Raw genomic sequence first — 70,600 nt, forward strand, 5'->3', positions numbered from 1 at the left:
GATGGAGAGCCAGGACCAGGAGGTTTGTCAGCTGCAAGCCCACAGTCACAGGCTGGGGGAATGGGGCCAAGACCTCCGTCTGGAGGGATGGGGGAGGGAGGGAGAGAAGAGAGCCCAAAGAGCAAGGCAGAACCCCCGTCTAGAGGCAGCAAAGCACTAATGGATGAAGGTAAAGCCTGGGTCACCAGAGCTGAGCCCCAAGATCACAGCAGGGCCCTGACCTCCGCTCCCTGGAGCACCCACCCGGCGGTCACTGGTCTCCCACCTGGAGCAGGGCTCAGCCTGCCACTGGAAGTCAGGAGGCCTCAGCTGTAGCAGCAGGAGCAGGGGTATGGGGAGGGGACAGCACTCCACACACCAGCCAGGAGGGGACTTGCCACAGCTCTGGGTCCATTAGGGCAACAGCACACTGCCGGGGCTGAGACGGCTCTCCCCGGTGCCCTCTGGCCTGGACTTTTCTTCTCAACTACTCTTTTTTCCCTCCTTCCCTCCTTATTTCCATCTACCCCTCCTTCCATCCTTCCTTCTTTCCTTCTATCCCTTCTTTCATGCCTTCCTTCCATGCTTCCCTCTCTTCCTCTCTTCTTCCCTCCCTCCTTCTCTCCTTCCTGTCATTCCTTCCCCATTATGAAATCTCACAGGGAGAAGCTACATTCCCCAAAGTCAGGGGTCAACCTGGTCTGAACCTGGTCATGACCATGGACTTCTTCATGAAGTGAAACATGACTCCTGAGCCATCACGAAGCCAGTCCTAAGGATGTCGTAAGTCTGTGATGAGTTCCTTCGACTCTCCGAAAACAAATCAGATACAACAGGGGTGTCCACTCCTCTCTGCCCCAAAGTCGGAGGGTGTCTCCCGGAGCACGTGAGTATCGCGAGCGTTACTAGGAGGCAGCTTCATGGGGCACCGGATTACAGGCTGGATCACCTTGGACTAACTGTTCAGCACCTCTGAGCCCTGGTTTTCCTGGCTGAAACCACTTCACAGGCTGAGAAGAGGGTGGGACAGGACGACACAGTTGCGCCCAGTCCCAGGAGTGCCTCTGCTTCACCCAGCCCCTTGCTGGTACAGGCCTCTGACCTTTCCCCCAGGCCCATGGGGCGGAGCCAACTCCCAGCTGACATTGGCAAGCGGCTGGGAGGCTGGACCGGCAGGCTGTCGGGGCCGGCCTTGTGCCCAGAGAACCTTCTGTGCCACTGTTCCTCGGCCAGGCAGGCCCAGACCACCAGCCACTTCCCGTGCCCCTGGCAGGACAGGGCTGGAGGCCCCTCCTCTCCACCTCTTGTTCAGCTGACCACGGTGGCCACCCTCCTCCCTCCAGGCCCTGGAAACAGAAGTCTCCAACATAAATGCAAATTCACTGGGGTCCCTAGTCTCAGGCTGGCAGCTCCAGCCTGTACTGCAGGCTGGGGACATGAGCTGACACTGGCCCAGAGGAGATAAGGCCCTTCTGGGCTACCCCCGCCCCAGGCCCTACCCACTCCTCAGCCTGTCATCTCCACGAAGACCCCAGAGAGTCTTAGCCCTTCCTCTTCACTGCTCCACAAGGCCTGTGACGGGCCTGCGAAGGCCCCCCTCACTGTAATCAAGGACTGCAATCCTCAAATAGTGATGACGTTCTACCCACTGCCCTCCTGGGTTGGCAGGGACAAAGCCTCAAAGCAGAGAGGAGAAGGGCAGACGACATGGAGGCCAATGTCTACCATCATAACACAGGGCTCAGGGCTGCCACTAACCCACAGCATTCCTTTGTGTGAATTAGAAACAGGTGCCCCCTCTTTCTGGTGTAAGGCAGCCTCTTAGCTCCCAACTGGGCGCCGTTGAGCCCAGCAGTTGCACAGCTGTAAGCAGGGCCCATCTCCTCCTTGGGACTTGGTCACCCCTCTGGCCAGAAGGATCACCTAGAGAGACCTTCAGGTGTTGTACAACTCCTCTGAGGCTGAGAACATAAAGCCCTTGGAACTGGACAGGGCAGCCCCAGGGGTACGAGCTCTCTCAGCTCAGGTGTCTTACCATTCTTCCATTCCTAGGTCCCAGACACTCCCACCCATAAGCCATGACTCCAGGACATTTAACAAGGGAGCAAGGCATCTATGGCAGAAGCACCTGTGATCCACACGAGACAGAGGTGGCATAGGTTTGAGGTCATGAGTAGGACTCTCGAATGGCCCAGGTTTAAATCCAGTACATTCCTGGCTCCAGCTTTAATGTCACCTCCTCAGAGAAGCCTCCCCTCATGGCCTCATATGGAACAGTGCCTTCCCTACCTCCAGAGACCATATCATATTGCCCTGTTGATTTTCTTCATAGCAGTTATCGTTACGTGAAGTTATCTCGTTCATTTATGTCTTTCCGTGGTTATTTTCTGTCTCCCTTTCTCTTATTCGAATTCAAGTTTCTACAAGAGCAGGCACCATGAATTGATAATTTCTCCCTCAACACTTTCTGGGAGATGACAGATCCCACGCCATAGGGTGAATGTAAAGAATTCATGGAGCTGGCCAAGGTTGCTTAGCAGAGAGCCAGCACACAGCAGGCACTCAATAAATGTTGATGGTTGCTGTTGTTACTGTTATCATAAAAGGGCTGTGGGTGTCCTGGTCCCAGAGGTCCAAGTCCTGACACACTTCTTCACAAATTCCAAACCCGCCACTGGGGTCTAGTCCTTCTCTCCCGTTTACTCACCCCATGAGCACAAGCTCCAGGCCTCAGTTTCTCTCTGTAAAGTGATGGGGTAACCTCCTCCATAGCCTGAAACTGCACAAAGTTGCTACAAGTGTCATAAAGAGGGAAAGACACTTTTTAGTCCCTAAATGCACTTTCAATACCTTGAAGAACGGCTCGCCCCTCCCCCAAATGGGATGTCTGCATCTCCTGAAGCTGCCCAGAGCCATCCCTAGGGTCCTGAGGCCCTGCTATTCGCTGACGCAACCCAGCCATGTCTTAGACTTCTTTGAAGGAAGGGGCTTCCATTAAGGCAGAGTTTCTCAAAGTTTTGACATAATCATACCACCTCCCCCCCTTGCACCTCCCCATTTGCACTCTGTCTGTATTTCATACAATTTAAAACAAAAATTTTGTAAAGCCTTTATTGAATTTGTTACAATATTGCTTCTCTTTTATGGTTTTTGGGTTTTTGGCTGCCAGGCATGTGGAATCTTAGCTCCCCGACCAGGGAGCGAACCTGCACCCCCTGCATTGGAAGGTGAAGTCTCAACCACTGGACCACCAGGGAAGTCCCTGTGTTTCATACAATTTACTTAATATTTTTCTCTAAGTTGTCTCACTTTTTAAAAAAATAAAGCCAATTCATGCTAATAGGAAACTTTACACCACCACCATAAACAATTAGTATCGATTACTGTTTTTAAAAAAATATATGTTGATATTTGCTAAAATAAATAGTTAACTATTAAAAGGTTGATACTCCCAGCAAGACTGGAGTTCTGATCTAAGGTTTTCAAGCTCTCAAGCTGAGAGTTCTCTGGGGGACATTTTTTTATTCCTTCGTCCACTGGACAAACATTTCAGGAGAACCTTGCTTGCCCTGCCACGGTGGCAGCAGCTGTAAGAGACACTGTTTCCAGTCCTCTACACACAGAGGGGCTAGTTGAGGCAGCCACTCACACCGTTCAAAATACAATTAGTTACGGAATTCCCTGGCAGTCCAGTGGTTAGGACTCCGGGCTTCCACTGCAGGGGGCGCGGGTTCGATCCCTGGTGGGGGGATTAAGATCCCGCACGCAGCGCAGCTCGGCCAAAAAAAAAAAAAAAAAAATACAATTAGTTAGCAGAGAATCACCCAAGCCGGTCTCACTAGGCATTTCTTGGCTCTCTTTGCTCAACACCACCTAATAAAGGCGTCTTCCTGTGGGGGAGTGGGAAGAAAGAGAGGGAGTAAAATTCCCCCAGAGGGACCCTCTCCGTGCCTGCAACTGAACACGCCTACGAACTGTTCCTGCTCAAAACACAGTCTCCAGGACCCCCTGCCCGCTGCCATTCATCCACTTGGCTGCTTCTAGACTCTTGGGAAGGGCAATTTAATATAATGTCATATTGTTTCTGGGAAGGGAATCAAAAGTAAGACCTCTGTCAAATTTGGTACAGTGGATCAGAAACCTTTAATTGAATGGGCAATTTCTCTACTAGGACTGTATCTACAAGGAATCATCATGAATGTGGACCACAATAGCTGCAGGATGTTCTTGGCAACTTTGTTGATAATAGTGAAAAGTTGAAAATGTAAATGTTCATGCACAGGGGATTCAGTAAATAACATAGTATATCCCCTACAATAGAAAACTATGCAACCATTTACCAAGAACCGTTGTAGAATTTTAGACATGCAAAAATGTTCACACTATATTGTTAAGTAGAAAAGTAGCTACAAAATAGGACATACAATATGTCTCATTTTTAATATATGTACATATGCATTGTAGAAAGATTGGGATGATTTAGGTTAGAGAAGATTTCTTAAACAGGGACTTCCCTGGTGGTCCAGTGGCTAAGACTCCACGTACCCAATGCAGGGGGCCTGGTTCCATCCCTGGTCAGGGAACTATGATCCCACATGCTGCAACTAAGAATTCATATGCTGCAACAAAGAGTCTGCATGCTGCAACTAAAAGATCCCGCGGGCCGCAACTAAGATCCAACGCAACGAAATAAATAAAAATAAATACTGGGGGGAAAAAAGATGTCTTAAACAAGAAACAAAAGTCCAAACAATAAAAGGCAAATATTAATAAACCAATCTACATTAGAATTAAGCCTCTGTTCAAAGTTCACCATAAAAATCTGTAAAGATAAGACACAAACTGGGAAATGTCTGTAACAACCTGACAAAGATTAGTATCTGAGGGACTTCCCTGGTGGTGCAGTGGATAAGAATCCACCTGCCAATGCACGGGACACGGGTTTGAGCCCTGGTCTGGGAAGATCCCACATGTCATGGAGCAACTAAGCCATGCGCCACAACTACTGAGCCCGTGTGCCACAACTACTGAAGCCTGTGCACCTAGAGCCCATGCTCCACAACAAAGAGAAGCCACTGCAATGAGAAGCCCGCACAACTCAACGAAGAGTAACCCCCGCTCGCCACAACTAGAGAGAGCCCACGTGCAGCAACAAAGACCCAACCCAGCCAAAAATAAATAAATAAATTTATTTTAAAAAAGATTAGTATCCAAAATATATAAAGAGTTCCTACAAATCAACAAGACAAAGACAGTCAAAAAGAAAAGTAGGCTGAAGATTTGAACAGACATAGAAAATAGAAAACATGAACAGCCAGTAAGCGTATGAAAAGATACTCAACCTCTTAGTAATTAGGGAAATCCAAAGTAAAAGCTCAATTCATGTCCACTAGATCAGCAAAACTTAAAAAGCTGGACAAATCCAAATATGATCACTTATGTGGAATAAGGAAAACTCCTTCACACTGGTTTTAGGGGGGTCAATTTGTACAATAAATTTGGAGAACAACTTGGCATTATTTTGCATATTCTACAACCCAGCAATCCCATTCCTGGAGACATTCTAGAGAAACTTATACCTGTGCACAGGAGAGGTGGGCAATGATGTTCAGATTGGCAGGACTGAGCCCTCAGCCTCCTGCCCTTGGGCACTTGATAAATTCTTCTCCCTTCCACCCTGCCTTCTGACTTTCTTTGGACAGCATTTGCCCTGGGGCTGGGGCCTTAACTCTTACACACTTCTCGGTGGTGTGACCCAGCCTTGTTGGGCAGCAACTGGGCAAGCAGATCCCACACCCATCATCTGAGTGGAAGTAGTGGGATGAGCTGGAGTTTCAGTGACCCTCCCAGGGGCCAGGGAGAGGCCAAGAGTGCTTAGGGTGCTGGGAGAAGAAGTGGTAGGGTTGTAGGCAGAGCTGGTTCACAGCCAATGTTCATCCAAATAACAGACTGCTCAGTTGCTGTACAAAAGAATGGGCAGCTCCATAGGAGGTCATTGGGAGCATCTCTAAGACACATTGCCAAGGGGAAGAAAGCAGGCAGAGCAGCTACCCTTGTAAAGCGTAGGTATGCGTATTCACTTGTGCTCAGAAAATACCTCTGAGCCCAGGAAACTGGCCTCAGGGGGAAGAGGAGGGGTGGCCGGGGGTCAAGGGTAGGAGAGAGACTTCCCTTTCACTCCATCCCCTTCTGTACCTTTTTATTTTGTACACTGCATGTGATCCTTATGGGAGAATAAATACAGTAATTAAAAAATGGAAACTAAATGTAGTCATGTTAAATATAACACATATAGAGCTGTTCGGTGATTTGAATCTGTTGTTGATCACCAGTTGACATTATGTTACTTTGTAGATACTTCGTTAAACCTTATTGCTTTGAATTTTGGAAAGTTTTAAAAAATATTTTTCCAGTCTTTTCCAAACTTTTTTCGGTTTCGGGACCCCGTGGCTCCTTGCATTGCGCCTGCCAGGTCAAAGGCATAGAGCAGAGCTCTTTATCACCCGTACCCAGAAGCGCACTGATTCCCCAAGGGCTACACTAGGCATATTCTTTTGATTGAAATCATCTGTTGGGTTCCACCCCAGAGTTGCTCTTTATTTCCATGGGGAATTGGCACGACCCTCCCCTTACTCAGGAGCAAAAATACACAAGGGCAGTTTCTGGACCTCAGTCTCCCATTGGGCTGTATAGTATACTTATGTCTCTCTGCCTGAGATACTCTGCTCTCTCCTACCCCTCACCCCCTTGCTCACTCTGGTACAGCCCCACTGGCTTCCTTGTTCCCCAACCCCCACTGTGGTAGGAAGGATTCTAAGATGGCACTCAATCTTCCCAGGCCCCCAAGGTGTGCATATCCAGGATGACGCCCTGGACTGTGACTATGATGGAGTTCACTCCCGAGATTGAGTTAGGTTACGTGGCATAGTTGACTGTGCCAGGCTTGTGACTCACAGAACTGTTTTAAGCCTCTAAGTTTGTGGTTATTTGTTACATGGTAACAGAAACCAATACACATGCCAAACTGGCTCCACTCTGTGCCTTTTCTCTGATGGGTTCCTCAGCTTGGAAGGCTGTCCCCCATATCCACAGGGCTCTCTCCCTCCCTTCACTCAAGTCTCTGCTCAGAAGTCCCTTCCTAGAGAGGCCTGACTGACCACGGATCTAGAATAGCACCACCTCTCCATTTGCTATTCCCCTGCCCACTTAATTTTTCTATAGATCACTTATGACTACCTGATATATGGTTTCCACTTCATCTGAATGACTTTTTTTTTTTTTTTTTTTTGCGGTACGCGGGCTTCTCACCGTTGTGGCCTCTCCCGTTGCGGAGCACAGGCTCCAGACACGCAGGCTCAGTGGCCATGGCTCACGGGCCCAGCTGCTCCGCGGCATGTGGGATCCTCCCGGACCAGGGCACGAACCCGTGTCCCCTGCATCGGCAGGCGGACTCTCAACCACTGTGCCACCAGGGAAACCCCTGAATGACTTTTAAAAAAAAAAAAAAACCTTTTTATTTTGAAATAATTTTAAACTTACGGAAGAGTTGGAAACATTGTACAAAGAATGTCCATACATCCTTCACCCAGAATCCCCAAATGTTGGCATTTAAACACGTTTGCTTTTGTCATTCTCTCTTTATATAGAGAGATTTTTTTTCTGAACCATTTGACAGTCGGTTGCTGACCCGATTCCCCTTTACCCCCAAATATTTTAGTCTGTATTTCCTACAAACAAGGAAATTCTCCTACATCATCACAATAAAATCATCAAAACCAGGATACTGATACTGATACACTACTACCATCCATCTTCAGACCCAGGTCAAATATTGTCAATTGTCCCAATAATAATCTTTTACAATAAATAAAAAGATCCATCCAGAAATACTTACTGTACTTAGTTGTCTTATCTCTTTCATCTCTTTTCATCTGGAACAGTCCCTCAGTTTTTTCTTGTCTTTCATTATCTTGACATTTACCAAGATTACAGGTCAGTTATTTTGTAGAATGTTCCTCAGTTGGAGTTTATTCAGTGGCTCCTCATGATTAGATTTAGGTTTTGCATCTTTGGCAAGAACATCCCAGAAGTGAGTCTGTGCTCTGTGCATCCTACCAGTGTGTCCCATGACAGGTGATGTTGTAACAGGGCAGGACACTATGGGGCCTTCCCAGGACAGCACCTCCCACCAGTATCCTCTTGTCTGTAGAAAAACTTTAGCCAAAGAATAAATTTAGTCAGAGAAATGAGAAAATGCAGAAGCAAAGGAAATAGTCAAACAAGATAAAATAATGATAGTTTAGCCATTAAACGAAGTCAAGGGCCTTTAGTTCCTCCTCAAGGGCTATAGATAATATTCTGGGCCATATCTATTGAGCTATTTTGCAGATACTGAAACCCCCACCAGGCAGTAGAAGTTAACTACATGATGACCAGACTGCAGCCATAACGTAAGCTGCTCCACCTTGCACAACTCCAAGAACTGGCTTCAAGGAAATGGGAACAACCAACCCTGGAGCTGAAGATTAACTGTACTTAAAACAATCAAGATGACCCTAATCAGACCACTGCGTGACCAATTTCAAGATGACTGTGGCAGCTGACTGTGCTGTTCTGCATGTAGCCACCCCCCCACTTCCTGTGCACCCCTGAAACTCCCCTTTAAAAGCTCTTGATCAGCAACCTGAAGTTGGTTCTTTGGGACATGAGTCCACATTCTCCCCAGAGTTTGCCAGCTTCCTCAGTAAAGCTGTCTTTCCACTTACCCAACACTTGTCTCAGTATTGGATTCTTGAGTGAGGAACAGCAGAACCTGAGTTTGATAAAAAGGTTACCTCTCAATTATTACCGTAATATTTCCATCCTTCCTTCTATATTTACTATTGGATGTTCTACTGTAAGAAAGAGCTTTCTCTTCCTCCATGCATGTGATGTATGTGTGTGTATATATATATATATATATATATATATGTATGTATATCAGTGTAGGCTCATAGAGTCGTATTTTTATTCACTGTGTTGTATTCTGTTACTGTCATCATTTATTCCGATGCTCAAATTGTCCCAGATTTGGCCAGTAGCTCCCAAACTCTTTTGACATGTCCCCAGCATTACTTAAACACTTCTACTTATTTTATAGCACAAGTAGATGTTCCAGGCTCACTGTGTACCTTCCCTGGCCCAGCCCTCTAGTCAGTCATTTTCCCAAGGACTCCTGGTTCCTTTCGGTGGAGGATGCTACATTTAGAAATCAAGATTTTGTGTTAGGAGTACTCGTTGCTACATGAGTATTAGGGCTCCTAGCCTCTGTCTGTGGACAGAGCTGAGAAACACCTGTATGACATGCATGTGTGCGCACGCACACACACACACACACACACACACACACACACTTACATCTATGCTTATCTGTCTATCCATGTCAAAAGCCATGAGTTCACACTGATCCCTCCAACTCCATCACAGTACCACAGGGTTCACACTAGTCTTTCCCATTTTCATATTTGTAATTCCCTACTCTAACCCATCCTCACTCAGCTGCCCTCCCTGCTTGGTCCCACGCCCTGCCCACCACCTCCAACAAATACTGGAAAAGGAAAGGAGGAAGGAGGAAAGAGAAAGCTGACTGTTTAAAAAATTCTTGAACCAGTACAGAAATTAAAACTATAGAAAAGTACGTAATGAAACATCTCCCTCCCACCCCTCTCATTCCAAACCTGCTCCTGTCCACAGGTAACAAGTATTATTAGTTTGTTATCACAAGCCAGTATTAAAATATTTTTATTTCCCCCTCTTTTACTCAAAGTATTCCTCACATTCCTTTTCTTATTTGTCAATACGTCTTGGAGATCTTTCTGTACATCGGTACATAAACAGCGACCTCACCTTTTTCGTGGCTGTAGAGTCTTCCTCTGGCTATACTATACTTTATTTAATCAGTTCACGTATAATAGACATTTAGATTGCATCTGAGGTTTGGTTAGGCTGAACAAGACTGCAGTAAATAACCTTGAATGTGTTCATTTCACGTGTGTCCAAACACATCCATAGAATAAGTTTTCAGAAGTGGGATCATTGGTATGACCTTATATGTTTATGTGTTTAATGATTAGTGGCATATCTCCCCTCTTAGAATGGCAGCTCCAAGAGGAAACGGACTCTGTTCTATTCACTGCTATTTTCCCAACACTAGGAACCATCAGACTATGTTAGGCACTCAATACATATGTGTTCAATAAATGAATGAATGACCAGTGCCCTCTGGTTGTGGACTTGACTGTCTCAAGCATGTACGGACCACTCACTGCGTGCTAGGTGCTGTGCGTCATCTTGCCAATCCTCCAAACTCCCCTGTGAGGTAGGGACTGTTTGGACGCCCCCACTTTACAGATGAGAGTCTTGAGGCCCAGAGAGGGAACACAACTAGGCTGGTCACACAGCTAGCCAATGACAAAGCCACAGTTCCTACCCAGTGAGTTAGTCAGACTCTGGAGCTACCAACAACCTCACCTGCTGCTCTCAATACATCTCTTCTCTCCCCACACACAACTCAGTCTTCCAGCGCCACATGGCCCCTTCATCTCGACTCATCTACCTTCCTGGTCCTAGCCTCTTCTTCTCAGCCTCGCCCCCAGCCAAAGGCGCTGGCTCTCCACCCTCAGCCAACACAGGACAGGACCAAGGAGAGGCACTGTCATTTCCATACAGCTGTCCCCGGGAGCCAGGCCCTGCCCAAGCCCCCCCATTTTTCCTGAAAAAGCTGAATTATCTTGGCCATTTGGGGGGCACCTCTCGGCACAGGCCGGGCTGCCTGGGCAGGGCCTGGCTGAGCTATTATCCTACATTATCTCACTCCCCTGCTCCTGAAAAGAACCAGTGACTGCTCGGCCCCCTCAGCCCTCCCCTGCCCGCTTCTGTCTTTTACACTTAATTACCTCACTCATTACCCCGCAGCCTGCAGAGGCCGGACCACAACTGGGGCATGAGTAATCCCCACATCACACACCCAGCCAGCCGGCCAGCAAGGAGCAAATTGCTCACACAGCCCATAAATAAAGGAACAGGGCCCGCTCAGGCCTTTGCAGCAAAAGGACCTTCGTGGAGGCTGCCATGAGGGGAAGGCATCGGCCCCAGCTTCCCAGTTGGCCTTTGCCAGCCCTGGTGAGATGGTCCCTACCTCCTCCACCTCCCCCACCCCAGACGGTGACCTTGAACTTCTCCAGGCCACTGAAGTCACAGCTCAGTGCCACTGACAGATGGGGCAGCAGGGGTCCTCACCCCTTCCTCACCACAGCCGGGGAACTGTCCAAGCACGGCTTCCAGGCTTCCTGCATGAACCTTCCAACCATCTCTCACCACTTCCACCTCCACACTGAATGCCTGGCAAGTCCCCTGTGTCCTCTTTCTTCCCCAGCTCCTTTGCATATGCTGCCACCCCCCTTTCTGAGCACCCACAGACCTTGTTAATTCCTACGCATCTGAGAGATCACTTCCTCCGGAGAGACTTCCCTGATCCCTCCGGGCTGGGTGAGGGACATCATGGACTTTCTCCCATCAAAGCATCAAGTCTTTACGTTGTCATTGTCTTTGCTTGTGTCTTGTGAAGGGAGGACTGAGCCTCACACACATCCCTTTGCCTACTGCCCAGCCCAGGTCCTGGCACATTACCAGGCCACTTATTAGGCACTAAGTAAATGTGAGTGAGTGAATGAATGAATAAGTGAATGAATGAGGTGACGACTGGTAAGCTGCCTGTGCTGGATGAAGGGGTTTGGGCCCCCTTTCCCCTGTGCCACAGGCCTCCTACCTCCCAGGCTGTTGGCTCCTGCAGTCCAGGGCCTCTGAGCTCACAAGGGAGGATGATCTGGGACCTCTCTGTGGCTAAAACTTCCCTCCAACCTCTAGGAGGTCAGGCTCAGACCCCTTCCCTCGCATCACCGTGGGAAACACCAACTTCTCCGCTCTGTCACGAGGTAGCCCAGCCGTGGCCCGGAAGTCAGCAGCATCACCTTTTCTCCTTCACTTCCTACATCACCTCCCACCACCTCTACTGGTCCTTCACCTCCTGCAGCACCTGACGGTGGACGACCCAGGAGCTGGCTGTGTGGTCAGCTTCTCCTGGCCTGAAGGACTTCATCTCACCCTCTGCTCCCCTCACAGACCCAGGATAAGGGAGGGAACTTGGAAAGGTGGCAGACAGGCAGCTCATAAAACCTGATGGGCCGGAGTTCCCAGAACTCTTTGATATCTGATGAAGCCTATGGACCCTTTCTCAGAATAATGTTTTTAAATTCATAAAATAAAATATATAGTATTACAAAGGAAACCAATTATATTGAAACAATTATCAAAATATTAAAAACAAATCTGCATTACAGTAATACATGTGCTTCTTTATTATATATTATAACACAAGATTTAGCAAATAACTTGTAATTTTCGAGTCATTATGAGCATATACGGTATTTCAAGATATCTGGAACATCTGTAATGTGACAAGAAAATATCTGTGATTTCTATTAGTGACAATTTACAGGTCCTGCTAATGCCACTATGGTCTGTGGCCTGCATTCATCATTGAAGGAGTGATAAATTTCAGAAAGAGGCTAGTGAAATTAAAGGTGCAATCCTTTTCCTATCCAAGTTAATGGTGGGCCTCCTGAATTCTTTCTATGGTTAGAAGCACCTGTGATGGGGAATGACAAGTACATCTCAAATAAATTAGCACTTCCCTTCCCATATCCTGGCAGACAGCATTAATCAATTACAGCAGTCTGTCACACTGAGCCCAAGCTCAGTTCTAGAATCTATCTCAACACTATGCTTTGGGCTATGGCTACCAACCAAAGTGGGCTCTTGAGCTGTAATCAACTTGCCATTCCTGGGGGCGGGGAAGGGGACAATGCCATCGTCAGCATAAGATTAAAGGAGAAGGGGTAGTAAAATGAGGTTTAGCAACAGTACAGGGAAGGGGCATAAAAACAGAACACTCGATCATAGCTTAATGTATGTCACCAGGGCAAACAGTCACCAAAAAGCTTATGAAATATCTGGACAAGTTATTAGAAGTCCAATATCTAGAGTGAAGAGATGACAGTCCCTTTCTGCTCAGCTCTGCTCATATATTTCTGGAGCTCTGTGTTCCGTTCTGGGCGCTACACTTTCAGAAAAACATCAGAAAACTGGAACAGGGTTCGGGGAAGTAACCACGGATGCGCAGATGTGTGGAAACCATATCCAGTACCACTTATCTGTTCAGACCATGAACATGTAACTGAGACTTTCCTCTGAGTCACGTTGTGCTAGGAGCTGGGAACACCAGTGTGAGCAGCCCCAGGCCCCTGTCCTTGGAGTGAGGACAGTGGAAAGAACTGGGTGTCTGCATACCCGCGAGGGGCCATCCTGCACCAGAAGGTTGGAATCTGTGGTATTCCACTCAGTCTGAGAAAAATATTACTGCTGGAGTTTCCAGACAATGGCATGGGCTGCTGAGTCATCAAGGATCCACGGCAGCAAACGTGCTTGAAGAATCTCCGAGAGGCACAGACATCGGGATGGAGGCTTCATACGCAAAAACAAAACAAAACAAAATTAGGTCAAAGGCCTGGCCAGAGCGAGACATCCCTGCTAATGGGGCCTCAAGGCCAGAGCTCATGCTGCCGACACCAGCCCCGGATGCTGACACCTGGACCTTTGTCCCTGCTGCTTCTGGACACTCAGTGTAGAGGCTGCCACACTCGAGCCAGCACGGCATGGGGTTAGGCTGGGCCACATGACTGCCCCAGCTGCAGAGGAAGCGGGAGATCAGTATGGACTCTCTAGTGGGAGGAGGGGACTCATCAGGCAAGGGTGTTGGAAGGTTCTGGGCAGTTGAAAGGAAGGTCACCTGTCCACTCCAGCCACCAAGGACCGGGTGCTTCTTCTGCGTCTGGCTCTATGCTTGGCACTTTCCTTGGATTGTCTCTGTTAAGCATCTCCTCTCTCCTGAGTGTGTGCTGTGCTTGTCAGTGCCCATTTTACAGATAAGAAAAGCGAGCCTCAGAGAATCCAAGTCATTTGCCCTGTTCTTTTAACTGCTTCACAGAGGTGGGCCAACTGGGGCAGGGGTAATCATTATCACTTCGAAGCCGACCTGGGCAAGTGGGCTCTAAGTTCCACCAGTCCTGGGATCTCTAGGATTCCAGACTGCACCTGCCACAGCAACGCTAGCGTGGATTACCTGTGTCCCAACCAAGCATCTGCTGCATCCTGGACTCTATACAAACGTCATCTCCTCAGAGAGGTCTTCCTTAACCACCCCAACTAAAACAGCCCCACCCCATTCTATCTCTGCCCCATGTCACTTGTCTCCCTGGCATTTTGTAGACAGGAAGCTGGCCTACCTATGTATTTATTATCTGTCGGCACAGTAGGATGGACGTGAGCTGCATGACGGCAGGTCTTTGTCCTGTTCACTGCTGCGTCCCCAGCTCTGAGCACAGTACCTGGCACAGAGTAGGTGCTCAGTAAGTATCTGCAGACTCACTGGTTGTGAGCCTTGGGGCAATTTCTTAACTTCTCTGTACCCATGTGGTCCTTTATAAAATGGGTATCGTCATACTGTCTACCTCCACAAGTGGTCATGAAGATTCCATGAGTTCATGCCGTATCACAGCCAAGCAGACCTTTTAATGAGCCCCTACTGTATGCCAGGCCAGTGGGATTTCACTGCAGAGCCTTGACTGTTAGAGCAATAGGAATCAGAGAGGAGACGCTCCTTTGGGCTGAAAGGTCCAAGAGGTCAATGGGAAGAGAGTGGACTCCAAGCTCAAAATGGCTGACGTTACTGAGCACCAACTGTGTGTGAACTGGCGTCCTAAACACCTCTCTCAATTCCCACCTGCTCTGTGAGGGACGTACCATTAGTATCGGCATCCCCGTTTGACAACTGAAGAAACTGAGGTACAAAGAAGATAGGTAAGTTGCCCAGGGTAGGTAACTCATCAGTAAGTAGCAGAGGAGGGATCTGAAGCCAGGCCATCCATGCTTTTAAGCCCTCTGCTCCCCTACCTCTCTACAGCTGGGGTGAGAAAGAGGGGAGGCTGGGAAGGTGTGCACTGGGGGCATGTGGGTGTTCTGACTCCTCAGGAGTTTGTCCACTCATCTGGGGTCAGGCACAGGTGAATACTGACAACCTCCTGCTTCCATGCACCTGGGCCACCTCTTGGCTTTTTCCTGAATCTGATGGGTCCCAGCTGGTATATGAGCAGAGGCAGGAGCAGGGGGCAGAGCTGGGGGTGCAGAGGGGGGTTGATTCCTCTGCGCCAGGAGCCCTGGGAGCCAGGAAATGCCAACTCTGCAGCTTCCTCAGCCACCTCAGCATCTGTCAGGGATGGTTCTCAGCTTGGCTGGTGGGTAGGAGAGGGAGGCAGGAGAGGCCACGGTGGGGTGAGGGAGCCAGCCTCGATCTGGCAGGCAGGAGCCTGAAAGTTCCAAAGAAGGCACTTGCCTGTTCTGTGCCTCAGTTCCCCCAACTGACAAACAGGGATGGGCAGGGAATGATGCTGATATCCTGAAGGCTGTTCAAGTACAGCGTCTATGTATCGAGGGCTAATTATGCTCCAGGCCTCATAGAGCCCTATTTAGTAGGTGCTATCATTGCCTCAGTTTATAGAGGTGACACAGGCACAGAGAGGTGAAGTGACTTGCCTGAGTTTATACAGCTTGAAGAGGCACAGCTGGGATTAAAACTTGGCTCAGCGTGACCCAGGCCCAAACTCTGAACTACCTCACTTGCTTGAACGTGAAAGGCTGTTTAGCCACTCCATCCCTGAGCCATGCTGGGGGCTTGGCCCAAGTCCCCCTGACTCAGCAGGGAGCCCAGCGATCAGATTCCTGCAACCAGTCCTTTCTAGAGGTTTCAGGGAGCTGCTTAAGGGGTGACCTTGTCAGGGTTCAGGAACTTGGAAGGAAAGACACTTTTATGAGGGAAGGTCAAGGACTGTGGTAGTCAGGGAAGGGACTCAGTTATCCCCCGAAGCAGAGGAAAACCTTGAGGGTTGACAAATTAACTTAAGCTCAAGCCAAAGAGAACCAAGGTGAGTGGGGGGGGGGTCACAAGGAGGTTTTACACTCATTAGTTTATTCATTTATTCAAGATATACATTTATTGAGCACTTATTATTTGCCCAGCACTGTGTAGGTGCTAACGTGTGGCAGTGAATGGAGCAGATATGGGCCCCCACCCCCCACATAAGGGGCATTCAGCCCTGGGGGAGCGGGGGAGGGAGACCCCCTTTGGCACCTTTTCCCCTCTTAGAAAGAGGGATTATATGGTTTAAGGTCGTGGTTTGAATCCTGACACCTAGCTGGGTCTCCTTGAGCAAGTCACCTTAGCTCTCTGAGCTTTGGTTTCCTCATCTGTAAAATGCGGATAGCAGCAGGCCCCACCTCGAAGGTTGTTGTGATGGTTAAATGAGGTAATCCACATAAAGGGTTGGATTCGGCTCCTGGCACATAGTAAGTGCTCAATAAATGTCAGCTAGTATTATTATCATCTGGGACTTTAGTTAATTAATTAATTTATTTTTTTTATTTTTGGCTGTGTCGGGTCTTAGTCGCAGCACATGGGATCTTTTCTTTGCGGCGCCTGGGCCTCTCTCTAGTTGTGGCACGGGCTACAGAGCACGTGGGCTCTGTAGTTTGCGGCACACAGGCTCTCTCGTTGAGGCGCGCGAACTCAATAGTTGTGGCGCACAGGCTTAGTTGTCCCGCGGCCTGTGGGATCTTAGTTCCCTGACCAGATATGGAACCCGCATCCCCTGCATTGGAAGGTGGATTCTTTACCATGGGACCACCAGGGAAGTCCCTCATCTGAGACTTCAGAACATGCTCTTTCCCACCACATATCATCTCTGTCCTGGGCTAGATCTTGGAGTCAAGCAGGGGACCGATGGGAGGAGGGGTTAACTAGGCAAAGAGGGAAGGAAAGCGTGCTCTTGGCAGCAGAAACAGTATATGCAAAGGCCTTGAGGTGGGAGGCTTTGAGGGAACAGAGCAGAAGCTCCGGCAGGGTCTGGAACTCTGACACACCCCCAACCGGCCCCTTCCTGAAGTCTGTCGAGGCTCTAAGTTCCTGAGCCAATGAGGAGGGATCATGGAACGGTTGCCAGAAATCGTGGCCAGGACCCTTGCAGCTGGAGAGGAGGCAGGGTGGCAGAGTGGTGAGAGCACAGCCTCTGGCGCAGACTGTCTGGGTTGGACCCATGGCTCAACACCTACTGGCTGTAGAACCTTGAACAGGTTTCTTAACCTCTCTGGGATCGGTTTCCTCTCCTGAAAATGGGGCTGACAGTACTGTCGAGTCAGAAGGCGAGTGTGAGGACTAACTAAGGCGATATTTGTAAGGTGTGCAGATGAGTACCTGGCGTGCAGCCCAGAGCTGTAAGTGTTTATTAAATGAAGAAAGAAAAACATGTGGTGGCTGTGGGGAGGTGCCTGCCACTCGGACTGCAGTCCCCGACAGCCTCCCACTGCAGCACCCTCTCAATGGGCCACAGTGTCTGAGCTGAGGCCACCCCCTTCCAGGACGCCCCGCTGATGACTGGGCACGGTGGGGAACCAGGGCCTGGACGTTCTGCCCAGCATGAGACTCCTTTGCAGGAAATCTTGGGGCTGGAGCTCCCTGTGGGCTTGGCCAATCCTCCTTCAAGCTGCACCACGGCCTGGGGCTCCTCTTCCCCAATCTCCCTGTCTCCCACCTCTCCTTTCACAGGTGTCAGACCTGCACCCTGGTCTGAAGGCACACCTCTTTTTCTTGCCGGTGTTGTCCCCAGTAAATCTCCCGCACTTCCGTCTCTGTTTTCAAATCTGCTTCCGAGGACCAAAATGACCAGAGAGAGAACACAGCAGCTGTCAGGTTCCAGAGGCCCCCCACAGGGCCTCGGGCAAGTGGTCTCTGAGTTGTGGCGTACAGAGCCGTGAAGAGTCAGTTTCAGGCTTTTCCTACCCTCTTTCCTTTGGCTCAGAAGAGGAGGGCCTGGGGAAATACACTGGAGAAACAGGCAGAGTAAGTGAAGCTTACCAGAGAAAGAGCCCCATCAGCGTGGAGTGGATGCATTTGTGGCCACTCTCCTCCTTGGAATTCATACAGAATCCATTATCGGCTCTGGACAGCAGCTCAGGGACCGTCTTGTCCCATGCCCATTCAACAGACCAGAAAGCTGGAGCCCAGAAGAGGGAGCAGAGATAGCAGAGGCGAGCCTAGAATCAGTCTCCTGACTCCCAGAGCAGTGCTTCCTCCTAACACTATGGAGCAAAGCCTGCACATGTGATGTCTGGTCCCCTCTTTACAGATATGCAGAGTGAGGTTCAGGGCGGCTCCGCCAACGACCTGGGGTTACACGGCACTGAGATTCACACCCAGACACTAGTAGCTGCCCTCCTTAGTGATGGGCAGGGCAGGGTTGAAATCTGAGGGATATCAGAGCAGACTAGGGAGGGCCGAGCCTGCAGCTCTCACCAGCTAAACCCATTATGCCAAGACTGGGACTCCCGGGGAGGCAGGCAGCGGGCCACATAGATGTCAGACCCTCCCCAACTCCTCCGCACAGTAACCATATGGCCTTGAGCCAGTCATCACCCCAGTCTGTCGATCGGGCTGATAACAGAGCTTTCTCCCATGAGGTCATGGTGAGGCTTAGGTGAATGACGAAATGTAAACAAAAAATAGTCAACAATTATCAAGTCAGGTTACTCTGTGTCAGGCACTGCTCTAAACACTTTGCAGATACATTATCATTTAATCATCACTGCAACATTGGAGACAGTTCCTATTAAAATCTCCATGTTACGGACGAGGAAAGGGAGGCACAGAGAATCACAGAGCTGGGAAACGGCAGAGCATGGATTTGAACTGAAAACAGGCTGATTCCAAATCCCTCTATCGAAAGCCCCTGGCAAGGCCAGCTTCTGTGAAGGGTAGACGTTTAGAACAGTGCCAGGCATGCGGAGCCACTGTTGATATAATAATAATTATTGTTGTCGTTGGGGAAATTTGCCATCGGCAATGCTATAAAGTCAGAAGAATGAATATCCTGACATGTTTTACGAAACTTTATCATTTCTCCTCTTCAGAAGTAAGGGAGTCATTTAGTAAGTACTCAAGATAAATGTTTCTTGAACTGAAACATTTTATGGTCTTTAGGAAAACACAAAAAGAAGGTGGAGAAACACCCATAGTTCCACCACCGTTCTTTCACTTTTCTGTGCATGTTCATTTTTACTTTGGTCCATAGTTGTAAACAGGCTGTGAGAGATTTCAAGATTCTGCATCTTTCACCGAATATAATTCCATGAGCTCTTCCCCCAGATGATAATTTTTAATGGCTGCAGAATATTCCATCCAGGGGATGTCTTCTTCACACCCCTCCTCACTGTCTCCAACTTGGGGGTTTTATTCCAGTCTATGATGGTACAGCAAGCATCCCTGGGGAAAAAATTCTTTCCTTATTTGATGTGACTTGGAAAAATGAATTCCTAACAGTGGACTTTCTGAAACCAGTGAGCCGGTGTTGGGGGAGGTTTGGGAGATAGAAGGCCCTCCATGGCGTCCTAGTGCTGAAGCCATGTCAGAAGTTGTGTATTTCATCCATGCTTAAGGACATCCGACCCCGTAGGTATTTTTGAACTTCACCTTCTGGGCTGAGGGTTTCTTCTTATCTGCTAAAGGTGCTGATACCACCTACCAGCTGGAGGTCAGAGACTTGGCATCTGACCTTCAACCTGACACTAGTGAGCTATGGGACCTTGGATACATCACCTCCATCTGTCAGTTCAAGGGGGGATTACCTCTCCACCCTGCCCACCTGGCGAGGGAGAGTCCAGCCCCAGTTCTGTCCCTAGGTCACTGTGGACCCTCAGTGTCCTGTGAAGCTCTCTGGGCTCAGTTTTATCATCTTATGGAAGAGGTAGGAAGGATAGAATCATCGAGCAGGTAGAGGAGTGGAGCTCATGGGCACCGACTTGTCTTATTTACCCCACTGGACTAGGCACCCCTAGGGGACAGAGATCCCAGTACCCAGAACAAACTCAAAAATATGACTACACCACGAATAACTATCAACAACTTCCTCTATGTGAGCAGTGAAAAGTTAATTCTCCAACCAATATGTCCACCTTTTAAGGCTGACTCTCACCCCACAGTCATTCACTCATGATTTATTGAGCACCTTCTGGGTTCTGGCCCTGCCAACTTCCTGACCTCATCTCCTTCCACTCCTTGCTGTTCCCGAACTGGCCCAAGCTCATTTTGCCTCAGAGCCTTTGAACTTGTGAAGCCTCTGCCTGAAGCACTCTTTCCCTGGCTCCTCCCATGGCTGGCTCCATCTCATTACTCACGTCTCTGCTTAGATGTCACCTCTTCCAGGTGACCCTTGCTGGCCACCCTGTCTAGGTACCAGCGCTCTCCATCCCCACCCAGTTTTATGTCCCTTGAATGTCACCTCCAAGGAGATGAGGGACTAGGACTGTCTAGGTCACTACTTACTCCACACAACCCCACAAACGTGTTAGATGAACCCTGGGTGCTCCAGGTGCAACTGTACATATAGAATCCACATGGAATGAGCATGTACTGTATGTCAGGCACCATTCCAAGCCCTTTTGCAAACAGCAACTCTTGTAATGCTCTCAGCAACCCCTGAACTAACAACAATTATTATTCCCATTTTATAACATGGGAAACTGAGGCACAGAGGAGTTGAATAACTTGCCCAAGATCTCATGGCTAGTAAGTAGGGGAGCTGGGATACGCTACTGCAGCTGTTAGAGTACGCCGAGCCAAACACAGGGCAGAGTCACAAAGCTCAGAGGTCAATGGGCAAGCTGGCCCTGCCATGTAGGAAGTCAGGGGCACTTCACAGAGGAAGTGATGCCTCAGCTATGCCCTGAGGACAAGTAGGGGTGCACTAGGGTGAAAGGGAGGGTTCCTCTGAACAGAGGAACCAGTGTGGGGGCCAAGAGAGAGCAGGAAGCCTGCAAGGCTAGAAGTCAGCTTGTGCGGCTGGAGTGGGGAATACTGGGTGTGCCGTGAATCAGAGGGTGTGGGCACCTCAGCCCTCTGTGACTGAGGTTAAAAAAAGTCCCAGAGGGCAAAATATGGGGCAATATGTCTGAGAAGATGGGCAGGGCTCCCCAGATCATTCAGGCCCTTGGCAAGATCAGGGGCCCATATTTCATTCCGAGGTTTCTAAGTGACAACTGAAAGATTGTGTGAGGGCCCAAAAGCCGGGGCGGGGGGTGTCTCTGGGAATTTTTGCTGACTCACTATGGGATCCTGGGCACCTCCATGGCCTCTCTCAGCCTCCATGGGTCTTAGTCTCCCAACTGGTATTGGATGACCCAGTCCCAAAAGCACATACACACTGCATCAGCCTGGCATCCCATAAGCAGAATGCCGTTAACCAATGAGATCTTGGCATTCCTAGAGTCTGATTCCGGGACTGTTGTGCTCTGGACAGCCCATACTTGCTGAGGCCGGCCCACCACCATGGCACTTTGCCAAGCAGCCTCTCTGGTCAGGGGGTTGCATTCTACTGCTCCTTGGTCCTGCCCAGATATGGGAGCTCCCCTAGGTTTTGGCTGGATTTGGGTGGGGGGGGTCTGCTCAGATCCTCCTGGAGACAAAGGAGCTGACCTGCGAAGAGTTCCAGCGGGAGCCCCACTCCCCCTCCCTTCCCCCCTCTCCCTTCCCAGTCCACGTGTCTCTATTGTCTGCTCCCCGCTTCAGGGAAAGACACAGCCTCGGATGTGTCAAAACCACCACCCCCCCGGCAGCAGGGAAATTAATTACTGGACGATTTTCACTTCCTCTTGCAGCGCGCGCCTGAGCTAGGCACCGGAACAGGACTGGCTGAGCGGGGCTGGGCATCGGCGTCGGGCACTTGCTCCCCCCATCAGTTCTGGAAGAAGAAAGTTAAACCCCAAACCCAACAGGGGGCTTCAGTGGGAGATCAAGCTGGGGTGGGGGGATGACTTCCCCTAGTTAAAGCTGAGTGTCCAAACTAGCCCCTTCAAAATTGAGAGACAGGGAGAGGGCTGGAGGCAGGAGGATCGCCACTGGCGAGCTCGCACTCTTTTCTTTGCATTCCCTTCCCTGTCCCCATGTGCCTGAACCCCGCCTGCTCAGACCACTCTACCTCCTCTCCCCTCTCTTTCTCTCTCTGTCTTGCACTTTTCTTTCCCTTTCTTTGCATCCCTGGGGTGCTTTGTTTTTGTGTATCTGGAGCTCTCTTTTTCTCCCGTGGGTGTGTGTGTTGCTACTTCTCTCCATCTCTGCCTTTCTTCTCTCTGTTTCTCTCTTGTGTCTTTTTGTCCTTATCTTGGTCTCTCTGCTCCTATTTCTACCTCTTTCAGTGTGTGTGTCTCCGTTTCTCTGTACGTCTCTGTCTTTCTCTATGTATCTCTTCTCTCTCTCTCCCCCTTGTCTCCCTCCCCCCCTTTCTCCGTCTCTCTGTATCTCTGCGCCTTTCTCACCCTCACTTTCTCCCCTCCTGCCTGCCCGCTGCTCCCTGAGCCTGGCCTGCCCCCACCGCCGCCGGTTCAGGGGAACGTGTGCGGAGCGATTGTCCTGGGGGACATTTGATGGATTAGAGCGCTGAACAGTTCCATTGCTAGGGGACCACCTGATCTCCTCCAGCCTGCGTCCCATATAAAGCCGGCAGCCGGAGTGCTGAGCACAGCTCCAGCGATCGCCTGTCTGCGCGCCGCCGCCGCCAAGCCCGAGCGGGAGCCAGAGCCAGAGCCGGGGCCGCCGCCACCGGTGCCGGCTCCGCTCGGCCGCCCGCCCGCCCGCCCGCTGGGAGCTGTCCAGTGCTGAAACCCCGCACAGCCAGCCAATCGCGCCCGGCTGGCCGCCTGCCCCCACCGGGGCCCCTCGCTAGTGCCCCCGCCGAGCCCCCCGCCAGTCGCACCATGCCCCGCTCCTTCCTGGTAAAGAAGATCAAAGGGGACGGCTTCCAGTGCAGCGGGGTGCCGGCCCCCACCTATCACCCCTTGGAGACCGCCTACGTGCTGCCTGGCGCCCGGGGGCCGCCCGAGGACAACGGTGAGTGGGACCCGGCGGGGGGGTGGGGGAGAAGAGGGGAGGGGAGTTCGGGCCCTCCCCAACTCGGGCCACGAGGAGGGGTGCGCGCGGTAGGGAACCCCGGGAGGAGATGACCCTGGCTGTGTGCGCCCCCCGGGCTTCCCAAGGGCTGGGCGGGCGGGGCACGGGCCAGGTCCGTACAAAGGGAAAGTCGCAGGGTCGGCCCATCCCGCCATCAAGCGCCTGCCCGGACTTTGAAAGTTGTGGCCCTAGATTGGTGCCAGAGTGAGGGGTGGTGAGAGAATGGAGAGAGAGAGGTGCCCATGAAGGGCTAGTGCTGGGGGGCTAATGCATAAGGCAATCTGAGGGTCCCCTCTCCGTGGTTGAGGGAAGGAGGCTGGTTGCCCGAGAGTGCTCCCTTGATGGGGAAGGTAAACCGGCCTGGACTACCAATCCCTGGGGAAATAGGGCTGGTTCCCTGGGGGTGGCTGGGGGCACCCTCTCTCCCTTCAAGCCTACTCCCCCTGGCGATGCCAGACAAGTGTTCTCGGGCCCCTCTCTCGGCAACTCTTTTGTTACCCTCAGCCGCATGCCTGCCAAAGGCTGGGCCTGTCCTGGGGACTGAGAGGAAGAGGGAATTTCTAGGAGGGGTTCCCCCAAAGTGGCTCCTGGTCTCCTGAGCTGCACTCCCTCCCCCTCCAGTTTCTCACTCCCCTCCAGAGCCAGCCCTGCTGTTTTTTGTCAGTCCCCTACCCCCAACACACTCTATTTCTTTTCAGAGCAAGTGCCTTGTAGGGACAAGGGTTTGGGGGACGAGAGGTCATTCAGGCCCAGAAGGGGGTGATCTCTGGAGGGTGTGGAGAAAAATCAGAGATTGCTTCTGTGGACCCCATCCCCCATGAAGGGGATCACAAAGGGGTTCTCCTCTGATGGTCCCCACCAGGACAGGTGTCTGGAGTGGGGGCATCCCTTTGGCAGTAAGAAATCTGACATCACATGTGGCATCAGCTTTGGGGTGTGTGTGTGTGAGAGAGAGAGAGAAAAGGGGAGAGGAGGGGAGAGAAAAAGGAGAGAAGAAAGGACTGAAGAAGAGGGGGGAAGCTGAGATGGCAAAGGCAGGAGGGTGGGAGCTTCTGCCTCAGGGATTTCCAAGCACTTCACCCACATTCCATCACTCTGCCAAGCCAGGTAGCAAGAGGGCGCTGGGTAAAAGGCTCTGTGACCTCATCAAGGTCAAAGAAATTAGGGAGTGATCAGGGATACAGCTACAGCCCCTCATCTCCTGGCCTCCCCCAGATCCCCAAGAGAATCAACCTCCCTTTTTCTTTGCCCACATGTCTCATATTCTACTGTCCTCTTTTCTTGACCCCAGGACCTCTTGGGGTTGAGGACTGAAGCCCAGGGATATGGCTGGGCTTATCTGAGTGCTGGCAGGACAGAGGGTAGACCTGGGCCATGCCAGGGCTGGGGACCTGGGTAGAAATGGAAATGGCTGCAAGCCTGGGATGTGGATCCCTTGGGGAACTGACACAAAGCCCTGGGCTTCTGCCCGCCGAGTCCCCCTTGGTCCTGTCCCAGGCCAGCTGAGAATACCTAGAGAAGCCCAGAGAATGTCTCATGCACAGCCAAAACTGCAGACTGTTCCTCAGGAGGGAGGCAGGAACGCCTTGCCTTGAATTCAGTCCAAAAAAGCTTTGAAAGGAGCCCCTGAGTGAATGGTGGGAAGCAGGGTAAGGGCAAAGCCATCAGCAGGGATGTTCTACCAGCTTTGATACCCTAGAACCATCCCTGTCCTTGGCCCTTTCCCCAAAGGGCTCCAGACCAGCTCCCTCTGGGGAATCCTGAGGCTGTCCTGATAGTCTGATATGTGGTCTGGAACTCTTGGGAGGCCTGGGCTTTAGATCTCTGACTTGCTCTGTGACCTTGGGCAAGTGCCTTCCCTTCTCTGGTCCTCTGCCTCCTCAGCAGTGAAAGAGTTTGGATGGCATGATCTAAGTATCCTTCCAACTTTGACAAGCTCAGCTTCTGTGAAGGTCAAGTTTGGGTTGGGAGGCAGAGGAGATGACTGGATGTGGGTCTAAGAGAATGCAGGGGGCCATTGTCAGGGTTTCTGTAGGGCTCCATTTACCATCTGATGTCTGGCTGAGGGTGGCAGAGTTTCTGAGGCCAGGCGTTTTTCTTGGCTTCAGTCTCTGCAAGCTGCCCCATGCTGAGGACAGGCACCCTGACCTGGGTGCCCTGGCAGTGTCTGCAGTAAATGGTTAGTGTCGGAGACCAGGGGGTGACCCTTCAAGCTCTGGTATGGCCAGGGAACACAGGGTCTGCCTTGTTCTGTTATCGGGGGCCTCTTCCACCCCTGGGGTGTGGCCAGATTGGGAAGTGAAGGCTCCCTCACTGCACGGGTGGGTAGGGGTGCTGGGGGTCCTCAGAGAGCCTGCCGGCTCCTAGCGGTCCGTTGTCTCCGTTCTGCCGGAAATAACCTTGCTGAGCATTTGAGGGAAGTGTGAAAAATTGCTGAGCTGACGTTTTTCTCTCTCAGCGTGTGTAAGTGTGCTGGGTAAACAAGGAGAAAGGGGGGGGAGGTGAGGAGAGTGAGGGAGAGAAGGGGGGAGAGGAGAAAGGAGGGAGGGAAGGGGGAGGGCCTGGGGCTGGAGATAGTTCCAGTTATTAGAAAGATCCTCTTACAAGCCATCCCTGCAGGGTCAGGATGAGACTGGTGGGAGGGGAATCTGGGGAAGGGAGCCTATGAATGTGGAGGTCAGGGGAACCACAGGCTCCTAACTGATGAAGATGCAGGACCCCAAATTAAAGCGTGTACCCCCAGCTCAGGGAAAGGCTGGGAGTGCTGGAGAATTCCTGGAGGACTCCTCCTCCTACACACACTCACACACCCACACACACACACACACAAACACACACACACACACACACCAGCAACGCTCTTCTTTGCTTCCTTACTCCCTTCCTTCTCAGCCTCCATGGGCTGGCCAGAGGGTGTGGCAGGTGCATCTGGTCTCCAGCCTCCCCCTGAATGCACAGAACCCCTAAATAGGGAAGGAGAAGCCCCACAAATGGGGAAGCTTCCAGGTCTCTCTGCGGAGCTCCCCGAAGAAGGGAGAGCAGATCTAATTCCGCCGTCCTCTCCAGTGCGAGGCCTCCTCCTCTCCTCCTGCGTCCTCCACTGCTTTCTGCCTCCACGGAGCCTTCCCTTCCCCTCCTCTCCCTTGGGTGATTCCGAGAACAGATTCCATCTCTCGGTGAGATGCCAACTCACATCCTCCTAACCCTGTCAGAACCTCACCCTCCACCTCTACGAAGCCCGCCCCTTCCCAGGCCTAGGCCCCCATCCCGGGGAATGCTAGGGATTCGGCCACCTCAGTGTAGGCTGCTGCCCATCCCTCTGCATAGCAGTGGTCTCCATGGACCGGTGGACGTCTACCTCTCCTCACACCCTAACTCTGAAGTCCAGCTGGATGCCAGGTCCTCCTTCCTCTGCACCCCCACCCCATCCTGCCCCCATAACTCCTTCAGAGTGCATCTGACCCAGGCAGATGAGGGATCAATGCCAATCCAATAACGCACTTGTCTGCCCTCTGCAGCTACATTAAGCCTCCCCAGCAGCTGAGGAAGCGCTCCTACTTCTGCCCATAGGCTTATCTAGTGACCACATTATACCAGCACCCGCTTCTGCTTACCCCCTCTGATGGCTCCGGGGAGTCGCTCCAGGCCAGGCCTGGGAACCTGGCTGAAAGTCCCCAACTGCCACACATCTACCCCACACTTCAGAAAGCCCATTTGGGGAGCAGGGATGCAAAAGGGTAGCCCCAATCCCTTGGCAGATGGAGCCCAGAGATGGCTGAGGAGGTACCCAAGGACACACAGCAGGCCCATATGCGTGTTCTACCCCGGGCATCTTGGTCTTGGTCCAGGTCCAATGTCAAGATCAGAGACATGTCAGAGGTCCAGGTTCAAAGTCCATGTCCAACGTCCAGTCCAATGTCCAGGTCCAATGTCCATGTCCAATCTTAGGTCTAGGACAAGGTCTAAAGTCTAGGTCCAAGGTCAATGTCCCAGGTTACAGGTCCACTCCAAAATTCAGAACAAATCCATGTCCAAGTTCAAGTTTCAATCCATGTCCGGGTCAACGTTCAGTCTCCAGGATCAGGATCCAGATCCAATTTCTAGTCCAAGGTCATGTCCAGGTCTATTCTCAAGGCTGGCTGGTTCACGTCTTAGAGCCACCATCAGCTTTCTCTGTGGCTCTGAACTAATCTTCCCTTACCCGAGCCCCAGTTTCTCTCTTATGAAAAGAAGCAGTCAAACTTGATCTCTTTCAGCTCTGACCTTCTAGGGACCCAAAAAATCTGATTTTCCTAAGAATTAGTCACTGGGAATGCGGAACAACAGGGTCCACGTGGGATACTGAATCTGGGGCCCCTGGTCCCCCCTAAAGCCTGGGGTCACAAGGGGGACATGAGGGGCCCAGACGGAGTGTCCACTCTTCAGACAGTCTCAGTTTGTGGCTTCTGAGAGAGGACAGGAGAGTACATCAAGTCCCTGTGGCAGCACAGCAATTTATACATCCCCATCTCTCACTCACACACACACACGCACACACACACACACACAGTGGGCAAATGGCAGTGAGAGCAGAGTGCTGAGGAAGGTTAGCTTCAACTGCCAGAGGCAAACCTGAGGCCAGAGAGATTACTTGCCCGAGATGACAAGGGCATAAATGGCAGACCGCATCACCCCTCCCTGGGGTCCTTCATCTACATGTTCCAGGGATCCCCACAGCCTGGAGGCCCTCTGGGGGGCATGCAAGACGCTGCTGAGAGAGACGAGCCCCCCAGAACTCTTGGCCTCCTTCCAGCTGTGGGCTCCCCTGGGATGAAGTGTCCACTGCCAGCCTTTGGCTAGGAAGGGAAGTTGGCATGGGCACCTTCTGGGGCACAGAGAGGGTAGGGCAGAAAAGCAGGGGGTCTGGAGAGACAATGTGCATTATGCATGACAGCCAGCCCCGAGGAGGCCCAGAAAGGGCCCCAGAGACACCCTGCAGGGAGCAGGAGGCTGCTCCACCAACCAGTGCTGGGCAACTCCAGACCCGTAGCCACCATGCCTATCTCCACAACCCCTTAAAAAATCTTTCCTATTGATTCCCGCAGAGCTGTGGACCTCCCTGTGGGCCACGGGAATTGGGTCACAGTCAGGAAAAAGCAGAATATGGGGGATTTCAGGAGGGAGGGATGGTGGGGAGGGGCCCTGGAATCCTCTCAACACTCCCTGGGTCTGAGTCAGTGGGCACGAGCCCCGCACCCTACAGCCCTGGTTATGTTGGGCCAGACCTCACTCTGCCCACCACTCATCTGGACTCAGGGACCCCCCCCCTCCCCAGTGGGCAGGTGTACCAGCTGCCAGGCCCTTGGAGGAGGTGGGTGTCATTTCTGGTCCAGTGCCCAGGGAACCGCTAACAAAGATGCTATAATAAGGGGAGGGGGAGGTACCAGCCCCTTTGCCCAGCTCTGTGAGCAGACAGGAGAAACTATTTTTATCCTGCTTTGCTGCTGACAGACCTGGCTTTCTGCTCAGCTGGCTGGAGCTGATTCTCGAGGCCCGAGGCCCTGGCACAGCAAGACACAGCTCTAAATAAACTCGTGCAGCAGCCCCTCCAGCCCCCCACCTAGCAGGGCCTGGCCCTCCTCAGGAAAGTGGGCCACCTGGGAAGCTGGCCCGTTACTAGGCCCCTCTCTTCTTCTGCTCATCTTGAGACAGGGAAGTGGGATTTGGGCTGGAAATTCCCTGGAGGAAGTTTGCAACACTGGGAATCTGAGAGAGACTGGGAGAAAGAACACTGGCCTGGGAGTCAGGAGGCCAGCCTAGCTCTGGTGTGAACTTGCTTTGTGATCTGGTAAAGTCTCCTCTCTGGGCTTCAGCTTCCGTAGAACTAGGGCACCGGGGCAAGTGACCACCACATTCCCTTAGACACAACTAATGTGCATAAAACACCAAGCAGGGTGCCTTGTACACAGTAAGTGCTCAATAAGTGTTTGTTAGTCATTACTTTTATTGATCATTTACAAAGACTTACAAAGGGCTGGTGCATTTTCTAGAAGAATAGCTTCTCCCCACCCCCAATTCCCCATCATCCCATCAGACACAGGCCAGCTGGGTGGTAGTATTTGAAGAAACCCACCACCCTTTCCTCCCACCAATTGAAAATCTTCCCTCCCCTAGCAGGTCTCCATGCCTGCTCAGGGGTTTTGGAAAAAAACACAGACTCTGGAGGGTTTTGAGTCTTACTCCTCCTCCAGTGACCTTGGCAACTCCTCTCCCCTCTCTGGGCCTCTGGGCTTGGCGCACTGCCTGGCACACGGAGAGGGCGCAGGGGTAGCTGGAAGCAGTAGGAGCAGAAGTACTTCTCAGAGATGCCCCCACCCTCATCCCAAGGGGTCAGACAATTGGAAGAGACAATGTCTGCAAAGCACCCAGCACCTGATTTCTCATAAAATTCCCTTGCAGAATTTTTTTTCCCTTGCAGAATTTTTAAAAAATGTATTCTGGACCTTCAGTCTAAAATATCAAGACTTTTGAGTAGGGAAAACCAAAAGTCATTCTCAGGTGACATGTACATGACATCTCTACATCTCCGAAGTGTTTCTAAGCCTTCCCTATAGCCCCACGTCACAGGAGTAGCTCTGTTCCCTATCCCTCAAATGGGCCACTGGAGCCCAGAGAGGCCTTGTGACTTGCCCATGGTCACACAGCTGGAGTATGAGTAAAAGAGCCAGGATGAGAGCCAAGTCTCTTCTCTCTGAGTCCCGGGGCCTCCCTGCCTCTATCTGGACCCAAACAAGAGAGGCCTCTCTCACCCTGTTGGCTGGGGGACCAGCAGCTCAGCCTTCTACAGTCACCTGTAAGGCAGAGGAAGGCACCCAAAACTTGTCTGAGTTCCACGCACGGAGTCAGAAGAGCATTGCCTATAGTGTCCTAAAGGATTCTCCAGGGTTGAGGCCCAGAGAGGTGAGGTTGTTTGCCCAAGGTCACACAGCAGCCTAAGATACCCATGTGTGTCCCTTTCACTCTCTAGCAGATTAGAAGGATATCACTAGGAGATGTAGTGACAATAATAATGACAATAAAATTGAGAGGCTACTGTGTGCTAGGCATTGTACTAAGTATTTTACACCATTAATTCATTCAATCCTATTATGAGTTCCTTTATACAGATGTGGCACAAAAAGGTTAAATAACCTGCCCGAGGTCACATAGGTAGGGAAAGGTCTGTGGATCTGAGAATGAGGTGGAGTTGACGGGGGTTGGGGGATGGGGGACAGGACAATGGGCATCATTGAGGGGTCTATTCAGCCACGACGCAAAGAGTGTTTTTAGAGCATCCCAGTCAACCTTCTTCTGGTAGAGGCAGAGTCCAGAAAGGTTAAGCAACCTGACCAAGGTCACAAAGTAAGTTAGAACCACCTCTGCCAACATGACCACATAAATTCTCATACAACCCTCCACTCCCACCCCACAACCCATGCCAAACTCCGCAGCTGCTGGCCATCATGTCTGGCCCCACAGTTCCCGTCTGGAAGGCAATTTCACATCCGTCCCTAAGCTGAGGAGGAGCCTTTGTTTGAGGCGCCCCTATTTCTACAATATATAGAAATTCCAAGCGACAAGAGAAAGGTGCTGCAGTACTACAGGCCACCACCAGAGGGAACCACGGAAAGAGGGCCCTGCTGCAGCGAGGACTGCCCGGTCCACTGAGCTCCTACCAACGTGGGTCACCAGAATTTTTCTCACCAGACCATGAACCAGAAATTACACATCTTGGGTGAGGAAACAGTGGCCCAGGTTGGAGCTGCAAAATGTGTCTGTGCAGTTGCCAAGAAAACTGCAGCACAGAAACCCATCCGGGGAGATTTGTTATTATTATTCATAATAACAGCCAACATGTGCCAGGCACTGGGTTGGAATCCTGTCTCTCAGTTACTAGCTGTGCAACCTCGGGCACGTTACCTAACTACCTTATGCCTCAGTTTCCTCATCTGTAAGATGGTACCAACCTCAGAGTCATGAGGGTGGGATGCATTCGTGTGTAGAGCTTTTAAATAGTATCTGATATATAAGTGCTCCAGGAGTGTTGGTTATTATTTGTTCACTTTTCACTTATTGTTTGCTTATTCACGGACTCTGCACTGCAAACTGTATGAGTTAGGTGCTTTTATTTTCCCCCATTTCACAGCTGGGGAAACAGAGGCACAGAGAGGTCAGTTTGTCCAAGATCACACAACTGGGAATAGTAAAACTGGAACCCAATCCAGGTAGTCTGGTGCCAAAATTGTGCTCTTAACCAATATGCCATCCTTCCTTAATAACAGCACATGCAAGGCACTGGCCACATGATCAGTGACCCCCCCCAAATGCATTCTATACTATCCCCATACCCAGAGAAAGGAGCAGAGATGCAGAAAGATGCACAACTTGCTCCAGGTCACCCAGCTACAATCAGTGTCGGGAATCAAGTTGTCCCAAGACCAAGGAGACAGAATGGTCTATGGCAGACCCTGCTGGGCCGGGGATTGAGGCTGGCCTGGCAAATCTTTATCTCCCATTCACCACCCGTTTCACAAATACTTATCAAGTGTCCACTAGCTGGGGCACTGGGGATAGGAGGTGAACAACCCAGCCATGGCCCCTTCCTCAGGGACCTCCCAGCATGTGGAAAACAGAAGGAGCAGTGCAGTGGGTTCCAACTCTTGTTCCACCACTACCACTTGAGCAAGTGGTAGTGGTGGAACAAGTACCACTACCACTCTGAACCTCAGTACAAGAGTGGTACCACTTGAGCAAGTGGTACCACTACCACTTGAGCAAGTACCACCTGAGCAAGCAAGTACCACTACCACTCTGAACCTCAGTTTTCCTTATCTGTAACACAGGTATTTTTGCGATGATTCAGCGAGGTGATGGGAGTGAAGTACTTTGCACAGAGCCTGGCACTTAGGAAGTGCTCTGTAAATATCAGCTAGTATTACCATTATCATCAGTAATTACAACAGGAAGAAATACAGAAGGAGAAAGAGGGAGTCTGGGTATGCCCAACAGGTATTCAACTCAGTCTGAAACAATACTCCCTGAACATTTTGGGGCTTTAGTACCAGGCCTGATTCCTGGAGTGGGAGGTAGGGGTACCTCCAGACCAAAGGAGGGGAAGATGGGGTGCTGAGAGGCTGAGCACCCCCCATTATAAAGCTGCCACCACCAGTGCCCTCTCTGCATCTGACTACAGTGCCCCTCCCTACTGAGTCCTCCACCCCCGCAATCCCCAATCATCTCTGTGTTCAGAGGACCCTGTGTGGGCAGCTGAAGGGACAGAGGGAAAGAAAGGGTACACCATTGCCTTCCAGGTTGGGGGACAGTCTGCACACAGACTTCACCCTGTGACCATCCCAAAGTGCCCTATGAGAGGCAAAAGCGCGAAGGCTGAATCAGGCAGGCTGTTTAAGGGGACGAAAGCTCTGAATCCACTTCCCTGCTTACAACAGAAACTCTCCTGGGAGCCCAGGCCCCAGGGGCTTCAAGGAGGGTGCTGGGACCACACAAGGCCCAGGGAAGCAGAGACAAATCAGGGTGGCCCCTGCCCTTGGAAAGCCCCTGTTGAATGCCCTGGCCCACCCACCACCAGTCACTGGATCCCAAAATGGAAAGGATTTCTGGTCCAACTCTAGAGAGGAGCGAGGGGTGGGGGGTGGGGGGGCGGGAACGAATCTCACGGGGGAACTCCAGAAGGCTTCTAGTGGACCAGGGAGCAAAGCAGGCTTGGGAGCAAGTACGAGGAAGTTCCCTTCTTGGAGCATCTACATGCCACATACGTGACCTCTTTTAAATCCCCCAGCAACCCTGGGAGGTGGGTCTAACAGGATTGTGATCCTTTCATACAACATATATTCTTTGCACACCTCCTTTGAGCCAGGCACACAGATCCCATCCGGGAAGCTCACAGCCTGGTGGGGGAGGCAGACAATTAAATAATCCTCAGTGAAGTCGCTTTTTCAAGCAAGTAAAAAGCATAATTATAATAGCTAACATTTATATAGCAATTCCTGTGTGTTCTCTCTCTCTCTTTCTCAGTTTCCTTATATGTAAAATGGGGATTATAACAGGATCTACTTCATAGGGTCTGTGATGATTGAATGAGTTAACATGTGTAAAGCATGGCGGCAGAGCTTGGCGCACGGGAAGTGCTTAATTCATCATTCTCATCACTTTACTCAGTCCTTCCAAAGACCCTGGGAAGGAGTGTCCGATCATAAGCTCCATTTTGCAGATGAGGAAACTGAGATTCAGGTAAGTCCTAGGACTGGAACCGGCAGAATGTTGCTGGAATAAAGAAAGCCTGGACTTTAGCGTCAGGCTGCCAAGGTTTGGATCCTGGCTCCATCAATTACTAGTTGTGGGCTTAGACTATACGCCTCAGTTTCTCTATCTGTAAAGTGGGTGCAATAATAATACCTTCCTTGCGTGGCTGTGAGCATTTGACAGTCAACACAAAGCCAGTAGAACTTGACCTCACCGCACTCCACGAGGGTGGGGTGGGGTGATTTTTATTGCGGCCCACGGAGGAAGGATCCGAACTCGGCAGCCTGACCCCCAGAGCACAGGCGCAGGACAGCGACTGCTATCGTACAAGCAGCCGTCACTTCCCTACAGCGGCCACGTGGACGCCTCCCAGGCGCCTCACCTTCCCCGCTTCCGTCTCGCCCCCTCCAGGTTACGCCCCGCACTGCCTGCCCCCCAGCAGCTACGATGCGGACCAGAAGCCGGGCCTGGACCTGGGGCCGGCGGAGCCCGCGTACCCGCCGGCGGCGCCGGAGGAGTACAGCGACCCCGAGAGCCCGCAGTCCAGCCTGTCGGCGCGCTACTTCCGCGGGGAGGCGGCCGTGACCGACAGCTACTCCATGGACGCCTTCTTCATCTCGGACGGGCGCTCGCGCCGGCGGCGCGGCGGGGGCGGCGGGGATGCCGGGGGCGCGGGGGACGCCGGAAGCGCTGGGGGACGCGCGGGACGCGCGGGGACGCCGGCGGGCGGCGGGCACCGGCACGCGTGCGCCGAGTGCGGCAAGACGTACGCTACGTCGTCGAACCTGAGCCGCCACAAGCAGACGCACCGCAGCCTGGACAGCCAGCTGGCGCGCAAGTGCCCGACGTGCGGCAAGGCTTACGTGTCCATGCCTGCGCTGGCCATGCACGTGCTCACGCACAACCTGCGCCACAAGTGCGGCGTGTGCGGCAAGGCCTTCTCGCGGCCCTGGCTTCTGCAGGGCCACATGCGCTCTCACACGGGCGAGAAGCCATTCGGCTGCGCGCACTGCGGCAAGGCCTTCGCCGACCGCTCCAACCTGCGCGCGCACATGCAGACGCACTCGGCCTTCAAGCACTACCGCTGCCGCCAGTGTGACAAGACCTTCGCGCTCAAGTCCTACCTCCACAAGCACTGCGAGGCCGCCTGCGTCAAGGGGGCCGAGCCGCCCCCGCCACCCCCCGCCGGCCTCGCCAGCTGAGCCTCCCGACATTCCCGGGCCCCCCCCCCACCTGCGCCCTCAGCGTCCCCCAGCTGCGTTCCCCTGCCCACGCCCCTCGTGGGGACCCTGCTCCCAGACCGGAACTTTTCTCTCCACCCCTAACCCAGAACTTGCTTCCGGCACTGACTTCCCCAGTACATCCCGACCCACATCGTCCTTACCGGCTACCAAGATTCGGACCTTGACCCCTTGTCCACGCCCTCAAGGCTCCCAACTCAGGCACCAGGTCCGCACCTTTCCCGGGCCCTAGAGCCGGAATTTTCTCCCCCCTTCCCCCCCCCCCCAGACTCTGCACCTCTCCCCTTCTAACTTGCAGATCTTTCCTCTCATTTCTGAGCTGAGTCTCAGACCGGTTCTCTACTGGAGCCCCCAATGTAAGGCCTAAACCCCCTTTGACTCACGCCTGCAGTGGATGCCCCATCCACACCAGGACACAGGCCTGAGGGATCTAATCTTCACTCCTCTTGGAGTCCCCACTCTGTCCCTGATCCCCTCCTCACCTCAGCTTTAGGTCCAGCCATTCACACACCACCACCCCACCTTCTTCATCCTCGGGGGGCCTTCTCACCCATCCCCACCCCTACTCTCTCCAGATCCCTCATTCCACTAGCAGCTCTCACCCCTCTGAGTTCACCTGACCTGGGGCAGACTTGAGGGGCAGTTCAGGGCCCTGCCCCCTAATGTAGCCCCTCTCTCACCCCAGGACAGCCTCTCCCCAGATTCTCTGAGCACTTTCCCCACCCACAGGACTACAGGTACCCCTCCTTACTCGTTGGGGTGAGGTCTGGGGCACCTCACAAATGCCCTTCTCCCCATCCAGCTGGGCCTCTCCAGTTTATTTGTGTATTTATTGATTTATCTATTTATTATTCTATTTAATCTCTTGGCCTCACCAGGGATGGTCTGGCTTTCCCAGCTGGACTGGGAGGTCAGGGAGCCAAGCAAGGAGAGGGGCAGCAAAGGCCATAGAGGGCTGCCCGCCACCCCAACACACCCCATTTCAGGGAGTGAGGGAGAAGCCCCACCCTCATCAGAGCCTGAACTTGCTGGGGAAGGGGGCGCGAGAATGGGAGGGATAGCCTGATGACCCTCAACTGGGGGATGGGGGACATCAGGAGGCCCAGTCATGGGGCAGGTCCTCATCCTCCTGAGCCTTCTATTCCCACTCCAGGGAGACCGGAGGGAGGAGCCTCCTCGATATGTTTCCTATTTATTCCTCTTCTCGAGGGACCCCAGGTTCCAGGGACCGACTGAGCCCCGGACCCGCTGGGGCCTCCGGCCCGGTCCGCTCCACGGGAGGAGCGCTCCCTCCCGGCCACGTCTATGCAACTCTCCCGGGCAGAGGGGCCGGGGCTGCCAGCTGCCCCCATTGGCCGCCACTACCTCCCCCGCCGCGCTTCTGCATGCCCGGGCGAGGACCGAAGCACACACCTCCACGCTCGCGGACCCTGGCCCCCTCTGCTTTAAGCACACGCCTCTGCCCCATCTCTAGGCGCTCAGCTCGGGGCAGGAGTCCCGGACTCTCGGACCCTCCCCCTCTCCCCTGAGCCGCGAAGGAGGGTGGAGGCTGGAGGGGCCCCTGGAGCAGGGGCACTTCTCTAGGGCTTCTCCGCTCCAGGCCCACCCGGGGAAGCGAGGCGGCAGGGATGCGGAAAGGGAGAGGGGTTTCAGAATCAATTACGAAGGGTGTTGATCCTGTAAATAGGAACTTCCGACAGCAATAATTTTCCATGCATGCTAAGCCTTTTGGCCATATTTTGTATGAGCGCTTGGCGCTCTCCCTCCCTCCTCCTCCCCCGTCTCCTACCCCAGACCCCCATCCCTTCCTCACCTCCAGCAGTATTACCTGTAAGGCAATTCAGGGATATTAAAGGGACTTTGGCCACTCACCAGTGCCTCTAGACCTTGTGATGGGGACGGGTTTGGGCGGGGGGCATCTGAGAGGCAGCCAGATTTTTTTCCACTCAATTTCCCTCCCTGTAGTCTGACCAGCCTGTAGCTGCCACCAGCAGTCACACAGTTCCAGGGGTCCCTTGACATCCACGAGGTCCCAGGCATCCTCAGTCCTAAACAGTCCTCAAATACTGGGGTTGCGAACTGAAAGGGTTCAAGACCCAGGTTAATAACATAAGGGAATGAAGCACGTCGCCCTAAGACATTAGGGGACGGTTGTGCCTGTGACTGACAGGAAACAGCGGGTCTCACCTTAAAGAACTGCAATTCAAATTAACTGCACCTGCCAAACAAATATAACCGTGGGTCAGATTGGTCCCGACAGCCAGTTTACAACCCCTATATCCTTCCCCACTTCACCCTCTGCTGCTCTGGGTGTGGGGGTTCTGGCCAGCCCTAGTGGTCATACAAGCAGCAAGTACATGCATGCAAAAAGGTTGACTTTGGTTCAGCAGGCAACATTGTCCCAAAACAATGAGCTGCCCCTAGAGCCTGTGAGCTACCTGTCACCAAAACTGTTCAGGAAGACAGTGGACAATCAGTCCATCCTCCTTGCCAGTGGGCTTGGTGATCTTTCAAAATACAAATCCTGCCTTTGCCTTACTAAAAACTTCCCTGGGGACTACTAGCACCATGCCACTTAACTCCAACCCCCAGCACAGACCCACGGGGTGGGGGGAGGGGGCTGTGTGCTTTGAGGGCCCGATGCCAGGCTGGGGGCTTGGGAATGGAACTCCATCTCCCTTCGGTTTTCTTCCTTTTGTAGGCAGTGCACTCAGCATTTTTTTTTTTTTTTTTTTTTTTTTTTTTTGGCCACGCAGCACGGCTTGTGGGATCTTAGTTCCAGACCAGGGATCGAACCCAGATCGAACCTCGACAGCGAGAGCACAGAGTCCTAACCACTGGACTGCCAGGGAATTCCTTGCACTTTTAGAACCTGTCCATCTTTCCTTTCACACACCTCTGGACAGGCTGGCTGCATCCTGAGCTATGTGCCAGGTGTCTCCAGCAATGACAGCAGTGTGGAAATCCCCTACAAAGTTTCCAAAGCAGGTTTGAGGGGCCCAGACACCTGATGCCTTCCATAGCCATCCACCCTCAGTTCTCCGTAGCTACACACTGCCCCTGATTGGCTGTTGTATCAATTACATTTGTTTCAGTTCCAGGGAACAGAACCCACTCTAGATCAACATTTTATAAACATCTAATATGTCATCTTGTGACCTTAAAGGGAACCAGCCCTAGCACGAAGCCCACACAGCCTAGACAGCAGAGCAGAGATGCAAAAGCCTGTGTCCCTGTTACCTGCAGCCCAGAGCACCTCAATTAGCATATCGTCCAATCTGCTTTTCACAGCTCTCTCAAAGGAAGCCCTCCAGGATGCAACTCCGGCTCTCCTCTGCCCTGTCTGGCTGCTCTGTCCAGCATCTTTGCAGCCTCACCTTCCTATGCCCAAGGAAGGAACCCACTTCCTGTTCCTTCTTCTGTCGTGGTTTGTGCTCCTCAGGGTTCTCTCCCAGACTCCTCTTCTCACTGTGTATTCTCATGAGGAAATCTCATCACACCCATGGCTTCAGTTTTCACCCACATGCAGATGACTCGCAAATTTACATTTGTGATAAATGTAATGTAATTTACATTTACATTTTCATTTCTGACCTCCTCTCTGAGCCGCAAATCTGCCTGCAAACCACTGCCACATGGATATCCCAAAAGTACCATAGGCCAGCCCAAGTCTGAAGCCATGATTTGGTTCTCTCCTGCATCTGTCTTCCCTACACTTCCATCCAATCCATCAGGTTCTGTTTATTTTTCCTCTTCGTCTTCTCAGTCTCCACCCTAGTCCATAGCTACCATCAATCATCTCTTACCTGAACAACTGGACCAGCCTTCTCACTGGTCTCTCTGGATCCATTCTACCTCCACCACTTCCCTCCCTCTCTCCACAGTGACCACAGGGATCTTTTAAAAAATGCAGATCTGATCATGTAACTCCCATTCCCCTTCCCTGTTTGAATGCTTCAATGACTTCCTACTGTGGGGGGGGGGCGCGGGCGGAGAGGAACCAGCTTTCAAAGACCTACCTGATCTCTTTCCATCACTCCAGCTGAACCTTCAGCCATGAGCCCCTTTGCTCTTTGAGTTCCAGCCACCTCTGTTTAGCAATTTTGCTCCCTCCTACCACAGGGGCTTTGCATAAGCTGTTCTCACCACCAGTAACATACTCCATTTGCACTGCCATTACCACCACTGTTGACTAGTTATTGCCTTTTCATCCTTCATCTCTCAGCTGGATGATCACTTCCCCAAGGACCACATGATCTTGGTTCACAGCACTTACCGTCAATGCACACTTTCCCTTTAATCAGTGTGATTATTTGGTTATTCTCTGCCTCCCCCATTAGATTAAAGCTTCATGAGAAAGAGACTGACAGTGTCTTTTGCTTATCATTAAATTTCCTGGATCTAGTGCAGTACCTAGCCAATAGCTGATAACCAGTAATTATTTTTTTAATGAACTACACACATTTAAGTCATAATAACGGTGGCTTATTCCTAAAAAAAAAGTCTTTGTCCCTCATAGCCATAGATGATTGGTTCAGATGTGAGCATCTGACTAGAACTTGGAAATTTCCTCTCTCCCTCTCTGAGTCATAAGACCTGTAACTTGAGAGCTGTGGCTCAGATTGCTAGCTACTTATCAGCATACATTCTCTCCCTCCTTATAAGAGAACTCCATTGTTAGCTGAGCACATTGCCACATTGAACGAAGACTACATATCCCAGCTGCCCTTGCAGCCAGTGGTGGCCATGTGACCAAATTCTGGTCAATGACATGCAAGGGAAAGTGTTATGTGGAACTTCTGAGACAGCGCCCTAAAAAGGAGGGGGTTATATCTTTGCCTTTCCATTTCTCCACCTTCTTCCAGGCTGGCACTTCAGCAGCAGTCCTGAACCAGGAGGTGATGCTGAGAATAAACACCTTACTGTAAAATGATGGAGTTGACAGAAAGGGCCTGTGCCCCTAGTGACGGTGGAGCAGTCACCCCAGCCCTGGACTTCCTACTTCCAGCTTCTCTTTCATGAGAGGAAACACATTAGGGTGTTTTAAGCCTCTCTTGTCAGGCTTCTCTTACTAAAAGCCAAATATAATCCCTGTTGACAGCCACGTTCCTGTTATGGGGAGGTAGTCCCTTCGCCAAGCAACAGAAAGAAGTCTCTGAACCCACTTTCCCCTGAGGCCCAGCTTCACCCCACAGTCAAGGGCATAACCAAGTGTTCCATTTTCATTAAGCTAATTCACGTTGGCTTTCTTCACCTGCAAGCAAGGGTCTGGGCAAATACACTGAGACTAGTCTAGAAGTGCAAACACAGAGAGACCTTCGAGATCTATTATTAATTTAAAATGTAATCAAACAGCTCATATTTACTGAGCACTTACTGTGTGCTGGGCACTGTTCTAAGGACTTTACCTACATCACCTCTTTTCATTCTCTCAACAACTCTACAAATTAGGTGCCATTATGATGGCCATTTTGAAGGTTAAGAACCCAAGGCACAGACAGGTGCCTGGCCCAAGGTCACATGTCTAATAAGATGTGTGTAATTTTATTTTATTTTATTTTATATTTTATTTTTTGCGGTACGCAGGCCTCTCACTGTTGTGGCCTCTCCCGTTGCGGAGCACAGCCTCCAGACGCACAGGCTCAGCAGCCATGGCTCACGGGCCTAGCCGCTCGGCGGCATGTAGGATCTTCCTGGACCGGGGCACGAACCCGTGTCCCCTGCATCGGCAGGCGGACTCTCAACCACTGCGCCACCAGGGAAGCCCGTAATTTTAACCCAGGCAAGGTGCAGAACTACTGGGGATGACCCATGAAATTCCCCCTTTGCCTTAGTTTTGGCTCCCCGGTAGCAAAGGCTTGAGTGCAAGTGGATTATTTCGGAGGTGATTCCAGGAAGCAAGCTTGAGGGGGCAAGAAGAATGAGACAGAGGGTGTGCCAGGGGGGTTGTTGCTGGAGCAATGGGGCTGCATACTGCTATTCTCTGAGGAGGGTCCAGAAAGGTCCAAACGGTCTGGCACGCTTCTCACAATTTTCCACCTATGACAATGGAAGACTGGCTCTTATTCACCAGCTCCTGTCCCCATCAGCCAACACCCCTGGGAGACTCCCACAGGGATGGAAAATATGGAAGACACTGCAAGCTTGAGCTGGGAAGCCAGCGGTGCTAGGTGAGTCTGGGTTTGCATGGACCTTCCCACCACAACTTCAGTTGAAATCAAAGGTGGGCCAAGGGGCTGTGCCACTGACACCCAGGTCTTTGCTCTGCCCTTTCCTCATCGACAAAGCTCACATTTGTTCAGACATCCACCCATCACTTAACCCATTCGGGGCCTCAAAGGAGGCTGACCCCAGGGGTGTGGCTGACCGGTCTCCTCCAAGCCAATCACAGTCATCCCAGGGGAAGACAGGTTCCAGCACCCATACTTAAGCATCTCGGAACATGGTGTGTTCCTAGAGAATATTATTAATCCTGGGTAGTCATGTGATTCGAGCTAGCTCAGTCAGACCAAAGAGAAAAGCTTTAATTCCATCTCGCTATGGGAAAGTTTCCCTCTCTCTTCTCCTGGATGTGAACTGCTATAGACTGAATGTTTATGTCCCCCTAAAATTCATAGGTTGAAGACTAATATCCAACGTGATGGCATTTGGAGGTAGGACTTTGGGGAGGTGATTAGGTCATAAGGATGGAGCTCTCATGAATAGGATCAGTGCCCTTATAAGAAGAGACCCCAGAGAGCTCTCTCACCCCTTCCACTGTGTGAGAACACAGCAAGAGGATGGCCATCTATGAACCATGAAGTGGGCTCTCTCCAGATACCAAATCCGCCAGCACCTTGATCTCAGACTTCCAGCCTGTAGAATTGTGATAAATAAATGTTTGTTGTTTAAGCCAGCCAGTCTAAGGTATTTTGTTATAGCAGCCTGAGCTGACTGACAGGAACAAAGAAGGAGGCTGCCCCAGTTGGCACTGGCAGTCATCTTGTGATTATGACGAGAAGCAGTTAAAGTGTGAAGCCACCTCAAGACCCCAAGGAGAAACTCAGCAGGTACCAAAGCTGCAGAAGAAAAAGGCAAACTTTCTGCATAAAATAAGAACAGGAACTTAGTGATTGGTAGAGGGGAAGAAGAGGAGATGGAGGAGAAAACAGAAAGTGAGAATGGGACCAAGCAACATGGCAGAATTCTGTAAGCCAAGCTGTAGAAACGGACAAGAGCATTTTAGGGGTAGAGAAATATAAGATTTAATGCTCCTTTTGTGGCACAGAAATCCTTTCCTCTTTCCAAACACTCAGGGAAGTCCTCTGCATACCTGATTACCTGATGTATAAGATTCTTTGTCTAAAATGAAAGGGAAGGGGAAGAGTAGGGAGCCCAGGAGCAGAACGGGGAGAGCAGGTAACTAGGGCCTTTGGTTGCAAACCACAAACATGGACTCTGGCTCGTTTGGACAGAAAAGGCATTTATCGATGTCCTGCCCCTTATTCCCTCGGGCCACCTCTGAAGCAGGAAGCTTCCTCCGGGTCCTCAGGTGCTTGCTCAGTCCGAGTATAGAGCAGCCCATAAATGGCAAAGGCTTAACATCCTGAGGCCACCCTCAACCAGTGAGGGACAGGAGTCAGTGGATCAGCCCCCCTGTCAGTCAGAGGGATGATTCTGATGCATGATGCTTCCTCTCAGAGTCTCCAGCAAGAGTAAGCCCCACTTAACCACCATGTTAACCTGCTCATCAGAATCCCCTGTATTGGCATTTCTCCCTTCCCCAGTCCTTCCTGGGATCACTTCCTACAGCAGACTGTCTTCCAAAGGTGGTCACAACAATATCTCCCTTGTGGAAACAAGCTTTTAGAACCGTGCTACTCCTCCCATCAAGAGATGGAATCTCTGTACCTTCCCTTGAGCCTGGTGGGGGGGAGTGGTGGTGTTGTGACAGCCCCCACAAACAGAATGCCACAGAAATGATGCCAATATGACTTCCAAGACTAGACTGGAAAAGGCCATGAAGCTTCTGCCAGGTTCTCTTGTGACACTCATTCTTGGAAGCCAGCTGCCATGCTATGAGCAAGCCCAGGGCACATGGAGAGGCCCCGTGGAGGTGTTCTGGCTGATAGGCAGGATGGTCCAATGCATGTGTAAGCGGAGTCACCTCCAGATGATTCCAGCCCCAGCCATCAAGTCACCCCCAGCTATTGAGTCACCTCCCAGCTGATGGCCCAGACGTTTCAGAGAAGAGACAACCAGTCCCCACTGTGCCCTGTCTGAATAACTGACCCACAGAATCTGTGAGGATAATAAAATGGTTGTTTTATGTCACTACGTTTTGGATCAGTTTATGTTACAGTGATAATAACTAGAGCAGCTCCCAAATATAACTACCCGCACACAAGTCCTAGTCTCAGGGCCTACTTTTAGGAGAATTCAAACTAAAACAAAAGGATATTGTGTAGATCCCAGGATTTCTCCAGCTTCCAGTCCCAGGCTTACATTAGCCTCAGGGGAAGGTACCTCATCTTAATCCCAACACGAGGCTTAAATCTCCATCTCATTGGTTTAGGGACAAATGGGCCGATATAATAGAACCGCTGACTGGGCAGGTCTGCTTTCCCCTCAATTCTCCCCCTCCACGGGGTCTGCCCAAGAACCATACAGGAAAACTAGGTTGTAGCACCCGGCCTTGCCAGTTCTGTTCAGGGATCAGAGGCCATGAACTTCAGGGGAGGGTAAAGCCTCTTGAGCACAGAGGTGGATGCCAGTTAAGCTACGCCAATCAGGGTAATTCCACTCCCCTTGCCAGGGACTGGTTTAGGCATGGAAATGTGATATAATCCTGCCAATGAGACATGAGGAAAAACCTCCTGGGCAGGGGGGTGGGGAGGTAGGGGATGGTTACTAAAGCTTTCTTCACTCTTAAAAAGAGGCACAAAGGGATGTCGATGTCCTAACTTCCACCTTTGAAAGCTGTTGTATGTGATGCCTGGAGCTACAGCTACCATCTTGGGACCATGAGAGGCAAGGCTGAGGATAAAAACCAGAATAGGGAGGATGATGGTACAAAAAGCTGGAAAGAACCTGACATTGTTCAACTACCTCTTCACCAACCTTGGATATGTCTACCTCCAGACATCTTAATTATGTGAAAATACAAGTCTTCTTAACGCTTAAGCCATTTTGAGTTGAATCATAGGTCTCTCAATATACAAAATTTGTTGCCAGGAGTGGGGGTCTCACTGGGCATACCATGATGAGAGATTCAGGACAGATCTCCATTTTTCCATCCTAGAAGCTGTTCCCCCTGCCTCTTCTTACTTTCTGAAATTAGGAAGTGGTTCTAAGAGGGACAATTTCCCTCTTGATGAAATTCTCTAATTGTCAATAATTCTGGGACTGAGGTGTGGGTGTTAGCTCTACATCCTGAAACAAAGTATGGTTTAGGTGCTCAGAGGGGTTATACTGTGGAACTGCAGAAAGAGAAAGGTTCAAGTAAAATTCATAACGGCCTCAGCATTCCAAGGTTTGCAAGAGATTAAAAACCCAACATGAATGATCTTCAACAGCAAAATGGGGTATTGCACAATTCACAGAGCACTTATTATGTGCTTCTTCCCAAATCACACTCAACAACTTTACCCCATTTTGCAGAGGCTTCAGAAAGTGTCCGCAACCGACCAGTGCAACAGCCACCCAGCCTGCGCCCAGGGATAACTTCTCTGGTTTTTCTCCAGCTGAGAAGGCGAGTATGCATTCCCCATGCATGTGACAACCAGGGTGAGAAGAACCACCAAACCAGACTTGCCTGTCTTCAGCCAGGTCTGGGGCTGTGCCACCTCCCCGCTTTTGCTCAAGCTGTTTAGCTGGAATATCCCTCCTATCTACCTTTTATTCAGCACGTTTTATATGCCAGGTACCTTTCTAAACACTTTATGTGTTATTCTCATTTACTCTCCCTGGCAATTGAGAGAAGAAACCGAGGCACAAAGAAATTGAGTACCCCACCACACACACACACACACACACACACACGTCACAGAGCTAGTTGGTGATGCAGCCAGGATTTAAATCCATGCCATTCAAGTGACTCCAGATCCTACACCCTAAACCATCACCTGCTTCTTCCCTCTCACTCTCCAGGACCAAGCCATTTTCCAGTGTGAATACCACCCCTCCAGGGAAACTTTCCTGGTGCTCTCAGTCAACACGGCCTCTTCTTCAGCACTCTGGGTGTCTGTAATGAAACCAGTCACCTTACTTTTTTTTTTTTTTGGCCTCACAGCGCAGCATGTAGGATCTTAGTTCCCTGCCCAGGGATCGAACCCACGCCCCTTGCATTGGAACCGCAGAGTCTTAACCACTGGAAGGCCAGGAAAGTACCCCAGTCACCTTCCTTGATTACCACTATGTAAGCACTGATTTACCCCCAACCCTGCCCTCTATCAGCCATTATCTCTGAGTATCCTCACAATCTCCTCACAACCATTTTACAGAAGGCTGATGCTCAGAGAGGTTAAGGAACTTGCCTGAGACCACACAGCTAGTGAGTGGCCAGATGGGATCTGAACCCAGGTCAATCTGTGCCAAAGCCGTAATGTTGCCATAGATGCTGATAAACACCTGAGATTTAAACCAGGAACCTACCTTCCTCTGGCTCCAGAGGACACTGGGTGCTGAACCTGGGCTCAAGGGGATGGAGAGTTTTAAACAGAAGAGTGGGGATGGCAATCAGCATGTTTGACCTAAGTCATCACCACCACCCCTTGCAGCTTTGATGTCCTCATCTGTAAGCAGGTGTTTAGTGGCCTGGGACTCTGAGCTCAGATAATCTGACTTTCATTTTCAGCGGCCCTATCTTGGACAAGTGCTTCAACAATCACACCTACTTCCTAGTGGCACTGTGAGGATACAACGAGACTATTATTGTGGAACTCCAGGGCAGTGCCCACACACTGTCAACATGATTCCAAAACGCTCCTTGTTACAGTTACTTTTGCTGAACCGAGGCAACCAGCCGTGGGTAGAGAGAGCACTCTGGAGCCTGACTGCCTGGATTTGAACCCTGGTTCAGCCACTTACTAGCTCCATGACCTTGGGTAAATCACTTAAAAACCTCACTGTGCCTCAGTTTCCTCATCTGTAAAATGGGAATAATAATCATACCTAGCTTGTAGGGTTGTTTTGAGGTTGAAATAAGTTAATGTACATGCAAAGTGTTTAGAACAGTGCCTGATGCAGCACCAGATTCAGCAGATTCGTAGTATTTCGAATGTCATTGGTGTTATCACCACCTCCACGACTATTACCGCTAGGGATCCAAAGGCTGGGCAGCCAAGAGCCAGGTTTTGCCGACTCACCCTCGCTGGGCAGGTCCAGCCCCCTCCAACCCGTGTCCCCGCCCCCGCCCCCGCCCCCGCCACCCGTGACCCTGAGTTAACCCCGAACTGTGCGCCACCCGCGCCCCTCCCGCCCCACGACCTGCAGACTCACCCTGAGTCAGCCTACCCCGGCGCTTCCACTCCCGGGACGCCGCGCGGCAAAGGGGAGGCGGCGAGGCGCCCCCCAGCGGAGAGCCAGAGCTCCGCACGCGTCCCGCAACGCCGGGAGAGCCGAGCGAAGGTCCCGCAGGGGCGCTCAGGGGTGGGCCAGACCACTGTGGGGCCAGGGGAGAGAGGCGCTGTGCGGCTGCGCCCCCCGCCGCCCGCGCGGAATGGTACGGCCCGGCCGGGGTTAAAGACCTGAGAGTAGGCGACGCGTCCCGAGACCGCGCAGGCGGCGGCGGCTGCGTGATGGGTCTCCGCGCGGGAGGAGCCCTGGGCAGAGCCGGAGCTGGCCGAGGGGCGCCCGAGGGAGCTGGGCAGAGCGGCGGCGCGCAGGGCGGCAGCATCCACTCGGGCTGTATCACCGCGGTGCACAACGTGCCTCTCAGCGTGCTCATCCGGCCGCTGCCTTCTGTGCTGGACCCAGCCAAGGTGCAGAGCCTCGTGGACACGATTCGGGTGAGGCCCCGGGGAAGCCGGCCGCTGGGAGGGCTTCGAAGGAGGGAGGTCGCGCTGGACGCGAGACGGGACTGGTTCAGTCTCAGCCGGAGCACGGCATTTGCTGTGTGACCTTGAGCAAGTGGCTGGGCCTCTCTGGGCCTCTATTTAGTCATTGAGCAGGGAGATTGGAGATGATTAAAATAACGATCCTGATTCCTATATAGTACCTGAAGTGGCCAGGAGCTGTTTTAAGTGCCTGAGCTTTTTCATGCCAACCCTATGAGGTAGATACTACTACTGTTCCTCTTACAGACGAGGAAATGAGACACAGAGGATTCAAGCACCTTGTCCAAGGTCAGGCTCTTTAGAAAGTGGCACAGCCTGTCCCCCGTGCCCAGGTGCATGGCCACCACCTTATCCTGAGATAACCTATGTGGTCTCTTCAGGCAGTGGCAGTGGGATTGGGGGTGTCCTGGCTGCTGGGAGGGCCTTGTTTGAACTGGAACTGGGGAGGACGGAGTCAGCTGCATCACAGAGAGGGTGCTCAAGAAGGCTGGGGTGATCCTGGCAGAAAATTTGGGGGAAGGAGGGGACATGTGTGTCAGGTTAGGCCTGCATGGCATCTTGTCCCCCTCCCCCAGACCCTTGGAAGGTGGCCATGTGTGACCTACCAAATACCTCTACTGCTAGCCCGATTGTCTTTCAGTCCTAGAGTTCACACTGCCTGGAACTGCTTCCCAGGTAGCCACAGGGCTTGCTCCCTCGTTTGGGTCAGGTGCCCACCTCCCGTCAGCCCAGGCCTCTATAGCTCTCCCCCTAACCTGAGGTATTTCTCCTTGAAGCACTTAGGTCCACCTGAGTTATATTCTACATTTGTTTGTGTTTTACTGTCTCTCCTCCCCGTCTCATGAGAACTCCACAGGAGCAGGGATTTTGTCCTGTCTTGACTGTTTCCATAACACTAGCACGGTGCCTGGCTGTCTGTGATGGATCTGGCCAGGGATGCACTCTCCCACTCCTGGGCCTTCGCACAAGCTTTTCCCCTGCCAGTAAAACTCGTTCATCTCTTTACTGTTTCTAACTCCTTCTTGCTCTTCCTGTCAGTGTCAGTGTCTTCCCTGACGGCCCCTGCTGGGTTAGGGGCCTCCTGTGGGCCCCCAGCCACCTGCATGCCCACCAGCATACCTCTGATCCTACTGGCTTGTAATGGCCTCAGACACCTCAGTCTTCCAAGCCAGAACGATATGCTTTGTATTAGTTTTCAATGGCTACTGTAACAAACACCAGAAACGTAGTGGCTTAAAACAAAGACAGATTTTATTATTTTATAGTTCTATAGTTCAGAACCAAAATGGGTCTCGCTAGGCTCAAATCAAGGTATCAGTGGGGCTGCATTCTTTTCCGGAGGCTCTAGGGGAGAATCCATTTCCTTGTCTTTCCCAGCTTCTAGAGGCCGCCCACATTTTCAGCTCATGACCTCTCTCCTCCGTCTTCAAAGCCAGCAACATCAGACTTCCTCTTGTTCCTCTCTCTTCCACCTTTAAGGTCTCTGGTGATTGCATTTGGCCTGTCTGGATAACCCAGGATAATCTCCTCATCTCAAGATCCTTAACTTAATTCCATCTGCAAAGTTCCTATGCCACGTGAGTAACATATTCACAGGCTCCAGGGATTAGGACATGGACATCTTTGGGGGCCGTTATTCTGCCCACCCATCGTCACACCCCTGGTGCCCACCACAAGGCCTGCCTGGCACAGCTGCCTCTCTTTGCTGCTCCACTGCCGGGCAAGCTGTGCTCCACGCCTCACTTGCATCAGCTCCCTGACTTCATTAGCAGCCTGTAGGGTGTCTGTTCCCATCTTGCAGATGAGGAACAATGCCCAGTGTCGAGGGTGCTTGCTTACCACCCCTGCCCACGCTCCCCCCACCCCCCGCCCCACCGCTCTGGGTAGGAGCTGAGATTCAAATTCAGGTGTGCCTGGTTCAAGAGCCCCAGCTTACAATTGCTGGGTCTTACTTCTTGAAAATCATTTCTAGGATAAATGGAATAATGAATCCATCGAAGCAGCCTAATAAGAGACCACCCGAGAGCCCGTGGTGGGAGGTCTCCTAGCAGCTCACGCTTAATCCGGTCTCCCCCTACCCCATCCCTCCCTGCCCCAGCCTTTCCCTATATAGAGGACTACCCATTCTCCATCTAGATGCTCAGGCCCGTAACAGGAAGTCAGCTCATATTCTCCTCCTTCTCTTCTCCTCGCATTCACCCCTCCTCCAGGATCTTCCCCCTAAACATGTCCCAAACCTGGCTACCTCTCCCTGACCCCTCCATGCCTTCACCCAGGACAGCCACTTCTGGTGAATACCTGCTGAGGCCTCGCCTCTGTCTTCCCTGCTTTTGCCTTTGTCCACTTCACCAAGCCTGCTTTCCCAGGACAACTTTCTAGAATGTTCTTCAGATCATGTCACCCTCCCCTGTTTAAAACACTCCAGGGCCTAAGAGGTATAAACTTTCAGTTATAAAGTAAATGAGTCATGGTATGAAATGTACAGTGTGGGGAAGATAGTCAATAACTATGTCGTATCTTCGTGTAGTGACAGAGGATTAACTAGACTTAATCATGGTGATCGTTTTGAAATGTATAGAAATATCCAATCACTGCGTACCAGGAACTAACATAGTATTGTAGGTCAATTATATTTCAAAAACAAATGAACAAACAAACGCTTAGGAAAAGAGACCAGCTTTGTGATTGACTGGGGGGGGGAGGGGGGTAAGGAGAGGGAGAAGTGTATGAAGGTGGTCAAAAGGCACTAACTTCTGGGCTTCCCTGGTGGCGCAGTGGTTGAGAGTCCGCCTGCCGATGCAGGGGACACGGGTTCATGTCCCGGTCCGGGAAGATCCCACATGCCGCGGAGCGGCTGGGCCCGTGAGCCATGGCCGCTGAGCCTGTGCTCCGCAACGGGAGAGGCCACAACAGTGAGAGGCCCGCGTATCGCAAAAAAAAAAAAAGGTACTAACTTCTGTTATAAGATAAATAAGCATTAGGGATGTAATGTACAACATGATAAACATAATGAACACTGCTGTACATTATATATGAAAGTTGTTGCGTTTTCATTGCAAGGAAAACATTTTTTTCCATTTCTTTAGTTTTGTACCTATATGAGATGACGGGTGTTCACTAAACTTACTGTAGTCATCACTTCATGATGTTTGTAAGTCAAATCATTATGTTGTACACCTGAAGCTTATACAGTGCTGTATGTCGATTATATCTCAATAAAACTAGAAGAAAAAAATAAGATAAATAAAACGCTCCAGGGCCTACCCCCTGCTACCTTTCTGACCTCTTCTACTTCTCAGTCCCCCGAGTCCACTCTGATCACACTGGCCTCCTTGCCATTGCCTGCAATACAGTGAGCCTGTTCTGGCCTCAGACCTTTTGCATTTGCTGTTCGCTCTGCGTGGAATGCCCTTCCCACGGCTCATACACAGTGTGTATTATTGATCACGTTCCATGTGCCAGGTGTTGTTTGAAGCAGTTTATGTCTATTAACTCACTAAATCCAACAGTTCTCTGAGGCGGGTGTGTCATCTTCATCCCCATTTGATGGGTCGGGCAACTGAGGCACAAATATGAATTGCCAAAGGTCACAGAGCAAGTAAGTGGCAGACCTGAGATTTGAACCTGGCAGTCAAGCTCTTTCTTTAAATGACTCCACCTCTCTGTCTTCCCCAGGGGACTTCTCTGTGTTCAGGTCTCTGCTCCACTGTCAACTCTGAGAGGCCTTGTGGACCCCCATCCCTGTCATGTCAACCTGCGTTATTGTCTTCATAGCATTTATCACTCCAACATTCACTTCTCCATTCCATCAGCCCCACTAGACCAAAGTCCCATGAAGGCAGGGGCTGTGTCTGTACCTTATTCCCAGAGTCTAGAACAGTGACAGATAATATACATGTGGTCTGATGAATGGTTAACAACCTGGGTGGGGGAGCCCTGATTTGTAGCATCTGCCCACTTCCCTGGTGTAAATACTCTCACTGTGGCTGATTTTCATGCTACCAAGGTTTTGTCAACCAACTCACAGTTGCCTCTGTGTAACAGTTGCCTCTCACAAGCCAGCACGAGCCAGCGTGAGCACCTGGAGGACCTCAGCCCAGGTTAATAAAGTCTGCTTTGCAAACTGTCCGGCACTGTGCCACACTCATTCACCTTGCACCCTCTTCTCTCCAGGAGGATCCAGACAGCGTGCCCCCCATCGACGTCCTCTGGATCAAAGGGGCTCAGGGTGGTGACTACTTCTACTCCTTTGGGGGCTGCCACCGCTATGCAGCCTACCAGCAGCTGCAGCGAGAGACCATCCCTGCCAAGCTTGTCCAGTCCACCCTCTCAGACCTGAGGGTGTACCTGGGTGCTTCCACGCCGGACTTGCAGTAACAGCCTCCTTGGCACCTACCACCACTGCCACGAGCCCAGAAGACGCACCTGGCCTCCAGTGGGCTGAACCATGCGAAGGTGTAGCAGGGGTGCATTCTCTTTGTGCCTGGGGGGCAGGTCTAACTCGAAGCACCCTCTTTCTTAGCTGCAAGACCTTGGACTCATGACTGAACAGTGTGGGAGCCCCACTTCCCACCTCGGGGAAAATGGGTCGTGTGTTTGCTCTTGAGGGATTATTGAAGGGTGAAATGAGAAAGGAGATGGGTTTGGAGAGCCACATGCTGCTGGCTCCAGATTCCCAAGGACAAGGATCCTTTTGCATTTCTGTCTCTATATATCATATCGTGTGAATACATTCATCTGCAAGTAAAGGAAAGCCTAGGTTCCAGTGGCTTAAACACAGAGAAGTTTGTTTTTCCACATAGCATGAATTCTGGAGACAGTTGGCTAATGGTATTGGTTTAACAACTCAGCAAAGTTATGGCACATGTCTCGGTGATCCTTTTGGCTTTTCCCACATTGCACGTCACTTCATGGTCACAGGATGGCTGCTGTACCTCCAGCAATCATGACTGTGTTCAAGGAAGAACAGAGTTGGGGAGGAAGAAGGGCCCAGCCAGCTGGACCTGTCAACTTCTATCATAAAGTCAGGCCTTTTTCAGAGGCCTGTTTCCTGCTCTCTTCCCCTGTGTATTTCTACTTAGGTCTCCTTGGCCCAAACCAGGTACAGTTGCCACCCCTAGCTGCAAAGAAAGCTAAGACGGCAGGAACACAGCTGTCACAGTTTAGTAAATCAATCATATCCCATCTCCTAGAACCGGCACACTGCCTCCTAAATAATATTGGAATCCCATTAGCAAGAGAGAAGTGAGGAATTGTGTATCAATTAGCCGTTGCTGTGCAACAAACCATTCCAGAACTTGGCAGCTAAAAACAAGTTGTTTATTTGCCTAAAATTCTTTGGGTTGGCAATTTGGGCTGGGCTCATCTGGGCAGTTCTGCTGATCTTGCTTGGGGTCACTCATGGGGTTGTAAGCAATCAGCTGTCACCCCAGATGGGGCTGGATGGTCTCGGATAGCCTGACTCACTTGTCTGGCAGTAGGTAGGTTATTGGCTGGGTGACTTGGTTCTCCTCCATGTGTCCCCTCCAGCAGGTTAGTTCAGGCTTATTTTCATGATATCATCAGGGCTCAAAGAGAGAGGGAGAGGGAGGGAGGTGTGTGTGTGTGTGGAGGGAGGGTAAGAGGAAGGGGGAGAGAAAGGAGAAGCTCCAAGGCTTTTTTGAGTTTTAGGTCAGAATTGGTACAACGTCACTTCTGCTAAGTCCTTCTGGTCAGAGCAAATCAAAAGTTTGGCTTAGATTCAAGGGCTGGGGAAACAGACTACACCTCTGGGAGAAACTACAAAGGATTCGTGGCATTTTTCTCCACCTATCACAGATGACTTTGGATAAGCAAATAACAGTGTTTCTTTCTCACTGTTCCTTTCTCTCTTGTACAGATCCTTGCTCTGTCCAGGCTGAGGTCACTAAGACACTAGACACTGTCCTGGCCCTGCAGAGGGAAGGAAGTGATGGGGCAGTGGGTGGTCTCTCCCAGGGCTGGGCCCACTCTAGGAGGGGCATCTCTCATCATCTGTACTGGTGGGTTAGGGGGAATGGGTAGGCCAGGTGGGACGTTCCAAAGGGACTTCTGAAATCCAGAGTCCTGGGGGGAAGGGAAGAGATAGAGGAAGGGTGCAGAGTGAGGCGGGCCTTGCTCTCACTGCCCTGCTAAGGGAACTAGGTCACTTGCTGTTTTCAAGCTTCAGTTTCTCCTGCTCAGTAATAAAGACAACAGCTTTCCCACCCATTCTCTGTCCCAGGGAAAGATGACTGAGATGACCAATAGAATTTAAAAGGTATGTAGTCATAAATGCAGTGTGATATCCTGGATTGGATCTTGAAAAAACAACAACAAAAGGACCTTAATGGAAAAACTGGAAATCTGAATGAGGTCTGGATTTTAGATAATTTTACGAATGTTGACATTGGGGTAGGCTGGGTGCAGAGTGTATGGGAACTATCTGTACTATATTTGCAACTTTTCTGTAAATTGAAAATCATTCCCAAATAAAAGTTTATTTAATAAAAAGGGAGGCATAATTGCTTTAGACCAATGGTTCAGGTTCTCAAACGGGTTTGCTAAGCACAGATGGCTGGACCATACCCCCAGAGTTGCTGATTCAAAAGTTCTGGGATGGAGCCTGAGAATTTGCTTTCCTGCCAAATTCCCAGGTGGTGCTGATGCTGCTGTTCAGGGACCACAAGGTGAGAACCACTGATCTAGATGGCATCAATTATTTTCAAATACGGTGACAGCCCCCTTCACCTCCAATGGAGAAGAAAGAGCTGGGTCCCATGAGATCCTCATTCTGGAACCAGCTTGTGCACCAATTCCATATGAAATTGGACAGGCCCTTCCCTGGCGCTTTTTCCAAGCTGTCTAATGGACTTTACCCCTGAGGTTTGTAGTGAGAGTGAGGAAGCTGAGGGCATGCTTTGTAAGCCGCTGTCATGAGGTGCCACTGTTTCATGTAAGACACCTGCACCCACTGAGGTAGAGTAGCACAGTGGTTACCCCTTCTTGAAAGGACTTTCCCTTCATACAGATAAGGCCCAAGGAGGCAGCGCTAGGCATACTGCTAGGCACTGGGAGGAGGCTGCACAACACACTTGGAGCGGGAGGGATTGTCGTTCTTGAGGAAGAGGAACTGGGTTTTGAAGGGTGAAACCTGCTGGTTGCTCTCCGTGGAGGCTGAGAGCTGCATTTCCCACTTAGGCCAGCAGGTGGTGCTGCTTTCTGGCCTGCCCGAGCTAGGCTGGGCCTCCAGCCCGCTGAGCAACTGCTGTGGGAAGGGGATGGATGGAAGGTGTCTGGCTGTGAGGGATGCCCATCAGCGGCCCAGAGAAGCCAGGGGTTCAGGTAGGAGAAGGAGACCTGGCTGGGAGTTTGGAGTTTCAGGTTTACTTACCTGTCCAATCTTGCTCTGTGGCCTTGTACACATCATGACCTCTCCAGGCCTGTCTTAGGAGACTAGGGTCTCTACACTGGGTGTGCTGTGTCAAATTGTCTCAAGCTCAGCAAAGGCGGCACCTCCTCCAAGAAGCTTCCAGATCCTCCAGGCTGAGCTACATGCCTCTTCTGGGGTCCCCCTGATCCAAAAGTGTGTCCCCTCCCCAAACAAACTACTGCCCCGGGGAACTTGCGTCCAGTGAAAGGCAGTGTGTAGGGACCCCTTATTTCCCTTACTGCCCTGGGACCAACCCTTTCACCATGGTAGACTTTTTTAATGTTTCATTTTCACAAGTTATATGTGCATATATTCACCTTTTAAACGTTAAGATAGCAAAATGCTAAATAATTAAATACTAACAAACTAAGATACGAGAAGCAAGCAGAAGCCCACCACGTGTCCTAGTGCTTCCCTACTCCTGGCAATTATGTTCATGAATTTGGCGTATACCCTTCCAGACCTTTTTCTAACTTAGTAGTTGTGTGTGTGTGTGTATAAGTAAGGAATGTTTTCTTTTTTTACTTTCTTTTGCAGATCACATTTCTTCCCTGGTGATGCAACTTAGCCATCCACCCCATTAGTGCCTTTGCTCTTCTCCCAGAGTATCCCTCATTCTGGTCGCTTCCTCAGAGGGGCCTTCCTGACCACACTGTCTAAAACAGCCCCCTCCCCCATCATTTTATCACTGCACTGTTTTATTTTTTTCATGGCATTTATCTCACTCCCTGCAATTATCTTCTGTTTCTGTTTATGACTCTCTCGTCCACTAGAACGTAAGTTCTTGAGGCAGGACCTGATCTGTCTTATGACAGTAGGCCCAGTGCCAAGAACCACCTGACACATAGCAGTTATTCAACAACTATGTTAAATGAATAAATTCCACATAGGTCTAGCTCGTTCTTTGAATTGCTGCATGGCATGCCAGGGTCTGTATATAACCATGTATTAGTCATTCTCCTGTTAATGGCCATTTGGGGGTTACTGTTATTTGCTGCTGTGAACACTTTCTGCCATCAACTCTGTGCTCACTCAACTGTGTACGTAGGGGTGGGACCGCCTAGCCGGTGCATAGGTGCTGGCAAATCGCTCTCCAGATTGACTGTTCCAAGTGCCTTTCCCAGAGTTTGGGGGGCAGCTTTCCGTCCCTGCGCTCCAGCCGGTGCTTCTTAACGTGTTCTGGGTCATGAACACAGTTGAGAATATGAAAGAAATCCGTGAGCCCTTTCTCCAGAAAGACACACACACACAAATCTTTCGGGCAATTTCTGGGGATTCGATGGCCTCATCCCCCAGGGGGCCCTGTATCAAATGGTTAGAATCCTAATTGTCTCATTGTGTGGACAGGAATGCTGAGGCACGCGCAGATGGGGGTGTGAATGAATTAATAAATGGGAGCTAGTTTTATGAGGGTAAAGTGGTCAGACCCTGATCTGTCTCCAGTCAGAAAAAACACCTGTCTTGGAGAGGGTAGGGGCGTGCAGCCCTACTCTACCCTCGACCAGGGGGCCCCCAAGGATGAGCTCCAGAGGCTCCCTGGGCTAGGTCTGGGCGGCTCCACCTGTCAGCCCTGGCAAAAGGTAGGCCAAGTCTGGCATCCAGGGTCAAAGCTGGGAACCAGGGAGAGGCCTTGACTGCCTTGGTCCGGATAGGGGCTGCAAGGCGTCCCTCCCTGCCTCCCAGACAAGCCACATTTGCTTCCATGTTCCCAGGCAACCTCTGGGGTTCGCATCCCGACTCCAGATCTTCCGTCGAGCAGGAACATAGGGAGTGCTCATTACAGAAAGGCCACCACCACCACCACCATCATCATCATACCGTCATCATCACTTCCATACCGGATGCAGTCGTCCCGACAGGTGGACAGAGAGGAAATTATATTCCCTGTTGGACAGATGGGTAAACTGAGGCCCGAAGCGTAGCAGCGACCTGCCGCAGAGGCCTGGCGAGTGCAGCCGGGTTAATCGGCCGCACACACGGACCCCCGCCGGCCCATCCGCCCCGCCCTCCCCGGCGGCCCCTTCCCCGGGCCTGACCCCCCGGCGCTGCCTGACAGATGACCTCAGCTGCCGCCAATCCATTGGTTCCAGCTCCCAGGGGGAGCGCAGAACAAAGCGCGCTTTGTGGTGGGGCCGTCCCCTCCCCCGGCGCGCTGCCGCCGGGACCCCCTCCGGAACTCCGCGCGACGCCCCCCGGCCGACAGCCGTGTAATGTCTTCCAGGCCGCGCGGCTCCTTCCAGAGCCCCGGAGCCAGGCTCTCCTCCCCCGCGGGGGCTCCCCGGACGGCGGGATCTGGGGGCGCCCCCAGCGGGAGGTTGTGCGGGCCGCTGACCTGTCCCTCGGGAGGGAGCAGGGCGGGGTGCAGGAGGCACCGGCGCCAGTGGTCCGGGGTGTGGGCGCGGGGCAGGTGCTGCCACCTGACAATCTTAGAGCTACAGCATGGGGTGGAAAATGCTGGTGATGGCGTTACTATTATTGTTGTTGTTGCCATTACTATTATTGTTATTATTTTGTGGTTGTGAGGGGGAATCACTTTCGACAGACCTCCGTTTAAATCTTGGCTTTAACACCTGCTGGCCATGGGACCTTGGTGAGCACGTTCACCTCACAGAACGACAGCAATAGTAGCCAACATTTCTTGAGCACCTACTGTGTGCCAGACCCTACTAAAGGCTTAAAGCCTTTATTGAACTCGTTTAATCCTCACAGCAAACTTAGGAGGGAGGAGTTATCACACCCCTTTTACAGAGAAGGGAACCCTGGCTCCAGTTGTCCTAGAGACAAATTCACCTCTTGAGCCTCAGTTTCCTTGTCTGTAAAATAGGCTCCCCAAGAGCTGTTCATTGCTCATTGGTCTTACCTCCTTCCAGTTGAGGACACAGGGCTGGGAGCAGGTCCCTGGCTTGCCCAGGAGCACCCAGCATGTGTCCGCCCCTAGTCCCCCCGTCTTTTGAGGACTCTCCGTGGAGGGCACCGCAACTGCTGGTTCCTGTTGGGCTTGTAGGGGGAGGAGGAATTGAAGGAGGGTCTGCCTGCATCTGAAAACCTTTCCCCTGAGAGAGAAGCTTCGCTGTCCTGTGCTGCCCTTGCAGGTTGAGGGGGTGAGGGCAGGGAGAGAGGGACGCCATGCCCAGAGAGGGGACCAAGGGGCCACGGAGGGGGCTGGGAGTGGCTGCCCCCCACCCTTCACACACTCCCTGGACGTTCATTCTCCCATGCACCTACTGGGCACCAGGCACTGCTCCAGGTGCTGGGAACATCAGAGTACCAAACAGATGGAAACTCTCATTCTCTTGAAGTCCACTCAGGGGAGAAGAGCAAGAAAAACACACGAAATATATGTAAAATGTAAACTGCAATATCCGATAGTGATAAGGGCTGTGAGGGAAAAGCAGGGGAAGAAGAAAGAATGAGATGGGAAATATCAACTTCATTAAGGTATTGGACCTCTCTGAGGAGGGGGCATCGACCTGAACAGAGAGGAAAGAAACCCTGTGGATGTCAGAGGGAAGCGTGTTTCAAGCAGGAGGAATAGCACGTGCAAAAGCCCTGAGGTGGGAGCCTGCTTGGAGGACCCAAGAAACAGCAAGGCAGCCAGTGTGGTGGGGGCAGCCTGGATGGGACAAGGCTGGGCTGGGCAGCTGACGAGGTGGGAGAGGTGGGCACCGTCAGCCTGGGACTTTGGCTGGGAGCCACGTGAGGCTTAGAGCAGAGGAGGGACCGGGTGGCTCTGGCTGCTGAGTGGAGCAGGGATGGGAAGGGGGTGAAGCGGAGGCTGCTCTGTCACCAGAGCCCCAGGTGATGGTTGGTGGATTGGATCAGGGTGGAGAGAAGTGATCAGAATCTGGATGTAATTTGAAGATGGAGCCCCAGAATTTTCCAACGGATGGAACTGGATCTGAGGGATGAGAGTGAGAGGGAAGACTCTGGAGACCCCCAGATTTGAGAGTCCACCGGCCCTTTCCAGAAACTTCACTGCAGGCCAGAATGTAGACACAGTCCCCGGGGTGAATCCCACTCTGCTGCTGGTGTCCTGGGGGACTCGGCCAAGCACAGGACACACAGTAGGGCCTCCAGTTCCTCAAGGGCACAAAGGAGATGAAGTTAGAAAAATGTTTCTTAAAATTCTGTCAAGAGCCTCCTTCACAATTTGGGCCACTTGGGACAGGAGTGCTTAGTACCACCTTCAGGGACCACTGTTTTTGAACTGTTAAATCTATTTGCTTTTGTTCTACTTAAACAAACAAATATTTTTTAAGGAAACGAGATAGCTGGACTAAATGGAAATCAGTAGCATGTGACATAAATAAATGTGACTGTCAATGTAAACAGTGTAAATATAACACTGTTACTAACTTTGTCCATATCTGACTGAGGCTGTGCAATGTCTCTCTCTCTCTCTCCCTCCCTCTTTCTCTTCCTCTAGCTCTCAGTAGCAACTGTTTGAGAGACCCACCCCGCCTCCACCAATCCAGGACCCTCTCCAGGACTGGAAGAGATTGAAAAAGGATTAATCATCTTGCTCTCCGTGTCCTCACCTTTTTTTGTTTTATTTAACAAATGAAAGCACTTACCATGTTATTTAAATGCTTCCCAAACGTAAAGGCATTTAATCCTCACAACCACCACATGAGGTGGCTACACCTATTATCCCCACTTTGCAGATGAGGAAGCTGAGGCTCAGAGGGATGAGGCCCCTGCCCACAGTCACACAGCAAGGATGAAGCAGAACCAAGATTCAAACCTAGTCAGACCCATTCTGGAGGCCACTCATTGTCCTTTGAAGGCATATCATTATCACTATGGAAGTACCAAACTGCTGGAACTGGAAGGGTCTTCAGTTACTTTTGATTCAGTATGTATTTATTGTCTACTAAAATGTAAGTCATATTATAACACCATTTGCTTAAAAGTATTTGAGGATCGAATTTAGAAAACAATTCCAGGCTCCTCACCATCAATGCCCTGAATGACCTGCCCTTCCCACCCCCCCACAACCCCCATCCCACTCCAGCCAGGCTGGCTGCCTCACAGTTTCCAATTGCTTTCTGATCTCAGGGCATTTGCACTTGCTCCTGCCTCTACCTGGAATGCCCTTCCTCTGGTTCTTCTGGCTTCTTCACATCCTTTAAGACTCAGCTCAAATATCAAATCCTTAGAGGGCCTTCCCTTGCTCCCTCATCTCCCCCATAGTTTCCCCAATATTCTCACCCTGCTTTTTTCCTTTATAGTTTGTAATTATTTTGTTTATGTGCCTGTGTACATGTTCTTTGTCCTACTGCCCTTCTATGATGTAAGCTCTGTGCAAGCGGAACCTAGTATGCAGAGCAGCTAAGCATCTGGGGTGAAGAGCTGAGAGAAGAGCAGACTGGGGTAGGGGGCATTTGGGCTGTCCCCAGATAGGAGAGCAGATGTGTCTGTGGGGCCACAGAGAGCAGGGGGTTACCAGGAAGACCAACTTAATATGAGGAAAGGTCTTTCACATAGTCCTAATGTTCGGACATTGGAAAGGGCTATGTCATCAGGTAGTGAGCTCTCCGTCACAGGGGCTAGGCAAGCTGAGAAAGGACAACCCCTGATCAAGACCACCTGATATGTTGGGGCTGTGGAGAATGGACTCATTACCATAAATGGGGTAGATATCCATTCACTTGCTCATTTACCCATTCGTTCACTATTCTGTCTTCTATCTATCCATTTATTCACCGACTCCATGTTTCCCAAACTGTGCTGTGTGATGGACAACTTTCATGACTTGGCCACGCCCACAGGGCTTCTGTGCTTAATGTCTTAAATATATATATTATGTACATAATATCTTCAGTCAGCCTTGGGAGGCCGACTGAAATTTACATATATTCCATATATGTGTTTTTAAGTCAACTTTATTGAGGTATAATTTACACACAGTAAAATGCATCCATTTAAAGTGTACAGTGCAACACATTTTAACAAATATACACACCCATGTAACCACCACCTCGATCAAAACAGAGAGCGTTTCCATCACTGTCACAAGTTCCCTCGTGACACCAGGCCCCCAGCACCAGCCTGGTCCCAGACAATCACTTTATCAGAAAATGCCAACACTTCTCCAAAGTTTCTCCAGGGCCAGTTTGCATTCCCACCAGCGTTATCCAAACATAAATGAAAAATCAGAATCCCTTACCACAAATAAAAAGTGACAAAAATGAGTAAAATGGAAACAAAACAGTGTTCTCAAATTCTAGCTGAATACCATTGCCTGTAGAAGTTCTGGGTCCAGCTATCTCCAGGTGAGAGAGAGAGAGAAAGAGAGAGTGAGCGCACACCAGCGATCCACAGGTGTTAGAAAGGTGTTACCAGCATCCTTGGAGAATTTCTCCTCGGCCTATTAGAAAATCTGGGAGACAGTAAATGACTTTCTTATGGTGAATTTGTTATTTAATACCTTGTTGCTGTTCACCCACATCATCTTTGGTCCACTCCCACCATCACCCCACTGATGCAGTTTCCATATTTGGGAAACATCACAGCTTTTCATCTCCACTTTCATCCACCCACTCATTCATTCATTTACAAAACAGGTGTTTATTAGTAGCTATCGTGGGCCAGCTGCTGGAGCTATGGAGAAAAACTCTCAGCCTTGAGGGTAGCATAGTGTCCAGCACATAGCAGACTGTGAGCAAATATCTGTTGAATAGATTGTTGTGGGATGAAAGACACAAATACCCATATTCTCCTTGATACTCTAAGCTGTTGCTCTAACAGAGTCTTTCCAGGGTAATCAAGGAAGGCTTCCCTGAGGAGGTGGCCCTTGAGCAGAAACTTGACCACCTCCTTCCACTCATTCTCCTTCCACTCATTTGACAGATCGGGAAATGGAGGCAGAGAGGTAAAATGACTTTCTCAAGGTCACACAGGAAGAAGAGAGGAAATGAGAGATGGGCAGAACCTAGGATTCGGGGCCCCAGCCCACCATTTCTCCCAAGGGCTGGGCCAGGTCCCAGACCAGCAGACAAGAGAGCAGGGCTGAGGAGGGGGCTCTTAGGCCCTAAGTCTGGAATCCATTTGCTCTGGCCCAGTAATGTTTTCCCAGGGAGAAGTAGGAGGCCCTGGCCCTGCCCCTGCCTGTCCCCCATCCCCCCCCACCATCTGCTCCCTGTTTATTTATTTATACTTAAGTCTCACCTCCCAACCCTGCCAGGGGCACAAAACATACTGGCATCCCTGCAGAGAGGGGAATGAGGGGGAGAGAGGCACTGTCAGCCCCCACAGTCAGGGGAAGCCCAGGTCTGAGAGCCCTACTACCCTTGCAGGGACCAGCCAGGATAACTGGGTTCAAATCCCAGCTGTGAGGCCTCCAGGCTATGTGACTGCTCAGTCCTCATCTGTAAAATGGGGTTAATAATAGGACTACTATTTTTACCAACGCATGGGGCTGCTAGTGAGGATCCAGGAACGGGCTTAGGACAGTGGCTGCCACAGACAGGCTCACAAGCGTTTCTGTTGTACTGTGTGACCTTGAGCAACACACTGCTCCTCTCTGGCCCATTCCCTCATTTCTGCAACGGTGGCTAGCTGCACTATCTAAGGGGCTCCAAGCCTAATATCCTAGGATTTGTGAGTGCTACAACCCCGGTACCCTCCCCAGGACCCGCACCCCTGGCCATGGCTGAGATGGATAATTGATGCCAGCCCCTGCCTCCAGTGGACGTTGACTTCCAAAATCCCCTAATCTGCAGGGGAGGCAAAATGACACCTTCCCCAGCCCTGCGCAAGGCCAGGGAAGCCCCTCCTGCGACTTTACCTCGGCTCCTGGAATCGTCCCCGCCCGGAAGGCTAGTCCCGGCTGCCATCCACAGAGGTGCTGCTGTGCTGATTACCACTGCAAATGCAAATCCCAGGAAAGGGGGCCCAGCTGCTCATTAAAGATAATTAGCTCAGGGTCTGTCAGCTGGGAAGGCGCGCTTCTGGACGGGCTGCTCCCCGGGGCTTTGTTCTGGTGCCGCCGTCCACAGGCCCGGCCTCCTCCTCCCTGAGCTGCAGTGGATGGTGGGCACCCACCCCTCCCCAGATCGATTCTCCCCTTTGTCCCTTGTTCCCCTACCTGAGCCTTCATGCCCCCAGGCCCCATTCCCCTCTCAGTGTACAGCTCCCCTTCTGAGCCCCACCTCCTTCTGTTCTGCCAGCTTCCTCTCTGTGCCCCCAGCCTCTCTCTGAGACCCTCTCACCCTCACCAAGTCCCTGTGTATTTCACTGAATCCTCATTCCTCTCTCTGCACTCACGTCTCCTTTGAAGCCCCTCTTCTCTCACTGAGCCCCACTCCTCTCCCTGCATCCCTCTCTCTCAGTCCACTTCCACCTCCAGCCTGTCCCCCACCCCGATCCCCCCACCCCCTTGCACACCACACACTGCTCAGGTACTCACTTGGGATGCATGTGCCAACTAAAGGGCTTTTGGGGGTCACAGGGCATCTAGATAGACCCTCCACTCTGGGGTCCACACTGCCTTCTGGTAGCCACAGGGGGGCAGATTTCTGCAAAGGAGAAAGGAGAAAAGGCAGGGCTGAGGGCCCGCCTCATCAGGGAGTGAGCACCCATCACCTGAACCTCAGGGGCAGAGACCGGCCCAGGGCTGCGAACACAAAGACTCAGCGGCCCCAGGGGACTTGTGCCAGGAGGCCTCTTGGGTCAGCAGGCCTGGCCCAGTTCCACGTTCCTTTGGGGAGGGAAGGTGAGTCTCCATAACCAGAGAGGGACGAGCAGCGGGCGTTTTAAGAGGCCGATGGGGCAGTTGTGGAGACAGTACCCAGCCTGCTGCACTGCCTGCTGGACCGTGCAAAACGTGTTCCCTCTTCCTTGCCTGGAGAAAACTGAGGCTGTCTTTTCACAGGAGAGCCTGAGCTGCGATCAGACCAAGCCGAGCTCACTCCATATCCTAACTTCTTTCCACGACATCCAGGCCAGAGGGAGAGGAGAGGACGTGGGTGAGCCCTGCCCCGTCCCCCTGGACGGCACTGCCTGGTGAGAGGGGGCTGGGGGAGCAGCAACCCCAAGGAGGGCAGGATAAAGGGGGAGGGAGAGAGGAGGCAGGTGTCTGTGGGATCCTCTCTCCTTGCCTCCTCAGGCCTCTCCCCCACCCAAGTGGGCCCCTGACCCCCCCCACCCCGTTCTCATCTGGCCTCCATGTGCTCAGCCTGCACCTGAATACACACTCCCCGACGATCTGTCTTGGGCTGTCAGAGGATCAATGGGGCTCCCAAGGCCCGGCCCAGCAGGAAGCTGCAGGGTAGTCCCTAACGAGAGCTAAGAAGGAGAACAGGGCTGTGAGCCTGGGTCTGGCATCTCGTTGGGGCAGCCTCTGGAAGGCCTGGCTCCCCAGTGGGGAGACCCGGCCACTCTTCTGTGGAGGGGTCCCAGGCTGCTTTCCAGGTTTGCTTCGCCTTCTAATTTTGGGGACCTGTTCCTTCCCCACTCTGGGTCTCGGTTTCCTTATTTGTGAACATGAAGGGATTGCATCTCAGGTGGAAATAAGGTTCTAAAATTAGCAAGAGATCTTTCTTTATGTGCAAATATAAAACGGTCTCCAAAATGTTAAGTGAAATAAAGCAAGATGCAGAGCAATGTGTGTATTCAGCCACATTCTGTGTGCATCTAACTCTCAAAGAGGTACATGTGTGTATTAGCCTGCCTAGTGCATAGTGTGCATAGAACACTTCTGGAAGGACACAAAAAACAGCAGAAATAGGGACGGCTAAGGGAGAGGAACTGGTGGCTGAGATGGGGTAGGAGAGAGACTCATACTCTTTTGTACTGTTGAATTATTGGTCCATGTTCCTGTCTTCTTTGGTCAAATAGGAACTATATTTAATGCAAAATATATCATCCTGCTAGGATGTACGTGGGTAGAAGTATGAAGAGAAGCAGAATATCTTCAGAGTCTCAGTGTGTCTCCCCACAGATATTTATTAATGATGAAGGGAAAAAGAGTAACTCTGCAGTGGGCAAAATCGGCAGAGCCCACCTTAACCAAGTGATCAAAGTGGACATTGATAGTAGTGGGGCAAATTGACATCATATGCCCCCGATAGGAGCTCTGTGAAGTACACAGCATCACTTCTGTGGTCTTATTGCCTGAAGCACTTAACATGAATCCAATCATAAGGAAAGATTTTTAAAAAATCCAAATAGAGGGACAATTTACAAGACAAGTAGCCTATACACATTCAAAAGATGTCAAGGTCATAAAAGTCAAAGAAAAACTGAGGAGCTGTTCCACATAAAGAGACTGAAGAGTCATAAAAACTAAACGGAATATGTATTCTTGATTGGAGGCTGGATCAGAACAAAAAGTTTTTTGTTTGTTTGCTTTAAAGGACATTAGTGGAATAATTGGCAACATTTCAATAGGTCTAAATGTAGACAATAGTATTGTATCAATGTTAATGTCCTGTTTTTTGGATCTGTACTGTGGTTTTGTAAGAGAATGTCCTTATTTTTAGAAAATACACATAAAGTCATTTAGAGGTAAAGAGGCATCACGTCTGCAGTTTACTCCCAGCAGTTCAGACAAAAATGTATGCAGAGACAGAACGGTAAAGCAAGGGTAATAAAATGTTAACATTTGAGGAACCTGCATGAAGGGCATACAGGAAGTCTTTGTACTATTTTTGCAACCTTTCTGCAAGCCTGAAATTGTTTCAAAATAAAAAGTCAAGTAGAGACTTGGCAGAACTAACATTTAGTGGGCATACTTGGCGTCCAGATGCTGTGCTAAGTGCCTCGTACACACGGCCAGATTTCATCCACATAACAGCCCCATGAGAAAGGTGTGACTATTTCCCCTCTGGGCAGATGAGGCACAGAATGAAGCAATTTGTCCAAGGTCGCCCAGCTGGAAGGAGTGATGCAAGGGACTCTTCTTCCACAACATTCTACAGCTCTAGGAACGAAGGGCCTAGGAATCAGAATTCTAGGCTATGAATTGAGGGCTGTGAATTGTTTTCTCAGCACTGAGATTTTGCTGCTATTGGAAAAGTAGCCTGATGTCAATATTCACCCTTCCATCAAGCATTCATTCATTAATTTATCTGTCCAACAACATGTATCAAGCACCTCCTCTCAACCAGCCATTGAAGCTATAAAGGTGAAATGGGATGATCTCTGCCCTTATGGAGTACCCACCACGTGCCAGGCTCTGGGTTCGGCAGGGGGACTAACAGAGATGAGCCAGACCCAGTTTCTGCCCTCCAGAGGCTCATTGGCCATCAGGGGAGACCCGCAGGTAAGCCAACCAAACCAGAAAAGAGAAGTGCAAAGGGCTGTGGGAGCCCAAAGGAGTGGAAGGCAGGAAAAAGTTTCACCTAGGAGAGAGCCTTTAGTGGGATTTGATGGATGTGTAGGAGTTCCTGAAATGAAGAAAGAGGGAAAGGGCATCCTTTTTTTTTTTTTCCTGCTTTGTAGTTCCCTTTTTCTTTTTCATTTAAAAAATTGAGGTGGAACTTCCCTGGTAGTCCAGTGGTTAAGACTCCGTGCTCCCAAAGCAGGGGCCCCGGGTTCGAACCCTGGTCAGGGAACTAGATCCCGCGTGCCGCAACTAAAAGAAGATCCCACGTACCGCAGTGAAGCCCTGGCACAGCCAAATAAATGAATAAATATATTTTTTAAAAAGGTGATCGATATCATCCTTTTTTTTTTAATTGAGGTATATTTGACATATAACTTTATATTAGTTTCAGGTGTACAGCATAATGATTTGATATGCGTATACATTGCAAAATGATCACAGTAAGTCTAGTTAATGTCCGTCACCTTAACATAGTTATAAAATCTTTTTTCTTGTGATGAGAACTTTTAAGGTCTACTCTCTTAGCAACTTTCAAATATGCAATACAGTATTATTAACTACAGTCATCACGCTGTACATTACATCCCCAGGACTTATTCATTTCATAACTGGAAGTTTGTGCCCTTTGACCTCCTTCACCCATTTCTCCCACACCCATCCCCTTAGCCTCTTGCCTCTGGCAACCACCAATCTGTTCCCTGTGTCTATGAGCTTTTTTAGGTTTTTGTTTTTTTTAGATTACACCTATGAGTGAGATCACATGGTATGTGTCTCTGTCTGACTTATTTCACTTAGCATAATGCCCTCGAAGTCCATCCATGTTATTGCAAGTGGCAAGATTTCATTCTTTTTTAATGGCTGAATAATATTCCATCATATGTATACCACATTTTCTTTATTTATTCATCCATCAGTGGACACTTAGGTTGTTTCCACATCTTGGCTACTATAAATAATGCTGCAATGAGGAAAGGGCACTCTTGACTGAGGAATCAGCACAAGCAAAGGCTCAAAGGTAGGGACAAGTGGGTCCTGGGGACAGGGTATGACCTGGGGTGACTGGAACACTGTTGGAAGGGTCAGGAAACAAGACTGAAGAAGCAGCCAAGCCCAGCTGGGAAGGGCCTTAGGTGCCCAGAGTCATTATGATTATGCCCCAGGAGACCAGCTAAAGACATTTTCCTGGGGTTGGGGGGGGAGGTGCTAAAAATAGGGGTGGGAGAGTGGGAGGTACGAGCTATTGGGTGTAAGATAAACAACCAGGATGTATCGTACAACGTGGGCAATATAGCTAATATTTTGTAATAACTGTAAATGGAGTGTAACCTTGAAAAATTGTATTAAAATTTTTAAAAGTTTTAATAAAATAAAAAGTAAAAAAATTTTAAACAATAAAAATAAAATAAAATACTTTTCCCTTCTTCTCTATCCTTCTTCCTCTTCCTCCTCTGCCACCACCTCCTCCTCCTCATTCCCCCTTCTTCTCCTTTCTCTCCTTTTTCTTTTCTTTTCCCCTTCTCCTTCTCCTCCTCCCCCTTTCCTTCCCCTCTCCCCCACCGCCTCCTCTTCTCCCTCCCCCCTTCTACTTCTCCCCTCCTTCCTTTTTGTATCGGTGCGGAGAACAGAGTTAATCCCATTTCTCAAATCATAGCTCATTGTCATCACAGGCTTCATTGTATTTTTTTCCCCCATTTTTCTCCTCAATCCCCACTCTTCTTCCCCCTACCTGAAACCATAATGGGCACCCACTTGTATGGAACTGCTACATCGTGGTGCAAGCAGCATGCAGTGGTGGCAAAGCACAAGGACTCTGGACTTTGATTGTTGGATTCAAAGCCTGGGTCCACCTCCTAGCAGCTCTGTGACCTTAGGCAAGTCACTTAACCTCTCTGTGCCTCCATTTCTTAATCTCTGTAAGATGGTGGTAATATTACTAGTACCTACCTCACAGGACAGTTATGAAGATTAAATAAGTTATTACTTGAGAAACACTTAGAATTGTGTAAGTACCAATTTACTAACTAAATCTCAATCAAATAAACAGCTGATGTACTTGCATATACTTTCATCCTTGTAGAAAGTGCTTACATTGTAGCCTCTTCTTTTCTATCTACTCCCTCCCTCTAAGTGCTCTCATCCAGTCTTTCGATGCCCAACGTGTATCCCCAGACCAGGTCTCACCCCTGAAGTGCTGTCTCCATGTTTCCCAAGGATGTCTATCAGCGACTCAGACCAAATCTGTCCCAGACCTGCTGCAGCCAGCCTCCCCCAACCCAGCCTTCCTTCCCTTCCATCAGACCTAAAAGCTCAAAGTCATTCTGGACTTGTCTCCTGCTCTCACATTTAGCAGTGGATGTCAGCAAATCATGCTGGATCTACCTACAGAATAGATCCAGGGTGCAGCCACTTCCTCCCACCATCACTCGCCAAGCCTCCCTCATCTCCCACAGGGACTGCAGCATCGGTTCTGCTGGTCTCTGCCTCTACTCCCTTCTCTCCTCCACTCAGTAGCCAGAAGGATTGTCTCAAAGTCTAAATCCGATTGTGTCTCTGCTCAAAACCCCCAGTATGTAAGTGCCACTGGGGGAAAATGTTAGAATAAATGCCCGCTCCTTTCAGGGACCACCAGGCCCTCAGGGATCTGTTCCTCCACTTCCTTCTCCTTGTTCCCTCCTCCCCTTCCCCTCATTCACTCCACGGCAGCAACACCTGCCTCTTTGCTGTGCCTCCCAGGCACTCTGCCACCTCAGGGCCTTTGCACTGGCCACTCCTTTTGCCTGGATTCCTCTTCCTTCAAGTCTGTTCTCAATTGTCAACTTCTCACCGAGGCTTCTCCTGGCCACCCTACCCAAAAGTTTGTACCTTCTTCTCTTCTTAATTTTTCTCCTGACTTACTTACTTTTCTTATTTGTCTGTTACAAAGACAGGGCACATTTCCTAGGTGTCAGGATATTTGTCACTTTTGCTCATGGCTGTTTCCCCAGTGCCTGAACCGTGCCTGGCACACAGTAGGCCCTCAATAAAGATTTGTTGAATGAATAAAAGGAAGGTTCAGTGCCTGGAACCACGTACAGTTTGGAAATAAATGAAAAAAGGGAGGAAGAGAAGGAAGACAGCTAGGCGGACAGGCTCAGAAGTCATGCAAAAGAACACCAGAATCTCAAGATGCCAGGGACTCTTCAGGACTCACGTTCAGGAACCTCCCTCCTAGTCCCTGGGGATGCTGTCCTCCAGGGAGCAGGTACCATCCGGATCCAGGGGCCCACCCATTCTGGACCAGAACCCCCTGAGGCTGAGGCAGCTATGAACACATACCCCAGCTCTACAACCCCTCCCAGGGCCCAGGAGTCCAGAGAGACAGACGCCCTTTTGAATTCACCATATTTCCATCCTCTGATGTTCCTGGGAAAGTACAAGGTGCTGGTTTGGAAAGACCCTCCTGTCCCTCGCTGGAGCTGGGCTGTGACTCCAGACCTCAGCTTCTGGGGTTTAGTGTCCAGGCACCTGGAAGGAGATGCAGGGCGAGAGCTGTGAGCTGCTGAAACACAGCAGGACCCCACTGGGGCCTGGAGCCGGGCTAGGGAGCCACATGGGGGGAGGCAGGACGTCTTAAAGCCAACAGGGCTGAGGGACAGGGGGCTGGGGAAGTAACTGAGGACACCAGGATGCTCTCGCTGGCAAGGGCCTTCAGAAGAGTAAAGTGGCTGTCAGTCTTCCCTTTACCTTCCTTTCTCCATGTCCTTCTCCTTCCTCCTCCTCCGCCCCCCACCCCATCTCTAAAGCTGGGGTACCACCGAGGCAGCGTGGGTCAGTGGTTAGACAGTCGGGCTCTAGAGCCAGTCTCTTCTGGCTCAAATCTCACTCCCTCATTTGCTAGTCCCACGACAAGTTGCTTACCCTCTCTGTAACAAGAGGAGCATAATAGTGTCTACTTCCGAGGGTTAATGAGTGGCTGAAATGAGAAAATGCACGTGCCAGCTTAGAACACGCCTATCACGTAGTAAGGGCTCAGTAAATGGTAGCTATTCCCCTCCAAACAAAATCTCCCGTGGAGACCAAGCTAGGACATAGGGAAAGAACAGGGGCTCTGCTGAAAGCTGAAGATCTCTCCTCTCTACCTTGCTGTGGCCACTGAGGCCCCTCTCAAAAGCTGAATAAAAGTCACCCCAAAATTCATCTAATGTTTTTACCATGCAGGTGGGGAAACTCAGGCCCGAAGCGAGGAAGCTATTCTCAGCCATTCCTAATACACCACTTTTTGCGGAGGACCCACTGTGTTTCAGGCCCTATGCTAGGTTTGTTGGGGGGGGGGGCGGTGCGGGTACGGGGAGGAAATCTCATCTCATGGAGCTGCCTCCAGCTCAGGGAAAGGATCATAGAACTGAACGCTGACCAAGCACACTAGGTACTAGAAGGAAAAATCGAGGGAGCACCAATAGAGACCAGCTTTGGGGAGCTCTGGGGGGACAGAGAGCCCGAGAGCTAGGCGGGGTGACCAGCGAGGTGACATTACAGTTGAGATTTCAAAGAATAAAAAGTTGCCACGTGGGCTTCCCTGGTGGCGCAGTGGTTGAGAGTCCGCCTGCTGATGCAGGGGACACGGGTTCGTGCCCCGCTCCGGGAAGATCCCACATGCCGCGGAGCGGCTGGGCCCGTGAGCCATGGCCGCTGAGCCTGCGCGTCCGGAGCCTGTGCTCTGCAACGGGAGAGGCCGCAACAGTGAGAGGCCCGCGTACCGCAAAAAAAAAAAGTTGCCACGTGAAGAGGAGTAGAGGGTGACTAGATGTTACGAACACTGTTGTTTGTAACAGCAAAACCCAGAAACAACCCAAATGTCTACCGACGTGGAGCTCTGGATAATACACTGTGGTTTATTAATATAATAGAACACTGTACGGCAGCCACAAGGACTTGCAGCCGCCTGCCTCAACACAGATGCATCTCCAAAGCGTGCCGTGGAAGAAAAAAAGGCAAGTGAGATAGGATACATATTATAAATACAAATGTACGTATTCTGTAATGGACACTTTCTATACACTTTTGAGAATGAAATACAGTCGTCCTACACATTTTATAAGGATTTATACCAATGCAATAGTAAAAGTTAAAACATCCCTGGGAATAATAGATATCAATAGAGGCGTTTCCTTGGAGTGGAGAGGG

The 70,600-nt window shown here is 51.0% G+C and overlaps 2 protein-coding genes, 1 long non-coding RNA gene and 1 other non-coding gene across 4 annotated transcripts; 3 read left to right on the forward strand and 1 right to left on the reverse strand.

Moving 5' to 3' along the window:
- Positions 1–12,370: 12,370 nt before the first annotated feature.
- Positions 12,371–46,282, reverse strand: LOC137207653 (uncharacterized). Its single transcript, XR_010935198.1, has 3 exons — positions 46,123–46,282; positions 17,765–18,008; positions 12,371–13,539 (listed from the first exon to the last, which is right to left on the reverse strand). It is a non-coding gene; the product is annotated as an uncharacterized lncRNA (long non-coding RNA).
- On the forward strand, positions 21,872–36,504 carry SCRT2 (scratch family transcriptional repressor 2). Its single transcript, XM_067707731.1, has 2 exons — positions 21,872–23,062; positions 33,815–36,504. The coding sequence occupies exons 1-2, from the start codon at positions 22,930–22,932 to the stop codon at positions 34,603–34,605; spliced, it is 924 nt and encodes a 307-aa protein (XP_067563832.1). The 5' UTR covers positions 21,872–22,929; the 3' UTR covers positions 34,606–36,504.
- Position 46,283: 1 nt separating the features above from the next.
- Positions 46,284–53,189, forward strand: SRXN1 (sulfiredoxin 1). The gene is made up of 2 exons (XM_067707732.1): positions 46,284–46,631; positions 50,853–53,189. The coding sequence occupies exons 1-2, from the start codon at positions 46,422–46,424 to the stop codon at positions 51,054–51,056; spliced, it is 414 nt and encodes a 137-aa protein (XP_067563833.1). The 5' UTR covers positions 46,284–46,421; the 3' UTR covers positions 51,057–53,189.
- A 12,404-nt stretch (positions 53,190–65,593) lies between these two features.
- TRNAW-CCA (transfer RNA tryptophan (anticodon CCA)) lies at positions 65,594–65,666 on the forward strand. The gene has a single exon. It is a non-coding gene; the product is annotated as a tRNA-Trp (tRNA).
- Positions 65,667–70,600: the final 4,934 nt, after the last annotated feature.

This window comes from Pseudorca crassidens, chromosome 15 (assembly GCF_039906515.1).
Source record: "Pseudorca crassidens isolate mPseCra1 chromosome 15, mPseCra1.hap1, whole genome shotgun sequence".
NCBI lineage: Eukaryota > Metazoa > Chordata > Mammalia > Artiodactyla > Delphinidae > Pseudorca > Pseudorca crassidens.

Bases quoted from the DNA above. Each gene is read 5' to 3' on its own strand.
- SRXN1 (XM_067707732.1), top strand. From the start codon at position 46,422: ATGGGTCTCCGCGCGGGAGGAGCCCTGGGCAGAGCCGGAGCTGGCCGA. The intron at 46,632-50,852 runs GTGAGGCCCCGG...TCTTCTCTCCAG, and splicing joins GCCTCGTGGACACGATTCGG to GAGGATCCAGACAGCGTGCC.
- SCRT2 (XM_067707731.1), top strand. From the start codon at position 22,930: ATGCCCCGCTCCTTCCTGGTAAAGAAGATCAAAGGGGACGGCTTCCAG. The intron at 23,063-33,814 runs GTGAGTGGGACC...CGCCCCCTCCAG, and splicing joins GGGGCCGCCCGAGGACAACG to GTTACGCCCCGCACTGCCTG.